The 72,089-nt window shown below is 46.1% G+C and overlaps 1 protein-coding gene across 1 annotated transcript; it reads right to left on the bottom strand.

Moving 5' to 3' along the window:
* Positions 1 to 24,097: 24,097 nt before the first annotated feature.
* Positions 24,098 to 63,678, bottom strand: BTC (betacellulin). The gene is made up of 6 exons (XM_090031929.1): positions 63,359 to 63,678; positions 46,902 to 46,997; positions 40,312 to 40,429; positions 33,972 to 34,118; positions 30,758 to 30,865; positions 24,098 to 29,803 (listed from the first exon to the last, which is right to left on the bottom strand). Exons 1-5 carry the CDS (start codon positions 63,414 to 63,416, stop codon positions 30,760 to 30,762), a joined length of 525 nt encoding a protein of 174 aa, XP_089888055.1. The 5' UTR covers positions 63,417 to 63,678; the 3' UTR covers positions 24,098 to 29,803; positions 30,758 to 30,759.
* Between the last annotated feature and the right edge of the window lie 8,411 nt (positions 63,679 to 72,089).

The following is a 72,089-nucleotide window of genomic DNA, read 5'->3' as shown; positions in this document are numbered from 1 at the left end:
AAGATCCTAGAAAAGTTTATTAAGGAGGCCATCCTTGATGGACTGGCCCAGGCTAACATACTAAGGGACAGCCAGCATGGGTTTGTTGCCAGTAGGTCTTGTTTGACCAATCTCATTTCCTTCTATGACCAGGTGACCTATCACCTGGACAAGGGAGAAGAGGTTGATGTCATATATCTTGACTTCAAAAAAGCTTTTGATCTAGTATCCCATGATCACCTCTTGGCCAAACTGGCCAGTTGTGGCCTTGGCTCCACCACGATCCGCTGGCTGGGAAGTTGGCTCCGTGGTCGGACCCAGAGGGTTGTAATTGATGGCAGTCACTCATCGTGGTGCCCTGTCACCAGTGGGGTCCCTCAAGGCTCTGTCCTGGGAACCATACTGTTCAACATCTTCATTAACGATGTGGACATTGGAGTCAGGAGTGGACTGGCCAAGTTCGCCGATGACACCAAACTTTGGGGCAAAGCATCCACGCCAGAGGACAGGCGGGTGATCCAGGCTGACCTGGACAAGCTCAGCAAATGGGCAGACGAGAGCCTGATGGTGTTTAACACCGAAAAATGCAAGGTTCTCCACCTTGGGAGGAAAAACCTGCAGAAACCTTATAGGCTCGGCAGTGCTACGTTGGTTAGCACTACAAAAGAAAAAGACTTGGGGGTCATCATTGACCACAAGATGAACATGAGCCTGCAATGCGATGCTGCGGCTAGTAAAGCGACCAAAATGCTGGCTTGCATCCATAGATGCTTCTCGAGCAAATCCCGGGACGTCATTCTCCCCTTGTACTCGGCCTTGGTGAGGCCGCAGCTGGAGTACTGCGTCCAGTTTTGGGCTCCACAATTCAAAAAGGATGTGGAGAAGCTGGAGAGAGTCCAGAGGAGAGCCACGCGCATGATCAGAGGTCAGGAAAACAGATCTTACGATGACAGGCTGAGAGCCACGGGACTCTTTAGCCTGGAAAAGCGCAGGCTCAGGGGTGATCTGATGGCCACCTATAAGTTTATCAGGGGTGAACACGAGGATCTGGGGGAACGTTTGTTCACCAGAGCGCCCCAAGGGATGACGAGGTCGAATGGTCACAAACTCCTGCAAGACCGTTTCAGGCAGGACATAAGGAAGAATTTCTTTACTGTCCGAGCCCCCAAGGTCTGGAACAGTCTGCCAGCGGAGGTGGTTCAAGCACCTACATCGAACACCTTCAGGAGTAAATTGGATGCTTATCTTGCTGGGATCCTATGACCCCAGCTGACTTCCTGCCCTTTGGGCAGGGGGCTGGACTCGATGATCTCCCGAGGTCCCTTCCAGCCCTAATATCTATGAAGCAGTTCAAATATTTGTTGCCATATATAATATCCAGCCTCCGTCTCACTCCTGCTAAGCTCTTGGTTACCATGACATTCAGTTGCAATCGGTTCACAGGCTCATTGGGCATTGAGTAGAAGTTTTGTTCAGTATTTGAGACTCATTAACATATTACCAATACACAGCAGTCATTAGATCCTCAAGAAGAGTATGACCTGATAAATCCCAGCAAAACAACCTCAGCACTATGATCTGCCAAAATATTCACAGATCTGATGTTTGATTGGTTGCACCTTGGACTGCTGACTGTTCATCGACTCATAGACATTAGGGCTGGAAGGGACCTCACAAGATGATTGGGTCCAGCCCCCTGCCCAAGGGGCAGGAAGTTAGCTGGGGTCAAATGATCCCAGCAAGATAGGCATCCAAGTGTTTCTTGGAAGGGTCCAGAGTAGGTGCTTGCAGCACTGCTAGGGGGAGTCTATTTCAGGCCCTGGGGACACAGACAGTAAAGAACATTTTTCTTATGTCCAGCCTAAAACTGTCTTCCCATAGTTTGTGACCGTTAGGCCTCGTCTTCCCTTGGGGTGCCCTGGTGAACAGACGTTCTCCCAGTCCCTGATGCACACCCCTTATATACTTATAGGCAGCCACAAAATCCTAGCCTGAGCCTTCACTTCTCCAGGCTGAAGAGTCCCATACCTCTCAGTCTCTCCTTACAAGTCTTGTCCTCTAATCATGTATGTGGCTGTCCTCTGGACTGTCTCAAGCTTCTCCACATCCTTTCTAAAGTGCAGAGCCTAGAACTGGACACAGTATTCCAGTTGCGGCCTCACCAGGGCCAAGTAAAACACAAGGAAGACTTCCTGGGTCTTGCTTGAGATGCATCGGTAGATGCAAGCCAGAGTTTTCTTTGCTTTGCCAGCTGCAGCATCGCATTGGTTCATAGATTCATAGATGCTAGGGTCGGAAGGGACCTCAATAGATCATCGAGTCCGACCCCCTGCATAAGCAGGAAAGAGTGCTGGGCCTACATTACCCCAGCTAGATACACATCTAGCCTTCGCTTGAAGACCCCCAGGGTAGGGGAGAGCACCACCTCCCTTGGGAGCCCGTTCCAGACCTTGGCCATTCGAACTGTGAAGAAGTTCCTCCTAATATCTAATCTAAATCTGCTCTCTTCTAGCTTGTGGCCATTATTTCTTGTAACCCCCGGGGGGGCCTTGGTGAATAAATACTCACCAATTCCCTTCTGTGCCCCCCGATGAACTTATAGGCAGCCACCAGGTCGCCTCTCAACCTTCTCTTGCGGAGGCTGAAAAGGTCCAGTTTCTCTAGTCTCTCCTCGTAGGGCTTGGCCTGCAGGCCCTTAACCATACGAGTGGCCCTTCTCTGGACCCTCTCCAGGTTATCCGCATCCTTCGTGAAGTGCGGCGCCCAGAATTGCACGCAGTACTCCAGCTGCGGTCTGACCAGCGCCCGATAGAGGGGAAGTATCACCTCCTTGGACCTATTTGTCATGCATCTGCTGATGCACGATAAAGTGCCATTGGCTTTTCTGATGGTTTCGTCACACTGCCGACTCATGTTCATCTTGGAGTCCACTAGGACTCCAAGATCCCTTTCCACTTCCGTGCCACCCAGCAGGTCATTTCCTAGGCTGTAGGTGTGCTGGACATTTTTCCTCCCTAGATGCAGCACTTTGCATTTCTCCTTGTTGAACTGCATTCTGTTGTTTTCTGCCCACTTGTCTAACCTGTCCAGGTCTGCTTGCAGCTGCTCCCTGCCCTCCGGCGTGTCCACTTCGCCCCATAGCTTAGCGTCATCTGCAAACTTGGACAGAGTACATTTCACTCCCTCATCCAAGTCGCTGATGAAGACATTAAAGAGTATCGGTCCAAGGACCGAGCCCTGCGGGACCCCACTGCCCACACCCCTCCAGGTCGAAACCGACCCATCCACCACGACTCTCTGGGTGCGACCCTCCAGCCAATTCTCCACCCACCGGACTGTGCAGTCATCCAAGTCACAGCCCCTTAACTTGTTCACCAGTATGGGGTGGGATACCGTATCAAAGGCCTTCCTGAAGTCCAAGTATACGACATCCACCCCTCCTCCTGCGTCGAGGCGTTTTGTAATCTGGTCATAAAAAGAGACTAGATTGGTCAGGCACGATCTGCCTGCCACGAACCCATGCTGGTTTCCCCTCAGCATAACTTGCCCTGCCGGGCTCTCACAAATGTGAGCCTTGATAATTTTTTCAAAGACTTTGCCAAGGATGGAGGTGAGACTAACTGGCCTATAGTTGCCCGGGTCCTCCTTCCTCCCCTTCTTGAAAATGGGAACCACATTGGCCCTTTTCCAGTCCTCCGGGACTTGACCCGTGCACCACGAGCGTTCAAATATTCCCGCCAGTGGCTCTGCAATGATGTCGGCCAGTGCCTTCAGTACCCTCGGATGGAGCTCATCCGGGCCTGCCGACTTAAAGGCATCCAGTTCTTCCAAGTGACCCTGCACCACCTCAGGGTCCACGCATGGAAGTCTGGTGCCTTGCTGCTGCCTCCCTACACTCCCAGTGAGAGACTTGTCATGCCTCTCGCTTAGGAACACTGAGGCGAAGAACTCGTTGAGGAGTTCAGCCTTGTCCCCTCTGTCTGTCACCAATTGTTTCTGCCCATTTAGCAGAGGTCCCTATTCCTCCCTGGGCCTTCCTTTTACTCCCTATATATCTAAAAAACAATTTCTTATTGTCTTTTACTTGGGTTGCCATCCTCAGCTCCATGGTAGCTTTGGCCTGTCTAACTGCCTCCCTACAAGCACGAGCAGAAGAGGTATATTCCTCTTTGGTGATCTCTCCCTGTTTCCACTTTTTATGTGCTCCCCTTTTGGCCCTTAGTCTGCCCTGGATTTCTCTGGTCAGCCAGGGAAGCCTCCTGACCCCTTTCCCTCTTTTACCTCTCACGGGGATCGTCTCGCTTTGTGCTCGAAGGATAGTTTCCTTAAGGCACAGCCACCCTTCTTGGGCTCCCATCATTTCAAAACTACTACTCTGTAGTGCGTCCTTCACTAATCGCCTGAGTTCACTGAAATCAGCTTTCCTAAAGTCCAGCACGTTCACCCTACTAGTTACCTTACCCACTCGATGCCTTATGTTGAATTGTATTTTTAGGTGATCGCTGTCCCCCAGATGGCTACCGATCTGTAGGTCCCCTACTATGTCATCCCCCATTGCCAATACCAGATCCAGTAAGGCATTCCCCCTAGTGGGACCATGTACCTCCTGCGTCAGGTGGAGGTCCTGTACACAGGTTAGAAACCTGCGTGAGCGGTGGGACTTTGCTGTCTGTGTCTCCCAACAGATGTCCGGGTAGTTTAGGTCCCCCATGACCACCGCCTCTTTAGCTTTTATGGTCTCCGAGAGTTGCCTCAGGAGCCCCAAATCTATTTCTTCCCCTTGATGTGGGGGTCTGTAGCAGACCCCTACCACCAAATCCTTTTCTCCTTGCCCCCCATTTAGCCTAACCCACAGTCCTTCTACTTCCTCATCCTTTGATTCTGTCTTGATGAGCGTTGATGTATATTGCTCCTTAACATAGAGCGCAACCCCTCCCCCCTTTTTCCCCACCCTGTCCTTTCTGTACAATCTATAGCCCTCGATATGTACCGCCCAGTCATGGGATGAATCCCACCAGGTTTCCATCAGCCCCACTAAGTCATAGGCGTTTAGTGCAACCAGGAGCGCTAGTTCATCCTGCTTGTTCCCCATGCTCCTAGCATTAGTATATAGGCACTTGAGCCCTGCGACTGGTGCCTTTGCTGCCCCGCCCTGCTTCAAGTCCCAAAGGGCTCTTTGTCTCTTACCTTCTCATTCCTTACCTGTGCCGTATTGCTGTCCCCCCCCTCATGTTCATCTTGTGGTCAATCATGACGCCCAGGTCTCTTTCAGTTGTGGTAGTAATGAATGTAGCACTGCCAACCCTATAAGTATGTTGTGGATTTCCACCCCCAACCCTGAGGTAGAACATCTTGCATTTCTTCATGTTGAATGCCATCAGGTTTTGATCTGCCCAGCTTGCAAGCCTATCCAAGTCAGCCGAAATTGCCAGCCTATCCTCTAGTGTGATCCCATTTCCCCATAATTTGCTGTCATCCATGAATTTAGCCAGTCCACTTATGATACCTAAATCCAGATAGTTTATAAATATATTAAAGAGTACTGGTCCAAGTATGGAGCCCTGGGGGACACCACTGGTTACCATGCGCCATGTTGACATGGTTCCATTGACTATCACTCTCTGGATTCAACCATGGAGCCAGTTCCCCAGCCATCGGACTGCAAGGTTGTCAAGGCCACAGTTCCCCAGTTTTACCATGGGGACTTCATAGGAGACCAAGTCAATGGCTTTTTTAAAGTCCAAAAAAATTATATCAACCTGTTCTCCCTTGTCCAGATGATGCATCACCTAGTCATAGAAGGAAATGAGATTTGTCAAGCAAGACCTACCCACAGTGAAGCCATGTTGGCTCTCTCTCAGGATGTTGCATTCCGTTAGCCTGCTGCTAATGGTTTCTTTGATGATTTTTTCCAATATCTTACCAGGGATTGAGGTCAAATTGATTGGCCTGTAGTTCCCTGGATCTTCCTTCCTCCCTTTCTTGAAGATAGGCACCACACTGGCCCTCTTCCCGTCTTCAGGAACCTCTCCCAAGTGCCGCAAATTCTCAAATACCCTCAGCATTGGTTGCGCTATGTTATCAGCCAGTTCCTGATCCCGTTGGGCAGGTGGAAGACCAACACAAAGTAAACATTAAGGAGATTAGCTTTTTCCTGAGTGTCAGCTGTCAGTTGCCCCATTTGGTTTAGTAAGGGTCCAATGTTGCCCTTGTTTTTCTTCCTACCACCTACATATTTGAAGAAGGACTTCTTGTCCTTGATTTCTGTAGCCAGTTTGAGTTTGGTTTCAGCCTTAGCTTTTCTAGTTTGCTCCCTACAAGTGTGGGCCAGTGCTGAATACTTTTCCTTGGTAATATTATCTGACTTCCATCCTTTATAGGCTTCTCTTTTCAGATACAGGAGGTCCATGAGTCCCCTATTTAGCCACAGGAGTCACCCAGCCTTTTTGCTACCTTTCCTACGAGATGGGATAGACTTCTCTTGTGCTTCAAGGATCACGTCCTTAAGGACTGACCAGTCATCATGGACACCCCTCTCTATCAGTGAGCAACCAGCCTCCTGAGCTTATGAAAGTCAGCTTTCCTAAAATCAAGGATTTCTGCATTGCTGACTGATTTGCCAGCTTTGTGATGGATAGAGAAAGTGATCAGCTTATGATCAATGTCTCCCAGCTTCCCTTTGATTCGCAGGCCACTCACTAGATTATCCCCTTTGGCAAGTACCAGATCCGGGAGTGCCTTATCTCTTGTTGGCCCGTAGACTTCTTGAGACAAGTAAAGTTCATCAATGCAAGTGAGAAAGCTACGTGACTGATCAGATTTGGCAGAGTGCTCCTCCCATGAGATGTCAGGGTAGCTGAAGTCGCCCATGACAACCGTACACTGAGAGTGTGCAGCCTCTGCCAGTTCCCTAGAGAATGTTAGGTCAAGATTTTCTTCTTAGTTAGAAGGTCTGTAGTAGACTCCTACCGTTATATCACTTTTAGCATGTTCCCCCCATAATCTAACCCAGAAGGTCTCAAGTTGCCCTTCTTGGGTCTCAAACTCCACTTATACGGAAGTGTACTGCTCCTTCATATAAAGAGCTACACCCCCGCCCTTTCTAGCAACACAATCTCTCCTGTACAAGGTATAGCCATCTATACCTGTGGTCCAGTCACAGGTGGAGTCCCACCAGGTCTCCGTTATTCCTGTGAGATTGATTGATTTTTATGTAGCAGAAGGGCCAGTTCCTCCTGTTTGTTCCCCAGGCCCCTGGCATTTGTGTACAGGCAAGTAAGCCGCCCTAGGCTTCCTAACACTCCTAGAAGAGTCCTGTCCCTGGGCTGGGGTAGGAGTGAATTCCCTTGTGCTGCATGATCAACCAATTCTGTGGTTGACGCTTGGTGGGCTAGCACTGGTGGTTGTCCACCCACACCCCCAACAAACTAAATTTAAAGCCCTGTCAAGCAGGTCAGCCATTCTGGCCAAGAAGAGCTTCTTCCCCAGTGGAAGGAAATGAAGACTGTCTCTTCCCAGCAGACTCTACCAGAGACAGATCTGTGGATCAAAACCCATCACTGAGGTAAATAACCCTAACACCCATAAGTGAACCATGGTAGAGATAATCCTCAAATTGAGGAATTGCCAACAATGTTGTCCACATCCCAGGCAGGAAGCTCTGTTTGCTACTGCTTTCAAACCAAACCTCAGCCTAAGAGTGCTCAAGTCCTATTCTGGATGGTAATGGTATCTTATCCTAAGTAAAAGATGGCAAAGCAGCAAGGGAAGTTGTAAGAGGCTGACGGCAGTGAAATGGAAAGGGATGTGCCATTGCCACTCCATCAGTCCACAGCCTGTCCTTGTGCATGGGATTGTTCTGTCCTAAGTGCAGAACTTCACACTTGTCCTTGTTGAACCTCATGAGATTTCTTTTGGCTCAATCCTCCAATTTGTATAGGGCTCTGTGAATCCTAACGCTGTCCTCCAGCAGATCTACTACTCCCCACAGCTAAGTGTCATGTACAGACTAGCTGAGGGTGTACTCTATGCCCTCCTCCAGGTCATTGATGAAGATATTGAACAAAACCGGCTCTAGAACCAACCCCTGGGGCACTCCACTTGATACCGGCTGCCAACTAGACCTCAAACTATTGATCATTACCTGTTAAGCCTGACAATCCAGCCAGCTTTCTATCCACCTTACATTCCATTCATCCAACCCATGCTTCCTTAACTTGCTTGATACAAGATACCATATCAAAAGCCTTGCTAAAGTCAAGGTATATTATGCTTTCCTTGCATTCACAGAGCCAGTTCTCTCATCAAAGAAGGCAATCAGGTTGGTTAGGCATGACTTGTCCTTGGTTAATCCATCATTTCTGAAGTCCAGGGTCCATACTCTGCTGCTCACCCTCCTCCTTTTCCTCAGGATCCTGAACTCAATCATCTCATGGACACTGCTGCCCAAGTTGCCATCCACTGCTACATTCCCACCAATTCTTCCCTGTTTGTGAGAAGCAGGTCAAGAAGAGCACAACCCCTAGTTGGACTCCCCCTACATTCTCCAAGTTGTCCCCAACACTCTCGAAAACCTCCTAGGTTGTCTGTGCACTGCTGTATTACCCTCCCAGCAGATGTCAGGGTGACTGAAATCCCCTATGAGAACTAGGGCCTGTGATCGGTAAACTTCTGCCAGCTGTTTAAAGAAAGTCTCATCCACCATTTCTTCTTGGTCTGGTTGTCTGTAACAGACCCCCACTGTGCCATGACCTTTGTTGCTCTCTCCTCTGACTAACCCAGAGACTCAACAAGCCTATCTCCAGTTTCATATTGGAGCTCTTAGCTATCATATGGCTCTTTTACAAAAAGTGCAACTCCTCCTCCTCTTCTCCCCTGCCTGTCCTTCCTGAACAGTTTAAACCCATCCATGACAGTGCTCCAGTCATGCAGGCTCCCACCAAGTCACTGTTATTCCAGTCATGTCATAGTGCCATGACTGTGCAAGGCTTTCATGTACAGGCACCTAAGGTAACTAGCCTATTGCCCTGATCGCTCAGAAAGAATGAGAATTCCTCCCCTATTGCCCTCTCCTGCTTACACATCCTCCAGGTCACCCACTTTCCCGCCTACCACAGGGCTTTGGTCTCCATCCCTCAGCAAACCTAGTTTAAAGGCCTCCTCACTAGGTTACTAAGCCTGTCTGAAAAGATGTTCTTCCTTCTCTTTGTCAGATGAATCCCATCTCATCTTAGTAATCCTTCTTCCTGGAACATCATCCCATGGTCAAAGAAGCCAAAGTCCTGCTGGTGACACCACCTATCAGGGGTCAAACACACCCTAGAAAATGCTGGCAGCAGACAATTATCTTGTCTTACTTGACCATCCCAACCCCACTGATTTAACATTTGCCTGGCAACTGCCAAAAGGCGACTTGCATCTGGACTCCAGTTCATTTACCTTCAGCTCAAAGATCAATAGCCTCACCTTGTTGACAAGAATGAACTACAACAGCAATCTCAATATCTAAGCAGTTATTAGTACCTGGAAAGAGCAGAAACATCTGCAAATGCCCTCAAATTTAGAGCCTTCCTTGCATTTTTAATACTCTATAAAATTATTTACAATTACTCTATAATTTTTTTTAAAACTGTGATGATAATGAGTCAGATCAAAATCTATAGGAGGTTTTCCTTTGAACTTCATCAGACTTTTGGTGAAACCCTCAGTATGGATTATTTCCATGCCTTAACTAATGGCATGGTGCACATAGGCAGTAGTACAAAACACATACATGGCTGCTAGAAGCAAATGTTTTTAAGTAATAAAACTTGAAAGTGATACAGAAGTGGTTTTTGATGGCTTTGCCAAGACCTACAGCATTGACTTTTTGTTGTTTTCTAGTAAACTACTAATGCCTTTCATTATACTCTGCTATAAAAATACTAAAACATCTTTCCTCTCAAGCTCTGGCAAGGCACTTACCAAAAAGATCAGATCCTTAAAAGACTAGCTTAGCAAATGACAGATTACAAAAATTAATTGCTTTCAGCCAAAGGATGAATAGCTTCCTTTGAATAATGACCCCAGGAGACTATTGTTATTAGCATCTGGAGGCTGGTGGGAGCTCTGTTGTGCTGAATACTGTACAGACTCACAGTGACCACCCTCCCCCCACCACCCAAAAAAATTAACAATGTCAATACAGAAGGCCAGCTAAAAAGGAAGGGGTGGAGAGAAAGGAGCAAGATTAAGGTTTATTTTCATTACCTTACAGGTAGAGAACCAAGGCACAGAATGGTTAAGTGACTTCCTCAACCTATCCCCAACACTGTAAACCAGCCATTAGAACTTTAAAAAATCATCTTGATTTTTACCCTAGGATCCTGGTTGAGAATCTACAAGCTGAAAGATCCTTTGATGTGACACATAAGGGTTTTGCTGGGGAAAGACACTACTCAGGTCTGTGTAATGCCTTGCAAGAGCAGTTCATGGAAACTGAGTGTGAAAAGGAAAGCAACTTGGCTATTTTCAGTGGCTGAATTTTACAAAAAGAGGGAAAATAGGGAAAGAGTTATATAACCTCTGAAAAGCAGATTCCGTCCTAAAAATTATCCCAGTGAAAATGATGCACTGGTTCTTAGTAACAATATGGGTACCCACACACAAAAGACAATAATTTCAAGCATGTAGTTACAATTATGGACCCCAAATCTGTATTTTAGACACCTAAATACATAACCTGATTCTCAAAAAGACTGAGAGTGACCATGTACACATTACACATAGATCATACTAGATTTATGGGATGTTAAGCAATATTAAAATTAGAACATGCTGGGTGCATCTACACAAGATGTTGACTGTGCAGTTGCCTAAATAGCGTCACAGTAAAGCCTCAGCATATATACGTGTGGCCCTACTAGGCTGCAGTAAACTAATAAATGCCACTATAGGTTAGTACCTGGCAACACATGTACAATGCATTATTTAGTAGGACTGTGCGAAGCTTTAGTTGCCCATTCAATTCGGTGGAGATTTGGCCCAATTCAGTGGCCGAATCTCCGAATCCAAATCCAATCAGGATACCCTATAATCTCTCCAAATCAAATCAGAACCTTCCAAATCGATCCAGAGAGATTGGGAAAAATTTGATGATTCAGATATACACACAGTTTTAAATGTTTTTTCTACATACCTCAAGGTACCAGGCGGCTCATGAATGCTGAGATACTGGGGTGGATGGAGTGTCCCACAGGAGTGCAGGGGGGTCCCCAGTGTGCTTGGCAGCACACCCAGAAGTGGACCAAAAGCATTTCTGGTCCACTTCTGGGTATGCCAGGCACCATGTGCAGACCCCCCTCCCTCTGGCTCCTGGGTCTGTCGGGGCACCTAGGGTCCCCCCATGGCCAATCACCAAGCACACTCTGTGGCAGACCCAGAAGTGGACTGGAAGTACTTCCCAGTTCTGGGATCGCTGTCGAGCACGCGGGGGAACACCCCCCCGCCATGCTTCTGTGAGATGCTCCATCCATCCCAGCATTGCAGTGTTCACAAGCCACACCTGGTACCTCAAGGTGTGAAGAAAAAATATTTGAAGCTGTGTCTATGGCCGAGTCGCTGATTCTCCAAATCAGTGCTGAATCTTCAGATTCAGCTGAATTGAATCGGGACAGTGATCTGAATCAATGAATTGAAACACTGTCCCTGTTTTAGGCCAAATCTGAATCAAATACAGCCCGTTTTGCATACCCCTATTATTTAGTACACCACAACACATGTGTAGATGCTGACATGGCTGGCTGGGGCACAAGGGTGCCTCCTGCCAACTAGCCCTGAACTGGAGCATCCTTGTGCCCCAGCCAGTCCCTCAACACATTGAGCTGGGTCAGGGCTGACCACCCCCTTTCCCTAGGGCCCCTGTCAGCTGAGGCTGCTCCAACCTGGCTCAATGTGCTGTGGTCCCACAGGTTCATGTGTAAATGTGGTGCCTGGGTGCAATGAATTCTGGTGCAAGCTGTGCCAGCATTTATTCAGCCAAATTAATTTCATGTGTAGATGTGCCTGCTGTGAACAATTAAGGATTAATACCATTTATTGCCTGAACAGCTCTGACTGGCCACTAGAGGCCTGGAGAGCACAGCTGTGGCTAGCAGCCAGGGCATCCAGACTCTATCCCTGTGGGAGAGGGCGGGGGGCTGAGAGTGGTGCATCCTGCAAAACTCATTGGAAGATCTGCAAGTGATACCAAAAATAAGTCCTAAGAAAAATAAGGGTCTGTTTACCATCCCATTCAGAGGCACTGGCAACTCACTTCAATAGGGGGTCATCAGAATGTCTGAAAATGAGTCTATTTAACTGAGTGGCTAAAACTGGGGGCCTAAGCATTTGAAAGTTTTGGTTATGAATTTGGTATTGTCAATATGACTTTAAACCACACTAATTTATAAAGCTCTTCACTTTAATTTCATGAAAAATAAGCTATATTTGTAATGCCAGGCATTTCTCAACTCTGCTCTAAGAGGTTGTTTCCCATGACCTATAGTACTGCTGCCACAGTGATAGATTCCTGCCGTCCTTCTCTTTTGAGGTAATGGTCCATTGCAATATTTTTAGTAACGGACATGAGGTCTGTTTAGTAGAAGCGGATTATTCACTCTTGCAACTCACAAGTGGATTGTTAATTCTCTGCCTGGGACGATGGTGAATCATAGGTGTTCATTTGCTAAATATTAATACTGGCAAAAATTAAATTTCTAGAGTTTTTCTAGAGTGAAAATAGCCATGTTCACTAAGGGCCTGGGCTCTGATTCACATCCAAGTTCAGTTCAGGTTCTGCCATAATTTTGACTTCAAAAAATTATTTAATCTCTCTGTTCCCAGTCCTCCCTGTAAAGTGGAATAGCTCCAGACAAAAAAAAGGACACAGTCTTCAGAGCAGAGACTGCAGCTATACAACTCCATGAAGGATTTACCACACTCCTGGCTTGGTCTTCTAGAAACTACAGGACTACATAATTTCTCAGCTCTTTTTGCTGATAATGAAGGGTTACTCAGCTTTTGTGGGTGCTAAAGGCAAGGGAGTGCAATGGAATATACGGGGGGGAGGGAAAGAGAGACAGAGAGAGAGTTCAAACATTCGTGTCTCATAAAAACACCTGAGTACAGAAGATTGTTTTTTTCCCCTTGTGATTAGGATTGCTCATGATGGTGCTAACCAAGTCCCTTAACTGCATAGCTGCACTGGAAGATACAAGCTTTTGTCTGGAAATTGTTAGCATAAGCTGAGCATTGCTAATAAAGAAGCGACTTACATAGCCTCCCTGTAGGAAACAACTTGCTGCACTGAGGAGAAGGAGACAAAAGTTGTCTGATAGACCTGATCCTGAAGCCCATGGTCAACTAGCCAACGTATGTGGAGGAGGACTATCAAAAGCCAGTCTGCCTCTGGAATCTAAAGTTTCAACAGACACAGGACGCAGCTACACAAGATGCTTAATGTGCATGTAGACTAATTCTACTGCGTATTAGCGCAGCAGGCAAAACCCGTGCTAATACACAGTAGTTTAATGCACATTAACATCATTAAAAAAGTTTGTGTGTGTGCTAATGCTCAGTAGTGCCAATAACGACGCATTAAGTTAGTACCTGTCATTACACGTACTAAAGTTAATGCGCTGTAATGATGGTACATTAATGAATGTGTAGATGAGCCCAATAGATTACTTCAGGTGAGAGTTCAGCACTAAACATATGATTTACCCAGTGAAGTCAAGGAGCAAAGGCTGCAGCTCACCTGTTCTGAAGGCCTGCTCCCATCAGCATTAATTGGCAGAGCTTTTTCTATTGATTGACTTCAGTGGGAACAGGATAAGACTTCCAGGGTCTCATTTTTGCAAAGCACCACCAACAGTCACTGCCTTCAGTGGAAATTCTTTCCAAAAAAGTAGCCCAAAAAGATACATCTTCACTGCAGAGGTAACCTGGCTCTTATCTCAATGTTGTCCCAACCCCACTCCTGCACAGACATCATTCACCTGAGCACAGTAGTTCCTTCCAGTAGCATATCTGAGAAGGGGTGACTGTGACAGGATTCCTGGGCACCACCTTTGTGGGTGGACACAAAAAAAGCTTTGACAACAGCACAGCAAGCAGCGCTGCCTCCGACATTGTGCAGCTGCCCCAGGCGCGGAGCCACCTGGCTACACCTCTGATCCTTTCATCCTAAACATAACTGGGGTTATGAAGTTAGAATCTAAACCCTGCTTTCACTGGGCAGGCGAATTCTAAGCGGCTGGAAGCCACATGCCCCACAGGCCACACTAGTGGGGGCCACGTGCCCTGTGGGCCACATGAACACTCCCTCACTGCATCACATGTTCACACCCCCATCCAAGATAGTGTGTGATACAGTGTGCACCCATGAAATTCCTCCCCCCCCCACAACTCCCTCCCATTCATTGTGCATCTGCACCCATGTTGCAGTGCATATCCACATGGATGCCTTCCCTACCACTGCACTGCACAGTCCCAGCTCCACCCTGATCTCCTCATACTGCCCTGCTCCCTAGGGCAGGTGCAGAAGAATGGAAGCCAGAGGAAGCTGGAGTGATAGGGGGAGTGGAAGCTGGGCAGGAGTCCAGAGGCCACAGCTTAACTCCTTGCAATCTGCATGTGACCTGCAGGCCACAAGTTGGACTTAAGCCAATAACGCCCTCTTGGCAGGAAGGATGCAGACTATAATCACTGAACCGCAGATGGATTATCTTTCAGTATCATCCCACAATTCCCCCTAGGTGCCCAGAAGAACAGACAATTTCTCCCATAATTCAGAGGAGAAAAAAATATAAAGCATCTGAGCTCACTGCAGCACACAGAACCGTGAGATGTGCCCCTAAAAGGCCTGGCAGCATACACGGGTGACTGCACCTTCTGTGAGGACACAAGTCAGGTACAGCTCTATAGCGCACATGTATAGATCTGGGACAGGCTAATCCAAGTAAGTATTGCAGTAAAGACATATAAGCAGTGTGCTAGATAACTTAACTAGATAACTAAGCAGTTCACACTCAGTATAAATATATCTTGCAGTCTGCGGCTGGCTAACATTTGGAGGAATGATAGTCAGGTGCCCAAATATAATGAAATAATGGACTAGAGTGAAAAAAAGAAAAAAAAGGATAACGGGACTACAAGACTGACTCAACTGGGTTTTCATGTTTGTAACAATAGCAAGTACCAGATGCTCCAAAAAAATCCAGGGAGCGTAGTAGGCATTTCTCCTCTGAAACAGCATCTTCCTAAATCACCACTAGTTAGAAGTTTCTCCTTCCCCAACTCATATCAATTCCTCAGTCTGGAGTTACTGCCATAAAGAGCTAGAGAAACCTCTGTCACTCCTTCAAACTTGTTAAGATCCTGGCCTCAGCAATGCCTGGTAGCAATGAGTTCCTAAAGTCACTCGTTTGTCTACCAGGATCTTTGACTGATTGGGGCCAGCTCCTTGCTCTGCAGCTCAGAGCTTGGAAGACCCAAGGAGCCCGACTCCTTTCCGAGATTCCAGGTTTCCTTCTGAAGAGCTGAGAGTCTAGAAAGCCTGGAACAGACTTCTAGACCCCATGGCACCAAGACAATAATTATATATACTGGATGCCCCAGAGTTTGACGCCTGGGCCAGGAGGCAATCTGGAGGCCTGGCTCCCCAGGCAATCCAGCTCCCAACAACAACATAGCTGGTGGCACTTCTTGAACATCATAGGCATGAACAAAGCTGAAGGGGCTGCATGGAAAAGTTGAACGGTTGCTACATTGTCCCAAACCTGAACAAAGCAGTGCTGGAACAAGTGCAATCAACTATGTAAACATGATCTCAGCATTGCAACTCTCATCCTCCTGTGCCTTCCCAGAGCGCAACTCCTTACCCTTCTCAGCCCGAGATCAGCCTCTTAGGTCAGGAAACTTCTCGTGTCCTCTGCCAAGTACTTGAAATGCTGGAGTGGAAACCAGTAGGTACTTATCCGAGTTCAGGTGCTGGGACTGCCCATCCAGCTTGGAGCACATCTCTGCCTCTCTGCACCTCAGTTTCCTACCCACTCCCCTCTCCCAGTTGGGATTACTTATCTCCTTGGGGCACCACCTGTTTCTAACTGGTCAGCACCTTGCAGTGGATCTCCTTCAGGGTGTCTAGGTGAGACTGGGATATTAACAAGAGAAAATATACACATCAAAATGCTGTAGGACGTGAGCCCCAGTAGGTCTTTTAGTGAGCTGTTTTTTGGCAGCCTGGAAGGGTGTGCTGTTGTGTCGCATACAAGAAAGCAGTGGAGGGGAAAGGAGAGAGCAGGCAGAATCTTATGTGCCCAAGCAAAGGCTCATAGCAGCAGGAGCCACCAGAACGCAATGCTGGCAGTGCCACCTCCAATTGCTCTTTCTGTGGGACAGACTCCCTGCACCCTGGGTGTAGCAGCCTCTACCATGCCAGCTCCCTGGAGAATGTCATTCTGGCACCACCTCTAAATTGGTGCCCAGGGCCAATGTTCCCTTTGCGCACCACTACTTCTGCTACCACTTCCTTTTACAAGAGCTGATATCTTTTTTCTAGTCAAACCATCTGAGTATTTCTGCGCACCTTGGCATTTACTCAGAAGCTTCCAGTGAATCTACGAATGCAGTTAGAAACACTGATAACCTGCTGCTCTGCCCTGCTTTCAACAAGAATGAATGTTAGAAGTCTGTGGCAAGTCCATAGACCAGTGATATTTTCAACCTCCATCATGTCTCTTAAGCAGCAGCATCTTGTACTTTTCATCCTTTGGGAAACCTTTTTGGAAAAAAATGGCCTCATCATTGAGCATCTGCTCTAAGGGGAAATAAATAATTAAGTGCCTATCCAGGACAGTTTCTCACAGCTGAAGTTTTACTTAGGAAAAATTAAATTTGTGAACTGAGTTAATGGGGGACATGGTGCTTCACAGAGCATAAGAATCAGATACACACAAAACAGTCTCACGTGAGTATAGTTTCCAGTCCCAAATTTTATTATAATCCAGAGTAATGTAGAAACTGAAAGTGCTGGACTGATTGAATGCGTTTGCCAAGTACCCCAGAACTGGGGCCGAGGATGAAGGAAATTGTAAAGTCCATTCAAAAAAAAACTATCAATTAGGCCTTGTTTACACTACACTTTCCTCAAAGCTGGCTGCTGACATGAGCATGAGTGTAGACACCTTTTGGCATTATCAAGACCTGCTCTGAGCCAGATTATAATAACACTGGTGAAAACACTGGTAGACAAACTACATTTCCCTCACTGGACACTCTAATGTGGAAGATGTTAAAAATGTGAACAGCAGTCAGCCCTTATGGGGTTAGTCTTACTAGGGTCAGCAAGCCTCAAGTATGTTTTAAATTATCTGTGTCCACATTTCATGGGCTCCCTTACCATTTTTATTCCAGTGTATTAAACTAGTGCCTTTTGAGGAATGAACCACTGGGTGGCACTTCAGAGTCAGAATCACAATTTTTGTAGTAAAACAGAATCAACTTCTGTAACATACTTACAATGCTTGTAGGAATGCTACAGCCAAACAGCAACTACTGTGTCTTAAAACAGTATGCTGACTAATCTAAGACTCATTTTACATTGCTGTTAAACAACCTCCTGAGTTATTCAAAAACTGGGTTTTATGTCTATCCCTTTACTATTGCTTTCTGCATGGCCCAATACTTCAGTAACAACAGTACTAAACCCACTGTGGTTCTGTAGAGCACTTTCTTTTACAGAGAGGGAGAGAGGTGGCAACAGTGTTAACATCCCTTACTGAGTAGTAGTTAGCTGTGTTAGTCTGAAGTTAGGCAGGAGGCAGGGCAGGGTGGTTCAGAGATGTATATGGTAGTGTAAGTGACAACCCACTTCATCAGATGCGTATGTTGTAGGTGGACACTTATGAAAACTAACTCTGTGGACCAGTTAATTTCTAAGGGAGACCAGCTCTGTTACTTGTTCAACAGCTGCTGTAGCTGAAGCCATTTTAGAGAGATTGGCTCAATATCCTTCACCCTGAAAGGAGTTTACTTTCTGAAATTCAAGCCCCTCACAACCATCAGGTTGGGCACCAAAATTTACTTCTTTTCAAAAGTCTAAGGTAACAGAAGAAATTCTTCCACATGGCTCAGAAGATACTGAATTTCTTTAAACTAACACCTTGGTTATTAGAAAAATTACAAATATTAAATTGCTCAAGCAGCTTACATCATTTTGTTAGACACAGTCTAAGCATTAAAATGATGAAGACCTTGGGACAAATATTTTGAACATATTTCTGGTTCACCATACTTTCTTGACCATATACTGTACAAATAGAAATTTAATATAAATAGACAATAAGTGTTATAAAATAGTGGCAAACACTGGTGTGTATTACACTCAATAACAACTCATCATGGGATCTGACAGGTTTTACTCCAGATTCCAAAATTGCATATGTGCATGGTAGGATACATGATTTCCATGATCTGGGATAAAACCTGTCAGATCCTAGTCATGCAGTTGCCAGCATGCCAAGAGCCCAACACTGAGGATCCAGTCCCCACAGGATATGCTTCCCATTGGACTCTTTCAACTCACCCTCACCCAGAGAGCCCAGGAGCCTGATGTCAGGTTCCAGGTGCATCAGGAAGTCTAAAAACTTATGGTGCAGCCCAGCAGCTCTCTCTATATCCCTCCCCCCCTTGCACCCTTCAAATTATCAGTTCTCCAGCCCAGCAGCTGTAAACCTCACACAGTATAGCTGGATGTTGACCACACTATCAGGAACATGCCACACATTCAAACTAAAGTGCCATACAAACCAGCCACAAAGATGTTCCGTATTTAATATGGAACGTCTTTGTGGCTGGTCTGTCATTTAATTGCATGACAAATTGGGTGAATGCATTGTGTTACATTTATTTCAATTAATGTCTTAATTGTACAGTTAATTGTAATGCCATCCAGGGACCCTAGAGATCATGAACATATTGCTAGAAGGAAGAGAGATATTCATAAAGCAAATGAGCCATCTCAGAAAATCTGGAGAAATTGATTATCCATTTATTCAAATACCTACTAATTTTATTAAAACCTTTTTTAAAGCTATTCCTAAGTGAACAATACAATGATAGCTATAGTCCTATTTCCAACAGCACAAGTAGAGACATTCTTATCCCCTGCCTCTTACAAAAGTTAACAGTGCTGCTGGGACTTCATATACTATGCAGTTTGGTCATGTTTTGTTGCATGAAATGATGTGGAAAAGCCAAATGCATTTCTTAGTTTAACTTTGTTAGTCCTAGTTAAACCCTTTCAGACAATTCCTGCAAAGGTAGTGGCATAATCCTGTCAGCCTTCTCTATTGGTTAGACCAGAGGGATAGGAGCAGCTGAGCTCATTTCCTGTCCTCATTCCTTCAGCCATGTAGAGGATACTCACATTCTGTCAAGCAATTAATGTGGGCCAGGGTTTCCTACTATGTTCATCACTCAGTCATGCTTCTTAAGTAAGACCCCACAGCTGGCTGGTGCTGTAGATCAGATACTGTGATCAACTGAGTCAGAGGTTGTTTTTTTTTTTCATGAATACTCTCCTTGGACCAAAAGTTTCCCCCAATGGTGGCTGTGATACAGGCCAGCAAGAAGCACTCCTGAAGTTTAGGACTGAATTGCAAGATGTCTTCTGATTTTAAATTCCAGTAGCTCCATTTCAATCAGTGGAGCTGCCAGGAAAAAAAATCAGTAAGTACCAGTAACTGTTAGGCTCAGAATCTGGTCCTGAGGGAAAATACTGAAATTCTGGGGATGTGATAGTCACCAGCTGAAATAAATCTTTGTTCTTTAGCACCCCGTTACAATGAAGAAAGGCTTCGAAAAAATGCCAAAGAGCCCCACTCTTCCTGGAAGGTAAAAGAAAGGTGATGGCAACCCAGGAAATAGTTCCAAGTGAAGGCTGAAGGCCTGCTTTGGATTTCTGGAAGGTCATTGTTATCATCAGCCAGGATAATGGTACACTTTCCCAAATGAAGTAGTCTGTCACCTGCTACTGCAAAGACAGAGAAGTAGGAAGTAGTGTTGGTTCACAACCCAGTCAAGCCTTCAGAAACTCCCAACATCAAGGAAATAAACAACTTTGTCCCAAATGTCAATGAAAGAATACAGCATAGTCTTACCTGCTGTCACGATCTTAATATCATCTGCCCTGCATCTCCATGACATTATAAATCTGCAATTTTTGGTCCTCATCAAAAAGCTGGGAGACTGTGGTGTCGATGCCCACACGGTCAAATGGGTCGCCAACTGGTTGGAGGGCCGCACCCAGAGGGTGGTAGTGGATGGGTTCTTCTCGACCTGGAAGGATGTGGGCAGTGGGGTTCCGCAGGGCTCGGTCCTCGGGCCTGCACTGTTCAACATCTTCATCAGTGACTTGGATGAGGGGGTAGAAAGCACCCTGTTCAAGTTTGCTGATGACACTAAGATGTGGGGGGATGTGGGTGCACTAGAAGGGTGCAATAGGCTACAAGCTGACCTTGACAGGTTGCAACGGTGGGCGGATGAGAATAGGATGGGGTTTAACACTGATAAGTGCAAGGTGTTGCACATGGGGAGGAAGAACCGGCACCACACTTACAGGTTGGGGAACTCTCCTCTTGCCAGCACGGAGACGGAAAAGGATCTTGGAGTCGTCATTGACTCCACGATGAACATGGGCCGGCAGTGTGGGGAGGCAGTCAAGAAGGCCAATCGTACCCTATCATGCATCCACAGATGCATCTCGAGCAGGTCCAGGGAGGTGATCCTCCCCCTCTATGCGGCACTGGTCAGGCCGCAGCTGGAGTACTGCGTCCAGTTCTGGGCGCCACACTTCAAGAGGGACGTGGACAATATGGAAAGAGTTCAGAGGAGGGCCACTCGTATGATCAGGGGTCAGCAGGGCAGGCCTTATGAGGAGAGGCTACGGGACCTGAACCTGTTTAGCCTCCACAAGAGAAGGCTAAGGGGGGACCTTGTGGCCTGCTACAAACTGGTCAGGGGGGATCAGCAGGTATTGGGGGAGTCCCTGTTCCCCCGTGCGCTGCCAGGAGTGACCAGGAATAACGGTCACAAACTGGCGGAGGGTAAGTTTAGATTAGATATTAGGAGGCGCTACTTCACAGTCAGGGTGGCTAGGGCCTGGAACCAGCTTCCAGGGGAGGTGGTGCAGGCTCCTAGCCTGGGGATTTTTAAAAGGAAGTTAGATGAGCACCTTGCCGGGGTCATCTGACCCCGGTGCTCTTTCCTGCTAAGGCAGGGGGTCGGACTAGATGATCTACCTAGGTCCCTTCCGACTCTAGCTACTATGAAACTATGAAACTATGGTCATGCACAGCTGTTTGTACCACTGTGCAGGATAGATCAGCAATGCTGTTCATTCAGATGGAAGCAGAGTACAACCTACATTTCTATGCGTATCAACTAATTGCTTAATGTGTGTAACATGGTGCCAATCCCAATATTTTTGGCCAATTATTTACGCTAAAAATTAACATGGATTATTTGCATATTGGTTGATTAAACAGCATCTTTTAGCCCTGCTGTTTATTATGATGGGTAACTGTGCTTTGGGCAACTGCATATTAATTGACACCAGAATCTGTGAAGAGGAAGCAGCTGTTAGGAAGCCTTGGAAATATCAGAACTGGTCAGTTTCAGCCCTGGTACAGCCCATTGTTTTTAAAAGCTAAAAGCAGGTGTGGAATCAACTGTTGCAAATCAGTCACTCAGGTAGAGTCTACACATCATATAGCAATGTTACTACAGCACCATGCTTTAGTACTTCCAAAAGGAAGTACTAAAGCATGGTGCATGGTTAGATTTTACTGCTACAGTGCTATACCAGGGAAGGATGCTGCTACAGTGAAGTAGCTGGTGATCACGTGTAGACCCGCTTGATTGCTACATCGCTGTAGCACACCATACCGTGGCATAGTTGCTACATTCCCATAGGGCAATGTGTAGACATGCCTTCAGGGTTGTTTATTATCACACTGATAGCAACTGAAATGGATTATTCTGTATTTCATGAGTGTGCTGTGAATTAAGTTATAGTATGTGCATGCTTCAGGTAAATGTATAACCTTGTTCAATCCTGAAGCAATGCACTTAGAGTATGCCAGACATTATGCAGTAAGAGAGATAAAATTGGTTGCAAATTCCCATGAAACACGGCAACATGAGCACTGTCATCATCGCTAGCCAGAGTGATACAGTAACGAAGAAAAGATTTCCCCAAAAGGGATCACAGGCCAACCAGCTGAAGCTGATCCAAGTCTCATGGGGATTCCTGTTAGCACTGCAGTTGTGCTAATAGGAAAATGCTACCTGTACACAACATTGCCAGCAATGGGGCCCACTGCCAAAGTTAGACCAGCAAGTGAAAACAACAGAAGCCGTGTACAGGACTAATTCATGGCATAATGCAGAGGTTCCCAAACTTTTTCTTATTGCATACCCCCTTCCAGACTTAGCAGCTGTCCACATATGCCCACCAACATGTGTTTTATATTTTAACCCCTTAAATGCCAATTATTATTATACTGGAAATTAAATCCACCATTGCACAATTTCTCCTCAATTACTTCTGGGGTACACGTATCAGTTTGGGAACCCCTGGCCTGATCCAGTTAGTGAAACTGTGCCGGCTAAACCTAGGTAATATTTTTTTCAGCCAAAACCTCCTTTCCTCCCAATGTAAAAGTGCAGATTTGGAGAAACATAAGCGTTATGAGAATTTACCTCAATTTCAAAGCAGGGGGGTAAAAAAAAAAAAAAAAAAATCCAAAACTTTTGGGGAATAAAAATGATACATTTTCATTCAAAACCATTGTTTAAAAATGTATTTTTAAATAAATGTGTAAACTTAAGACTCTAGTGGAAATTCCTTCCAAAAACCAGGCCGGAAGGGTCTTTCTTCATTAGAAGTAACCTCTTACTCAGGTGTTGCCCTACTCCCAATTCCACAAAGGCACCATTCACCTGAGTACGTTAGTGCATTCATCCTAGGTGGACTAGCCTAGCAGGGGTTATAAAGTTAGAATTCAGACCGTCCTTTCACTTAGGCCAATATCCTACCCTCTTTGCAGCAAGGATGCAAACTATCACTTGACTGCAGACAAACAATCCTCCTGTGCCTAATAAGATGGTTAGCTTGGAATCAAATGATAGTTCCATCAGACTCAAAGTGAGGTTTGTTTTCATGGTAATTTTTTTTTTTTTTTTTTTTTTTAAAAGTATCACTTCTTCACACAGCTGTTTTCAACACACGTACTTCCATTTGGCCAACTGGGCTGCATGTAGACAAAACGAGGGGCATGTGTACATGACACTTTAAAGAGGGTTAAATGTTTTTGCACCACTTTAATAGTGTTGATGTTTGCATGTGTCGGTAGCATATTGCACAGTAATTCCAGCCACTGTCGCAAATTTGAGTGTAATGCACCTTAAGTGACTTGGGGTGCAGTTTACTGCCCTATAACCATAGAGCGAAGCACCCAGGCTCTATATAGCAGCCTGGGAAGGCAGGCTCCACACAAGGTCTTTTTTCCACCACCCCTGGAGCCTGCCTGCCTGAGCTGCATGGGGGCCTGGTCCTTCCCTCTGCGGCTGCATTGCCCCCCCCCGGACCACCTGAGCCTACTGCCTGTGGGCAGATGCTGCCAGGGGAAGGGGGCCACTGCTGCTGCAGAGGGAGACACCAACTCTTTCCCCCCACCACCACTCCACAGCCCAGGGACCACTCTGCCAGCTCACCCTCCCCTCTCCACTGCCAGACAGGCAGGTAAATTCATGTGTGCACGACACGGGGGTTTAAAGGGCGAAACTGAAGTGGCAATTTAAAAATAAATAAATAAATAAAATAAGACGCACCACTTCCATTTAGGGATCCTGTTTCATCTACACACGTATATGTAGAGACAGAATCTTTTAAAAATATTTCCTTGGCTCTAAACTTTTAGCTTAGGATACAGCTTATGTGGACACCTGTCTCACTGCTCTTAATTCTGGAGACAGTAAATTAGTTTAAAAAAAACAACAACAACAACAAACACACACACACACTAAGGTTGGCAGAATCTCAGCCTGCTGAAGTTCAGCAAAACTTTATTAAACTCTTTTCCAAGAAGGAAAAATGATCTAACAAGAAAAATTTAGAATGGAGTACTTAAATCTGCACCTCCCAGTGGCTTTACTCCTGGTTATTCTTTGGACTGGCCTGCTCAAGTATTATGAAATAGGTATTATGACAACACTGGTTCCTCCACCAGAACAAACAGTTGGACACAAAGAAAGAGAAGCCTTGCTTAATAAAGATGCTAGGGGATTTCCAAAAATGCCCACAAACTCAAGCTTGCAAATGAGGCAGCAGCTCTTCTAGAACATCTTGTTTGTACAGAAGTAATCAGATCAGATTTTTGCATTTAACAGAAAGCCAAAAGCTGCTTTGGAAGTTGGATTCCAGAGCAGATTTCTTGAGCTCACATATTTGGCCCCAAAAGCAATAGTTTTCTGGATTTTCAGAAACAAGACTGTTTTAGGAATGCTGTTAGGTCACTAACTGATCAGACAGTGTCACAGCTCCATATGCAAACAATATTAATTAGGTGTTACATGATTGTGATACAGGCAGGTTTATTTAAAGAGTCCCAGAATAGTTCTTCCCTTAAAAAAAAAAAAAAAAAAAAAAAAAAAGGGCACACTCTTAAACATCACATTGTTCAGTTACAGATCCTTTAGCCAGGTCTCCAGAGTTGATTATACTCCACAACCATGCCCTCAAGCATGCCACCAGGCTCCAGATGAGCAGCTTCATACTCTGGGAACAGTATGGACACATTCACCTAGCACTTCAGAAAAGTTAATCAGCCCTGCTGAGTGACAGTGCCAAGCAGTCCACCTGCAGCACCACAGATGCAGGTGGACCACTTTAGGAGTATCATAGCACGGTGGAGGACAATGCTCCGTAGACAAGTAATTTTACTGTGTAGACACAGCCTCAATTATTTTCCAAGGACTTTTGAGCATCTCTGTTGCAATCTAATGTAGCCATTAAAAAACAAAACTGAATCATAATAATAATAAAAATATTTAAGAACTGGGAGCAATTAGTAACACTCTTGCATAATAGGTTACTGCAATACTCATTAACTTGGCGTAGACCATTACTTACATGTCAATAATACTAGTTACCACATGTAGCGACATTTCAAGCAGACTGCAGAGACGAGCAAATCCAAAATGCTCAACAGACTTCAATTACATTTACCTGTTAAAATAATTTATAATACTGTACTTGCAGCTTTATTTTCTTTATATAAAGATGCTAAGCCAGCCACACAGATCAACTCTGCTCCTTCCATTGCAGCTTGATACTGACAAGAAAGTAAAAAAGTAAAAAAGAAACCATTACAAGACATTTTTGTATAGGAATAGGCCCTAAATAATACCCCTCCCCACACACCCACTAAGCAGTTAACACTTTCAGTACTGATCTGAAGTTTTATTTGCAGCGGTGTTCTCTTCGCAGCACTGAGTGCGATTTCCTTCCTCTGTAAGGCTCAAGAATATGAATGAGACTTTCAGAAAGATGCAATGCACTTTTATGATCTAAATGTCAGCCACAATTACTCAGACAGAACACAAAACATTTAGTTACAACAGATCAGGTTGCAAGATAAAAAAAACTATCATATATTGGATGAAGTACTATTGAGCAGAGAGCTTACTTAGAACAGGCTTCAGCAGGGACTTTCCAAGTAAGGAGTACAAAGTCTCCTCCACTGTAAACAATTCCAGTACTCTTGCTTACCACTGTATTTTAAGTATCTGACCTATTCCATTGATCCTTAAGGCATATCTACACACATATTTTCCTACCTGCACACATGCATTTCTGGCACACAGAATGCAAACAAATGTTAATATCACATGCTTCACTAGTTGGATCACTATCCAATTGAGCCTTGGCTGCTGAAATGTAATGCCCATCTAAATTTGAGCTCATTCAGACTCCCAATGACCACACCACAAGCACAGAGGTCATCTTCTGAACCTGGATCAAAAGGATGGAAGCCCAAAAGCTTTCCTTCAGCCAGGAAACTTTAAGTGAATGTTGCATTGCTGAATCAGGCTGAAAACCTGTAGTAACAGGTATATAAACACTAAAGAAACAAGAAAACATTAGACAATGTCCAGGACACAGAAAAATTTCTTCCTTAGTCTTGACAATTATTGTAGCATTTTATCCACAGCTATCAGTGCACTTCACAAACATTTTTAATCTTATTTTACAGATGGGGACACCAAGACAGAAAGGTGAAGCAACTTGCCCAAGGTCATGCAACAGGTCAGTGGCAGAGCCAGAAATGGCTCAGGAGACCCCGATTCTCAGCCCTGCATTCAATCCATTAGACAAAGCTCCTTTCATTAAAGAAGTGGTTATCCCTGTACTGCTCCAACACCTGTTCTATCTTAAACCTGGACCCTGTCCATGGGGGCCCACAATAGCTTTTCCTGCTCTCCATCATAGCTCCTTGGCTTGTGGTAGCCTTCATCCACTGTATGCTAAACTCCACAGCAGGATTTGAAAAATTAGAAAGTAGCTTTTAAAATGGCAGAAAGACCCACAATATTCCTATCATGTGCCTCTACCTTCGGGGAGTTAGGGAGGAAGAAGGAAAGTAGTTGCTTCCCCTGTGTCCTAGCTGGGGTCAAACGTTTATGCTAGTACAGCAGTGTTCCTTGGGGGCACCTATCAAAGCATATTGAAACCCAAGAGACTAAAGTTTCTGTTTGTGGTACAGGTATATCATAATATCATCATAGTCCTTGGCTATGTTGACAGGGATCTTAATGGAAATTAAGGCCACCAGAGCCCTTCTTTAAGAAGCAACTCTTCAGTGCACATATGTCCTAGCATGATTTCTCTAAAAGAAGAATCACTGTAACACACAGATTAGACTAAGCCCTATTCGGTTCACAAGAAGACTGCATGGCCAAAGCAACTTTAGAGGTCTTTTAAGAGCAATGATACACATTCCACCCCCACTAATTCCACGGGAATTTTGTTGGGGTGGGAAGCAGATGCTAAGTGTCCTGGGTAGACATGGAGAGGCTGATCACTACAGCAAAAAGCCATCATGCCACCCCATCAGGCACCTAAGTGGTGCTTCACTTATATTTTTGCACATATGAACACACACCTCCTCTGCCAACCCCCCGGGGGGAAAAAAAAAAAAATCACCCTCCCCCACAAAATTGGGATGCTTGTTTTAAGGAAGGCAGGCATCTTCTCTGCTGGCAAAGAAACAAGTCTGGAGGCACTGTTCTTCCCATACAGGTGCCAAGATGGCAGAATCAAAGGTTAAAGCTTACACAGCCATAGCTATTGGCTGAGCCCTGTAGCTTATGTCTGAATCAGCGAGTTGCTGGTAATATCTCAATAAGGCTGGTGATGTGGGAACACCACCTTATTTATAGGCGCTTACATAAAAGAACCATGTACAATAAAGAACTTGCCACTGCCCTTGAAACGGTCTGGGGCCTAACTTCGCATGACAGAGTAAATCCTCAAGGAAACAGTGTCCAGGAAATGTGGCATACCAGGAGATATGTCTGGATGAAGCAGCTGGCACCAAAAACTTTGTGATGTCTCACTTCCTGGGCACTCTACATTCACAAGAGAATTTATTGTCACAGCCAGCCACAACTCGGGGTAGTGGGGGGGAAATCTTTCTTTCTACATTCTGCCCTCTTAAAAATAATGCGTGTTTTACTGGGGATATGTTGTAGGTGCATAGAATATGGTATTTTTATCTCAAGCAGCCGGTATAAGCTGAAAGTCTCCTACCAAGTGATCACACCACTTACTTTGAAAGCAAAAACAAAAACATCTTTTTTGCCTTAGACCTTACAGTGCTGCAACAGGGCTAAGTCCAACAGAAAAGACTCTTACTACGAAGAAGTCTTTAATTGGTGCACATTCTAGCTACACAGTATCACTGCACATTACTCAATACATGGGGAACTGCAGATGCGTCAAAAGTGCAAGTGTTTTTTTCATGTCATGGACATTCTGTGCGCCCACTGTTTATGCCTAAGGCTGCCCAACATCTCTCGCTATAAATCCTGTTTTCAGTGCCTTAGAAACGTATTTCCGAGTGTCTTTCTGGGCTGAAGCCTTTCCTACCGGGGTCTGCCCCAGGTTAGATTGACTCTTTTTAACCAAAGTTTGCCAAAAAACAGATTAGAAAAAAAAAGTCTTTTTTTTTTATTTTTGTTTTACTTACAAGTTAAGTATCTCCAATCTCAGCAGCGGGGCCTTTTTTTCCTTTTTTAATACCCAAGAAGTTTAAGCAAAGAGAGATTGAAATTAAGGCCAAGATTCTGCACTATCTTCCAATTTGAGGTACCAAACTGGAGACTGCCTAGGGATTAATTTTCTGAGAATTTCACATTACACAGCACTTTTTACATTCAGAACAGTTCTTATCAACCTCATTTGCACTTTTGAGCTCACAGCACTTCTACAAATCCAGTATGGAAGCCAGAAAATAAAGTATTACCCACATGGAAGTGTGAACATTTTGGCATAAGTGACTTATACCCAGCATTACCAAGGGATTCTGTGATACTAGCACGAGTAGGATTGAACTGAACTGACCAGGCCAGAATTTTAACATGTTTTAACCACAAGACTAACCCTTCTATTCCTCTAGTCCCTTGCCTCATTCACTACATGCATTTCAACTTCTGCAAAAAGAAACGCAGAAATCCCACAGACAACAGCCCACTTCCAGCAGGTTTGAATGAGGCAGGGGCCCTGTGGAAACAGTACTGCATGATTGATCAAACAGTAACTTCTATTTTAAACACCTGACATAAAATAAAACCCATTACCATACTGTTCTCATTATAAGCAGACTTCCTGCCCTCCAAAGAAACCATCTCTCTCATACTTGACTTGTATGCAGGCTCAATCTACAGCTTGCTCCTCTACAGTCTTGACTCTTGTCCTTGAAGTATTTTTTGCATACAATAAAATATACCAAGACAGGATTTTTTCAGTGCAGTTTATTTTAGTACATTTAGTGAATTTAACCCATTGGGTCTTTTGCTTGGTTATTTAATTCTCCTGTTGGATTTTGTAAAGGCAAAAGCAGGTTAAGAACTTTTCCCTAGAATAAAAGTCACAACTAGAAATAAAGCTGTTTTTCCTAAAACTGAACCAGAAAGTACAGGGTCAGTTTATATGCAAGGTGCACTTACAACTGGAAAAATACAATAGATTTAAAAAAAAAAAAATACACCAGTTATCCTGACAAATACTTTATAAAATTGGTTATGGTCAGGCAGTGTTAGGACTGATCTGGGCAGTTATATCATCTTAAGGCACTGTTTTTGATTGCTTTTGCATAATGTCAAGTAACCCTTTTCACCACAGCTCTCCATACAGATGATGCAGGGATTCAGTAGAATTCCTATTGTTTTACCAGAGCCCTTGCTTACTAGAGGAAGAGGTGCATTTAAAGCAAGTAAGAAATTTTAGAAAAGACTTTCAATGACCTTCATGCTTTTAAACCCCTGTGTTGTTTCGGGAACAAGCTCTCTCTGAAGAGGTTTGGCCCTCTCTTTTCAGGAGACCTAGCTACAAACACACACCCTGTGAATAAGCTTGTTTTCATTTATCTGCATTTATTGTTCAGGCTTCAGCCCTTCTGCCCTTTCCAGCGGAGCAAGACATTTTGCAGTTTGGAACCTGCCTGCAGGTGCCTTCAGTAACCTGTTGATGTTAAGAGAGAGAGAGAAAAAGACATTTAATTGCCCATTCCTATGACATGATTTCTAACCTGGCAAAAACTGAAGCAAGGTTGTCAACCCACTTCAGTCCATATGACCCCAGAGAGGAAGGTGGGATACCCAAGCAGAAAATACTACCTGGATTCCAAATACTGATAGGTTTCAGGAGAAAGCATTTGCAAACCTCCACCTCAGGACCAAGGCAGTTTGGGTTTGCACAGGCAGGGAGTGGGGGTGACTGGCAAAATCAGAGGAGCTGGCAGAGTATCCATGCTACATACCACTACCTCCCCCCATCTTGAGCAGCATCTCTATAGGTACCAATGGTGCTAGCTCTAGTTAACACCAACTGTGCACAAGATCTTTAGAACAGGGAATGAAGGCTTATATAACATGGAAAAACTCCGATTGGGGCAACAGCAGCAAACCATGACAGTAAGTATTTAACTGTCTTATATGGGATGCAATTCCAGTGGGGAGATCGGTAGCCAACGAAGACTCTAACTATGGTTTTCAGTGAAATTTAGCTGTATCCAAACCCCCACTGGCCACCTAACTCTTCCTTGCATATATAGAACACTTCAGCATGGCTGGCCCTGGACTTCCACAGAGCCTGGCTCACTGCTCCCCTTCCTTGGCACATTAATGTGGGTAGGAAGGCAAAACACCCTTTGACACAGCAAACATAGCTAAGAAACTCCTGTTATAAGCCTGAGGCAAGCCCCGCTTCTGTTTAAGCAAGTGTGCTGAAGCAGATGCATATCAGCTTCCTTGTCCCTTGGAGAGAATAATATTTTTCCTGTAACTATCTTGCAGCCTTGCAGGAAAAAGTGATTTGTTATGAAGCAGGCAGGAAAAAAGGACAAGGAAAACAGACCTGTTTGCTAGCAGGATCTAGCATATCTGGAGGGCAGCTCTGCTCTAAGGTACAACTTGCCTTTATGCAATGTCTGTCTCTAGAACATCCTCGTTTTTAGCAGATAAATTTTTGCCTAGCGTTTCCATTTCTTCCTCCTTCCTCCTCCTTCGCTGTTTCCGACAGTGACTTCAAAGAAAAAGAGAGACAGAAGTTAACTCAATCTAACTTGAGATTAACAATATTTCACTGGGTTAAGTCAGTCGAGCCATAAGTATTTATTTATTTTACAGCTACTAAGCCCTTTAGAAAGTGCAACAAACCCTCCAGGTCTTGGCTGCCTAGCATCTTCAGTTAACAGAAGTTCAAGGTAAATTCTCCAACCCCTGTAACTACCATTATTAAGATTCCAGGGACTTGAACGATGCCTTAAAAAGAGCTGCCATTCAGCAAGACTTCAAGACAGATGCCCTAGGTCTCTCTATAAACAGACCGGCGAGTGACTGGGCTGTTCAGGTCCCTGTCCCACATTATTTAGCTTTGTCCCTGGTTAGCTGCATACAGTACTTATAAAGCTTTAAAAAAAATGACACATTGAGTTGAGTATAACTAAAGAACCTTTAAATTGCTGTTAGCCAGCAGATTAAACCAGTTGGCAGAAGGGAAGTGCATAGGGGCTCACATGTCTAAAGTGTACTAGAATCTTTTACACCTTTGCTATACTATAGTAACCAGTTAGATTTTGATGATTTTATAAGAAAACCAATAAGCAGTTATCACAAAGACACCCTTGCAGGTATAGTCTATTTTATTAAGTTGGGATGTATACTAATCAGCCATCCCCTTATTGTTGAACCTCCCCATTTTCCTTGAAGATGCTTCACTTATCCTTCCGGTGTGAGCTGCAAGGGCCTTGAAACTCCTTGCTCATTATACTGATGGAAGCCTGGTCATGTTCCAGGCAGGGTAATGAAAGAGGAATCCAGATTAAGATTGCTTTAAATTTAGTTAATGAGCAGAAAGGGAAGTGGGGAGAGAGGCCTGCTGGTCCAAGACGTATGACAGCATCTCCTGCAGACAGGAGCTCTTATGTCAGGTACTGCTACCAGGGTGATCTGAGCACCAAGAACTTGAGTGTGGACACAAAAAGCCTACTTGGAAGTCAAGCACTGAGCCTGAACGATCTCAGTCATCCACTAAAGCCAGGCCCTGTACATCTATACAAGCTGCAAGTGATGGTGTCCCTCCTTCTTCAGGTGCCTGCTCTGGATGCTACCTGACCCAGAATACAGAACTACTCTTTACAGCATTCAAGAATTCATCAGACAGTATGGCAGGAAGGGAACATCCCCATTAGAAACAAGTGCATAAGCTCATTAAGCCTGAACCAACTTTTAGTAGTCTGCTTCATACAATGGCATCTTGTGCTCAACTGGTACTCCTCTGATATCAACCCTGCCTCTGCCCTCACTTCCCCCACCACCACAAAAAAAAAAAAAAAAAAAAAAAATTGGTCCTACATCAAAGTAAATGGCAGCAGAAACCCACCGAGAGAGCCTTTTCATTTGCAATGTGATGCTTCACTGTGGGAAGCTAAGCTCCCCGAGTAAGCTCTTTAGAGACTCCTCTCTAAGGAAAGGAGCTCCTGCAGATCTCCTTAGAGCAGGGGTTGTGAACCAGGTGTACACATACCCCCAGGGGTACTGAGAAAGGTCTTTGGGGGTATGCACAGGTGGGTGTGAAGATGGGCAAGAACAAAGCGCGCCCCAGGGCATGGCGGTGGTATCTCCCCTGCTGCATTGACCTCTTACCCAGGGAAAAGGGAGGGTCATGCCAGATGCCATTAGCCCCACAGCACACTGCAACACCTCCCTGCCCCTCACCCCAGTTCACTCTCTCGATTGGCCGCTGCCGTCAGCCAATAGCTGGCGGCAGGTGGCAGCCGCCACATGTGAGCTCTCCCCCCATTCAGCCCCCACTCCCAGCACTGCCGCTACACACACCCCAGGAGGGCATGGGGGCCGTGTGTCCCCAGATCCGTGCACACGCTCGGCCAGGCTCTTCCCAGAGGGGGGTGGGCTGGACTGGGGCTGGAGGGGCTACAGTTAATTCTGGAGTGACTGCAGTATCCCCACAGTCTCCTCCCAGCACTGCTTGCACCCACCCCAAGCATAGCCTGGCCCACCCCCTCACTGGGAAGAGAGAGCCCTGTATTGCCCTAGCCCGTCCCGCATGTAGATCTGGGGGCACGTGCTCCCCCCTCCCCCCACACGCCCTCCTGGAGTGTACGTGGCTCAGTCCCAGGCTCTGCCTGGCTGTTCAGCGCCTGTCCCTGCCCCACTCCTTCCCTCACTGTGACTGGCCTACAGGAGCAGGGCTATGGAGGAGGGGGCTGCAGCCACTCCAGAATTCGCCATAGCCCCCCAACCCCGCTCCCAGTGCCTCTGCTGCCTGCCCCAATCACAGCCTGGTCCAGCCCCCGCTGGGAAGAGCCCAATGCTGCTCTGGCTGCAGGCCACCCTGCCCCACACAGATACAGGAGGCCCACATGCTCCCCACCCCACCATGCCCTCCCAGGGGCGTACATAGCAGCAGGAGGCATGCCCCCCACGCAGCTCAGTCCCCTACCCCAGCTAGGCAGCCTCTGCCCCAGCTCCACTCCCTCCCCATCACTGGGGCAGCCCAGCCTGCTCTGCCCTGCCCTGCATAGTTCCAGGGACACATACCCCTTCATGCCTTCCTGATGTTCACACGGCAGCAGGAGCCACCCCTTCCCCCATGACCCCTAGACGTGCTGCTTGCAGCTCCATCCTGCACCCCACCCCAGCTGTGCAGCCCCACTCCCTCCCACACCATGTGGATCTCAATCTGCCCCCACCCCCACACTTGAAAACAAGAAAAAGATCTAAAGGGGGTACAGGAGCTGAAACTGAGTCAACAGAAGGAGTACACTTATTAGAAAAGGTTGAAAATCCCTGCCTTAGAGAGTGAAGTGTTGCAAGGTGGAGATCCTTTTAGACTTTAGACAAATGCAGGGAGAGAATGGGAGTTGTCATAAAAGCATCCCTTGAGGCAAGCCCATCTACAAGTGGTCAACAGTAGTTCTTCAAGCTATGCCAGAAGTTCCCCTGAGCAGGACTCCTCTTGTAGAAACTCAATAAAAAAGAGCACAGGAGCAGTGACAAGGAGGTCCATCAAACGTTTAACTGTAGCTAGCACAACAGAGATGCAAAAGTTCCCACTGCTTTTGGGGACAGGAAAGCATATTTACTTTCAAGTAAAAAAGCATACTTACTGACTGCATGTGCATATGCAGATTACCAGCACAATCAGTGCCACCATGGCTGCAATGAGGCAAATTACGACAATCTGGCCCTTGTCACCTCTCAGATAAAATATGTCCACCCTCTCACATCTTGCTCCTGTGTAGCCTCTCTCACACCTGCAAAAGGAAGGGACAGGAAAAGCTCAGGACTCAGAGCTATAAGACATCCCTGAGACTACAGAAATATCAAATTAAGGGCCCAGACCTGCAAAAGCTGAAATATGACATTCAAATAGGACCTGCCTGTGTCTTGAACAGCTTATACCTACATAGTACCAGGATCAGAGTAGGGCGATAAAATATGCCTTAGCCACAGACTCACCCACCCCCAGCTCTTTGTCTGCTTTGGGGAAAAGATAACTTACCTTGCCCTTAGATAAAACAGCCGACTCCTGAGGCCAGTGAGTTCAGAAGCTTTTGCTCACCATTGGGCCTGGAATCAGGATCTGAACAGGATAAAACGGGTGTTCCCTCTCTCCTGAGGGACTACAGTTAAAAGGCTGTGCTACACTTAAACCTTATAGGCCCAAGCTACAAGGTATCAAGAGACAGAGATGGGCTGCAACAAGCCAGACAAGCCTTCAGATGAACCCTACCAAGAATTGGGTGCAGCTTTGCTCACAGCTGAGTTAAAGCTGATCATGGACTTTCAGAGCCTCAACCTTGCCCAGAGATACACAAAGGAGCAGGTGCTAGCAGGTTTCAGTATCCCCTCCCTGAGCACAGAGCCTACATCAACGATTTTATTTGAGCTTACATTAACCTGAAGCTGATCAGAAGCATCCAGGCCTGTAGGGTCAGGCATGGACCGTGTCACACTGGTGAGATTCAATGGGCACCACCTCATTGTTTCCGCAAGGAGGAACCACATGAAGCGTATTTGGTGCCAGCACCCATTGTACCACCAAACCAGGAGGGTGTAGGCCAGGGGTGGGAAAAATGTGGCCTGTGGACTGAATGAAGCCTGCCAAGCCATTCCATCTGGCCTGTGAAGCCACTAAAAAAAAATTTAGAAAAATTAATATTTACCTGCCCCTGGCTGCTTGTCATGCAGCCCTCAATGGCTTGCTAAAACTCAGTAAGCAGCCCTCCACTCAAAATAATTGCCCACCCCTGGTGTAGGCCCACCCTGAAATTCAAGCCCCATCGTGCATCAGATACCAAGTAGAGTCAACTCCCTCAAAAGGTGGAGTAAATGCATTCTGGGATACTGAGCATTGATGGTGTCTTAACAAGAAGCTGGCTACTAATGGGTGCCTTATACAAGTTTCACTGTATACCTATATTTCTCCAAAACTGCAACCATCTTGGAGGCACTTAACCTCTCTTGGCTAAACACACAGATGGCCCAGGATTCATGGGTTTGCACCTTGCTTCACTAAAAATCAGCAATGTCTATTATTTCCCTTGCGTAAAACACTGCCAGAAAGTGGAATAGCTAGGATTTAAATAAAGTTAAAGGCCTCCCTAGGTATCAACTAAAGCCAGATCCATGCTGCCTGGTCGGAAGAATGAATGGAATCTCTGGTATACAAGGTAAGAGAACTCTGACCACCCTGTGAACCCAAGGAAATGGGCTCCAAGACCTTCACCAACAAGGTCTTTGCTTTCCCCCCTTCCTTGGGTGTCATTTATGATAACAGGATCAAAGCTACCGTAACATTCCTCTTGCAAGTAACCTGCACCTTGCAGCCACACCCACACACAAGTGGAATTTCAGCAGGGCAACAGTTCAGTGAGAGTCTTATTGGAAAGTGCTTGTCAAAGGTGTGAACTGATACAGTACTGCCCTAACTGGTGTCACTGCAGTGGGACAACACTAAAGACTGTAAACAGTTGAGTTGGGGAGCAGGACCAGAGGGAGCAGGGTGCACTCGTGACACACACACACACACACACACCCCCTTACGTGGTGGGATTCATCCCACAACTGGGCAATTAGCATTAGTGGCTATAGGCTTTACAGGCGGGATAGAGAAGGAAGGAAAGGTGGGAGTGTGGCACTCTATGTCAAGGAGCAATACACATCCTCTGCCAGCACAATGGGGTCAGAGGAGGGGCAAGCTGAAGTGCTCTGGGTCAAGATACAAGGGGGCCATGGGGAGAAGGATCTAACGGTGGGGGTCTACTACAGACCCCCTCAACCAAGAGGAGGAGCTGGACCGGGAATTTTCAGGCCAGCTTGAAGAGGCACTTAAGGTGAAGGATGTAGTTGTCACGGCTGATTTAAATTACCCAGACATCTGCTGGGAGGAACAGCCAGCCAGGTCGGACCGTTCCAGGAGGTTCCTGGCCAAGATACAGGACCTCCACTTAATTCAGGAGGTGCACAGCCCCACCAGAGGAAATGCCCTGTTGGACCTGGTCCTGGCCACAGGGGACGACCTCGTAAGGGGCCTCCAGGTCCTTGACCACCTGGGTGATAGCGATCATCGCTAGCTGGAATTCATCATCCAGCGCAGGGTGTCAAAGGCCTGCAGCAAGGTGGTAGCCCTAGACTTCAAGAGGGACAACCACTAATCTCAACTCGTTGAAGGAGAGGCACTGGGGTTCTCGAGAGCAGGGGAGCTCAGTGCCCAAGCTGAGTGGTCGTTCCTTAAGGAGACGATACTCAGGGCCCAAGGGGTGACCATCCCAACAAGAAGCAAGGGGGGCAGGAGTGCCCAAAAGCCCCCCTGGCTCACCAAGGGTGTACGGAAATGCCTGATGCCAAAAAGTCGGTGTACACCCAATGGGAGCGGGGTGCTATCTCCAAAGAGCACCTCTGCTTGGGCCTATAGGGGGGCTGTCAGGAAAGCTAAGGCAGACATAAAGCTAGGACTAGAGTCAAAGATCAAAGATAATAAAAAGTCCTTTTTCAAATATATAGGGAGGATGAAGAAGGCACCAGGAAACATGGGGACCCTGCAAGATATGCTGGGCAATCTGGTGGTTGCGCCAGAGGAGAAAGCAGACCTCTTTAACCAATTCTTCACCTCCGTTTTCTTGTGCAGGGACCTGGACTTCCTCACCATGATGCAAGACGGACTCGAGGGGAACGCCTCCAGACCTCAGGTTGGGAAGGACCGGATAAGAGAGCTTCTGGAGGGGCTGGACATGTTCAAATCAGCAGGTCCAGATGCTCTCCACCCCAGGGCATTGAGGGAGCTAGCAGGGGTTATTGCAGGGCCCTTGGCACGGCTTTACAAGCGCTCGTGGTGTTTGGGCCAGATGGCAGATGTTTGAAAGATAGCCAGCGTGGTCCCCATCTTTAAAAAAGGGAGAAGGGAGGACCCAGGCAACTATAGGCCCATCAGTCTTACCTCAATCCTAGGGAAACTCTTGGAGAAGATCATCAAAGAGCACATGGGCCAGCTTCAGGGATGATGCTCAAGGGCAACCAGCACAGTTTCATTAGGGGCAGGTCATGTCAGACCAACCTGACTGCCTTTTATGATCAGATCACAAAAGCATTGGATGCAGGTGTCACCGTGGATGTAGTCTTTCTGGACTTCAGCAAGGCCTTTGACACCTCCCATCCCATCCTCATTAAAAAATTGGGTAACTGTGGCATTGATGCCAACAGTCAGATGGACTGCAGATTGGCTGAAGGGTCATACTCAGAGGGTGGTGGTGGTGGATGGGTCATATTTGACCCGGGGGGGAGTGGGCAGCGGAGTCCCCCAGGGCTCGGTCCTTGGGCCCGCGCCGTTCAATTTCTTTATCAGCGATTTGGACGACGAGGTGAAAAGCAACCTGTTTAAACTTGCTGATGATGCCAAAACGTGGGATGAGGTGAGCACACTAGTAGGGAGGGAAAGACTGCAGCAAGACCTGGATAAGTTATGGGTGGGCTAACAAAAACAGGATGCGTTTCAATACTGACAAGTACAGCGTGCTGCGCTTGGGCAGTAGTAACCAGCAGCACACTTATGGGAAACTCCCTTCTTGAGAGCACGGAGGCAGAAAGGGATCTCGGAGTCATTACTGACTCCAAGATGAACATGGGCCGACAATGTGAGATCACGGTTGGCAAGGCTAACCGGACCTCGTCGTGCATCTACAGGTGCACCTCTAGCAGGGCCAAGGAAGTGATCCTCCCCCTCTATGCAATGCTGATCAGGCCACAGCTGGAGTAGTGTCCAGTTCTGTGCGCCCCATTTCAGTAGGGATGTGGACAACATTAAGAGGGTCCAGAGGAGGGCTACCCGCATGATCTGGGGACAACAGGGCAGACCCCAAAATGAGAGACTGCAGGACCTGAACCTATTCAGCCTTCACAAGAGAAGGCTGAGGGGGGACCTGGTGACCATTTATAAACTCACTAGGGGGGACCAGAAGGGTTTGGGAGAGACCTCGTTTCTCCTAGTGCCCCCTGGCATAACAAGGAATAATGGCCATAAATTGTTGGAGAGCAGGTTTAGATTAGACATCCATAAGAACTACTTCACAGTTAGGGCAGCTAGGATCTGGAACCAACTTCCAAGGGAAGTGGTGCTGACTCCTACCCTGGGGGTCTTTAAGAAGAGGCTTGATGCCTACCTGGCTGCAGTCATTTGAGCCCAGTTTTTCTCCTGCCCAGGCAGGGGGTCAGACTTGAAGATCTACAAGGTCCCTTCCCACCCTACTTCTACAGTTGTTTTCTCCTCTCTCAACTTTCCCATGAAAAAGGAAAACACTTCATTAAAAACAGAGCATGCACTAGAAATGCTAAACTCCTGTTGCTAGATACAGACAGGTCATCAGATGTGGCCACACACTAAACTCATCCCCACATCTGGATATTGCAAAGTGGTCAGTCAAGCCTGCTGTTTGGGCTCATTCACATCAAGACCTTTCCTACCATTTGCTTCCTATTGTTTTGGTGGGGCTCCAAGGACATCAGAGATGGTGGAACCCATAATCAGGCAGGACTCTGGGGCTCGTATTGTGGTGTTACCCAGGCCACTTCTGAGCTGGGTTGGATGAACACAATGCTAACAACATCAGGTAACTATCTATGCTTGTGTTCCCATGGGTGGACTTGCAATGAGCATTAGAAAAAAAAGAGAACTAAAGTTCCTGTTTAAACACAGACTGGAGCTTTTTGCAGCATGGACTTGAACAGGACAGACATTTCAATCCATTTCTGGTTTGAAGACGACTTTCATTACGATTTACAAGGAAGGCTGAGGGTACATGATGGCAGCAACAAGTTTCTCATGGATACCAGCCCCACTGCCTCTCAGCACCCATGACAAAGAAGCCAGATTTCAGATGGCTTAAATCCATCATGGAGAAATAAAATCCTGTACACACATGACCACCCAGACTTAAGTACAGTTGGCATATTATGGACCATGTTGGCTTGGATAGGAAATAAATGGAAATGCCACGATGATTTGAACACCAGCGTATTTGCTGGTTCCTCCTGATCATTACAGCTTGTAATAGAAGTGGTCATTTAAGCTTTATCTTTGGAGCCACTGTTGTTGTTCCATAAGATCAAGATCAATTCTCCACCTTTTTTCCAGCTAATTATTGTAAATTTGGGGCGGGGCAGGGAGGAAGTGGATGGAGAACAGGCCACATGAAGCAACAGAACAAAATGAAATACATAATTCACTGCATATTACCCTGATACAGCCTCGGTCACTCCAGGTCAAAAAGCTAACCCTGGGCACCTCCATGGCAGAGGCAAATTAGAAGCTTTATTGGAGAACAGTTAGGAAGTGACAGGCTGACAAGAATTTAACAGCAGGCATTGACCAACCTATTGGGGGAAGCTTCAGTTAAACAATCTTCATGCTCTTCCCATAGCCACTTTTGGCAACTGAGGAGAGCTTTGCTTTTAATTTCAATACGAGCAAGACAGGGCTCCTTATACATATTTTTGATTCCACTTTAAAATTGGATTTTTGTGGACATGATCAGAACTCCAGTCCTGGAAAATGTAAAAGCCTTTTTCCTATTTACATCCTATTTACAAAAAGTTTCTCAGAAGAGTTCCCTTTCCCACTCCTGTTACCTGAGTAGCTCCATTTTACTGGAAAGCCCAAATAGTACTTAACATCCAAGGACTTGCTTACATATATTAAGCCAGCTTGGGAAAGGTTCCAGCCTTGAAATAGATTCAAGACTTTCACACTATCATGTTTCTGTTGGAGAGGCTGCGTCACCCTTTCAAAAAGTTTCTGACACTCTGAAACAGCCCCCAGTGCTACAAGTGAGCAGGGACAGAACGGATTGAGTTGGTTAGGGGGCAAATATGCCAATAGTTAAGTATTTCCACTTCTCCAGGCACAGCCAGTGCAATTTTATGCCCCTTCTCTCAGTTGGGAATTTTACTCACACGCAAGCTGGTGTCTGTTCTACCGTGACATAACGACATCTCCCTTTGATGCAGTAATGTTTGTACTCCTCAGGGCACTTGGAAAAATGTCCTCTCCGCCTCAGTTGTGTAATGTTACCTACAAAAACAAAAACCATTGTCAAGGGAATGTCAAGTTTAAGCTATGGTGATCAATTATGCTGACAAATATTTCAATTCTGCACCACTGGTAGCTAAATAAAGCAAGGAAGCAGCTAATCTTCCACTCTCTTGCCCATCTTTTTTTTAAAAAAGCAAACAAACACAATAAAAACTCAAAAGATAAATTTCCAGAATATCAGAGAGGCTTCAAATGAAGGAGTCAATTAAAATAGGCACATGGCTAACACTTTCACACTAAGCATCCACATCACTGAGAGAGGATTAAAAAAGATGAGTCGGAATGCTTGGCAACGGAAGAAGGCTTTGATACAGCAGGCATTATTGCCAACATGGTAAGATGGCATGAATTAATGGGATACTTCAGGGGTAACATCCTACATCCCATGGGCCAGACCTGGCTGACAGCTATTTTATCTGGCCCATAGAGCTGGAACGTTTCTACAGTGTTTCAGTGACAGAAGGTCTTCACCTGGGCAGCAAGGAGAAAAGTCACGTTGAAGCAGGAGACAGCAATGACAACTCCAAGAGTGACCTGTGGAGTCAGTGTAACACCCTTAAGCTCCACGACAGCAGTCCCCTGCTACAAAAAGTTGCCAAGGCCTGGGATACTTTTAATATTTGGCCATGGGTCAGAGGCAGGAGGCGAGGGTCAGGCTTTTATCAAAAGGACCCCACCAGAATGTTTCAGTGTCTATGGAGAAGACCACACAGTCACAGTAATTTCTGTAAGGATGCAAATTCCACATGGGAGGAATGTAAATGTGCTAGAGGGGTTATAGTGTCAGCTTCCAGGCCAGTCATGCAGTAATGATGGGTGACTTTACCTACAAATCAAACTGTTCAAGTGTCATTGAAACATTTCAAAGTAGTTCTTCATTTCAAGGGGTTCTATTTTGGACTGTCCGCCACTTTTTGAACATTTCAAAGGGTGCGTATGCACACAAGCGTTTAAAGAAGCATTCAAAATGTTTGAATTGTTCTATGTGTCCACACCCTAAGAAAACCCTTGACTCTGTCAAAGGGAGCAGGAAGCATGATCAGAAAGTTTAGGGAGGGAGGGAGTCAGTCCTGCTCCGCTGAGGAGCCCTGGAACACAGGAAAAAGTCTCTGGATCCTTGCAGCCTGTGACCATCAGGGGCCTCTCTTTCATATTAGTTAGTAAGTTTTTGATTGACATTAAACTCTGCCCCAAGGGACAAGTCCAAATGTTGGAGCATGGTGTTTAGCCCTGGCCTGAGAAGAAATAGGCCTGCAGTCATAACAGGGGAAAAAACACCTCTCAACACCTGCAATAACCACTTTGCAGAGATGATAATTCCAGCAAGCATGCAAGAGAAGCAGTCACCAGTGAAATCCTAATTAGCACAGGAATTGATTCAATAAATAATTAGAGTAGAGCCGAGCCACAAAATGGTAGACTAGCCACCATACAATTACGTTCAACAGCTTCTGTGAAGAAGCTATACCACTAGATAGTACTGACAAACCTTAGGGAAAAAAGGGCATTTAGAATAAATGATCTAGTCCAAAACTCCAAGAAGCAGCAGAAGGGATTAAAATCCTGGGATACAGGGTATTTACTAAGAAAATATTCATAGCCCAAAGCAAAGAACAAGAAAATAAAGAAAAAACTATGGTGATGTGACCAGATTTCTAGAGGTTATTCAAGCTAAGCAGAATAATGGAGAGCCAGCTGCAGAGAAGCTGAAAGGAAGGACAGAGTTATGACAGGGGGGGAAAACAAACAAGCAAACAAACAAACTACCAAATTTGAAAGCAGGATGGTCACAAGGGAATTGTTAGGATACTTGTGCGATACTCCTGCATTTCTACATGGCTAGAAACAAGTAATACTGGCTTAACCAGTAATTAGCCTTTCAGACGTACCCCCACACCACCCCCTCTACCTGGGACCTCTTAAGCATACTGACAGCCTTTTAAAAAAGCAGAACACTGGCTACCGTAGTTCCCCTGCTTTACCTGGAGGTTAGGGTGTTATGTCTGTGTTGTGTCAGCACTGATGGTAATCTTATCTAGAGGTTAGATTATAGATTTGTATGGGATGGTTTGGATAGGGATGATCCCATCTTAGGGGTTGAACTAGATGACCTCTGGAGGTAATCTTCCAGCCCTACTTCTCTACGATTGTATTGCAATATCGATTCCTGAACTCAGCTCTACGATGCCAGCCTTCACCCACTTTTCAGATACTTAGATGTAGCTTCTCCCATGCTTGGGAAGAGATTACTATAAACAAGTCACAAGGCAACTTCATTGTCCTCCTCCAAATCCCTCTTTGAATAAATAGCTCTCCTCCTTTATTGTGGACCTGAACAACAGCAGAGAGAACGAACTTGGCAATGATAGGCAGCTGATGTGCAGAGATCATGGTTTTCTGGTGGCCCCAGGTGTCTGTATGCATTTTGCCAAGTCATGTCTTGTTTTCACCAGTAAGCTCTCTCAGGTCAGGCTCATCTTTGTTGCAATACCTTGGCCTGACAGAATCTTACTCCATAAATCAGATCTCTTAGGTATTACTTCAGTAAAAACACTTGAAACCATGACCCATGACATAGCAGACACTAAGACATAGATGGACCCTTGGTTGCAGCAGGGTGGGCGAGTGGGTTTTTTCTGGCACATTTTACAACCTGATCAGAGAAGACTGCAATGGAATTCATTCCCACTCAAAGCCACACCAAGTGTCAGCCAAACAGCTGTCATACACATGAACAGATGTGCCCTTGGCTGTGGCACAGGACCTCTTGGAAGTTCCCATAACAGCACACAGAAACAGAATGTAATGCAAATTACATGCAAAAAGTGTTCAGTTGACAAGGCATTAACAAAATCAAGCCCTTCAAAAATAAAATTTCCCAGATGTTAAAGCCACAGCGATTGCTGAAATGACCAGAACATCCCTGCCAGGGTATGTCACTCCGATATACCCCGAATGTCCTGACATGAAGTTCTTCAGTGTGAGGAGGTTAAACCTGCACTGAGAAGAGTCACACCAGTTATCTCAGGGTCTATCTAACCTATGGGGCCTCTGCTGCTCTCACAGCCATTAGCAGAACCCCCTAGCATAGAGACTGGCTGGAGAAGCAGTTATGCCAGGGAAAACAGCACCACCTCCTGAACACCACGAGCTAAGCCAGGGGTGATCAACCTGCAGCCCAAGTGCCACAAGTGGCACAGGTGGCCTCTGTACGATGGAAGCAGAAAACAAGGAGGGAACAGGCAGCACAGTAGCAGATAGGGCAGGAAGCAGAAAGTAGAAGAGCAAATGAGGCAGAGAGCACAGGGAAGAAAACAAAAAGCAGAGCAGGAGATTGGGAAGGGAATCAGTGGCACTTGGCAGGCATGCCACAAATTTCGTTCTTCACTCTTCCCAAAAATGTTGACCTCCACTAAGCTAAATGGGAAAAAAGAAGCCTCTATTAGCACGATCATGTCCACACAGCAAGAGGGGCCTTGTTGAAAGAGCAATTCAGACAGCTTTTCTAGCAGAGCTCAAACTCAAAGCATCCACACCAGAAGGAAAGGTATACCAAATACATTACATTTGCAAGGCCACATTTTTCACTCGCTGTCAAACACTGTTTAGCTTCTGGCTTGCTTAGGCAGCAGGACGCAGTTTTTTAATGCTCCTCTCCACGTCAATGCCTCACAGTACTTGCCAAATAAGGAGCCTGGTCTCAATACCCAAGGAAACTACTGCATAAATCTTCTCCTACCAACATGATGACAGACCCACCAGTAATTTTAGGCCTGACAAAGAACAGTCACGTACCACAACCCTATGGGAGGCAGACTGTATTAACAGCCTGGTTAATGTGGCCCACTTTTTCCTTCTACTGCCCAAGCAAATGGTGCCATCCATGTATCAGCATCAGCACAGCCACAGCAAGGACCTAACAGTCACAGACTCCATTTACATTCAAATGGAACCTGAAGCCTAGCAAGCCTAAACTGTTTCCTATCCAAGTATGGTGCTCCCCAAGCCTGCTCCTGGGTTGGCAAGAAAAGGAGCAGGGAAGGGAACTCCACCCATCATCACTATTGCAGTTCCCAGCTGAGGCTAGCTCCACATGCAGCCTAGCTGGAGTGAGGCAGGAACAGCTCAGGAGCTCTCCATGCACCCAGGTCAGCCAGGAACAGGCAATGGCAGATAAGGAATGAGAGATGCCACAGAGCTTGGGGGGGCACCAAGAGCAGGTGGGAAAGGAAAGGGATTTTTACCCGATTTGAGACTTCAAATAGTGTCCCTGGCTGCTGCTCCCATGGCATGGTCTGCCTGCTGGGGGGGTGGGGAGAGGGGAAGGAAGAGCTGAGAGCATCTCTTCTCCCACTCCCTGCACATTTGGACATGTTCCTTAAAGTATGAACAAGTCCCAAGTGGTTCTAGGCAAGGATTTTTGTGGGTGCTATCTTTTATTGGACCAAGTGTAATAGCTGGAAGAAACAAACAAGCTTTTGGGTACCCAAAGTACTCCTTATCTAGAAGCTTACCCGTGTCCCTCCCACCTATACACTTAGTCCAAGAAAAGATAGCACCCACAAAAAAAAAAAATTGCCTCTTGCATTTTTCCTGGACTATCACAGCTTCATCACCCCAACTCTACTGCCAACTGGTTCTAAACACTTGAGTTCTCCAGCAAATAACCTGCAATAAGGATTTCTGAAGTGCCAAGCTCTTTTAATTTCCTGTTTACTAAGGAAACATTACCCAAGTCCCGTACTCTTTTGGTCAGGATGCCAGTGACCCAGCCGAGCAGAAACTAAGCTCCTCTCCATTCCAGAAACTATCATCATAGGGGTTAAAAGTTAATTCCAGTACAAAAGAATAATTAGTCTGGAGTATAGGGTTACGGTGCTGGATACCATGTTGTTTTAAGAATACAACACCAGCACTGAGGTGAGGGGGGGCCAGGGAGGGGAAGGGAATTGTATTCTTGACAACAGGGGTATCCAAGTTGAATCTTGCCCTTCCCCATTTGCAAGGGACAGACCATAGTTCAACAGGACAAGGGAGCGTGTCACCAGCAGTTCACAGCTCCCAGCTACAATCAGAAACTGAGCATGTAGGAAGAAAACGCACTGTGAAGCCTTGCAACAACAAGCTGCGCCCAGAAAATCTATAATCCCAACCTACAACACAGCAGCACGATAAGCAACCACATTTTTTGTGCCTCCTTAGAGGAGAGATCCTGTTAGAAATGCTGGATGGGAAGAAGGAGGACAGGTGCCGAAAGTGGAAATCCCATGCCGCAAGGGGAAAAAGCCTAAGCATGGGCACAGCATGCTGGCTGGAAACCACTTGCTCCTCAAATCATTCTGTCACAGTCAGTGCATGGAGTTTCCAAACTCAACACACTTCCGTTACCAATGCATTCTGCCAGTCAGAGTTTCCTCGCGCAGCAGCTCACCAATGATAAGGCTCATGGGACTCTAGTGTACTGCTACTCTTATGTGATAACATTTCTTTAAAACAAACCAACAACAAAACCCCAACACAAAGTGTGTGGGGGGAGAGAGGGTATTTTAAATTCTTCTCCTGCCTCTACTAATATGTTAAATGCAAGTGTGGCCTTTAAAAAGCAGGAAAAATATCCCCACTTCCTTTGTTGTAACTGTATCCAATTTTTGCTGCACTGCTGCTTTTTGTGCAAAGTGGCTGCCACTTTGTCACCTGGCTGCCACAAGCACCACCTGCAAGTGTTCAGTTTCTGACAGTCAGCCAGCTTGTGGGCAATGATACCCCTCTTAATCCCTCTCTTCTGCTCCAAGCAAAACAAAGCAAACGATCTCCAACAGCAGCAACACCACCACCTCCAATGCAGCACTGGAAAGACCCAAGTTAATTTTACCTGGTAATTTTGTCCCAAATAGCTAGGAAGGCAAATGGGAATAGAGGGAGTGAATGCCAATCCTGGTATAAAGCAATCTTGCATTACTCTTCTGGGTGGTAACAACCCTCCTTGTTCTTACAGAGAAAGCCACTAAAATTCAAATACAGTATTTTAAAGTGCAAGGCTTTTTGGGTTTTTATGTCATCTGATTACTTTCACACGTTTGTGGAGGTTACCAATCAACTGTGCATTGCCATAACTTCAGAAGGGTTAGTCCCACTCAGCTCAATGTTCTACTATAGTTTGGCTAAGGACACACTCTCAAGGCAACTAGCAGTTTCTTCACATTCATTTTCTACTACAAACTGCAAAGACAAAAGGTGTGTATGGTGGAGGAAGGAAGAAAAGAAACAAAAACATGGGTGCAGAATCAACCCCTCCCCACCTCCAAGGTGTCTCTATCCCTGGAAGCCAGCGGGCAGCACTGTCAGCAGCAGCTCTCTTACAAATGATATTAAAAACACCAGCAACCACTGTCAGTGTGACCCATGCACCAATACCAAGGTGCCTCAGCCTCTGGTTAGAGTGTTATATTACCTGTGCAGTTCTCTGGTGTGGTACAGAACAGCCTCTTTGTTTCACTGGTGGCAGTTGCATTCCCGTCAGCACCCACACAGTTGAAGACTGCAAGACCTTCAAGGAAAAACGTATCACAGATTACACAAAGGCCCTTCCAGTGCTGGCAGCAGGGCATGGCCTGTATGTTAGTAAATGCAGCCATCCAGAGCTCAGGAGTTCATAGCAAACCCAGAGAACCAGGACAGGTTCCAGTACTCCCCTGAGCATCACCTCCGCTAGCTTTTGGAGTGAGGCAGAGCTTGAAGCAAAAGTCACCAGGGCCCACAGCTGACAAGCGCTCCCTGTAAGCCCCCTCTGAAACAGTACGGGAGCACTAAAATGCCCAGGACTAATGGGAAAGTAACTACTAGTTTGGACTAAAAAAACAAAAAAACAAAAAAAAACCACACAACAACTTTTAAGCTCTTACTCTGCTGTTTGGAAAGAGCAATGCCTTGGTTATGCAGCTGCAACTAGATGGACTCCAGCAACAGGCAGCAACTCAGTCTATAGGTAGCTTAGGGCAGCATGCTATGGCAACGCCAGAGAGACCCAGTCATGAAGTTAGAGGAAAGGGGGCACCAAGCTCACTCCAGCAAGCGTATCTTCATCACTGCTTTAAGCCTTCCCATGCCTGTCCCTGCAACACTTTGGCAAGATAGTCCCCGCAGCAACCTCCAGCCTACCAAGGCAAAAGCAAGAAACTGTGCACACTCCTCTTAAAAAAAAAAATATATATATATATATATATATACACACACACACACGTTTAAAACTTAAAGAGCTATTGTTTACTCCTTCGAGAAGTGATGCAACATGTGAAGATCTCTCTGGTGTCCCAGAAATAGCATGATATGCTGCATTAAAAAGAGTCTATTGCTACAGCCTTCATAGGTCTGCTGTCCACCGTCTCAAACCAAACATGGTCTATTGTCGTAGAAAGAAATACATCATTAGGAGAATTCCACAGCAGGTACATCAACACTGCAGAACCACTTCACATGAGCAGCTTGGGAAATGGAAGATAAATAAGAGCACAAAGGCCAGTTTTCAGAAGGAATTCTAAAAGGACTGGATTGGCCATTCTCAATCTTTTCAAGCAGATAACTATGTTCATCACTACTGGGTTCACGTCCACGTAACTTTCCAAGGTGTTCATGCCCCTAACCATATGTGTTTGAACCCCTTGTTTGAGAACTGTCCGACATTCAGAGTTGAGCCCCCAAAATAGCGGGCAACCAACCAATTCACTGCGTCTCAAAACAGGTGTTATTCCCACAAATCACTAAGTTCTGGTCATAAGTTCTGAAAACATGGCCAGAGTTTTCCTAACTGTGCTCTATTGAAAGTCAATGTGAATTTTCCCATTGTTTTTACCAGGAGCCAGTGAGAGTAGGGAGTCACGCACAAGCACACTCACACACACAAGTATCTTTGCAGGTGTTACTGTTTACCCAGTTTGACTTCATTGGACAGTTGTACCAGACTACACACAAGAATAAGAAATCTATATTCCATTATAGTTATCATGGGGTGGCCAGACCTCCAATCACAGATCCATGCTATCAGGTGTATTCCCCTGTAAATACAGAATGAGCTAACATAGGTAGCTAAGATATCAGATATTAACTCAGCAAGACAAATACACTTTTCTGCCTGGCTTACTGTTCTCAAGTCACTGATCTGGGATACCTGAAGGGGGAAGGGCAAGAAAAACTATTTTTGGGAGACTGCCATAACAGCATCCAAAGGTAGTTGGGGGAAAACAGGTGACTGGAAGCAGGTTACACTGGTTATGAGAGAGAGAGAGAGAGAGACTGCTTCCTCCTCTTCCTTATGGCATCCACACAGTCAACTTGGCGGCATATAAGCCTTCTGGTGGGCTACACTGCCAACTAATTTGTTGCACAGGGCAGAGTTACTGGTTTGCAGGTGGCTGGGAGGGTGGTTCTGTGTGTATTTCAGTCTCCCTGGAAACAGGCTGCACCCTCTCCAAGCATGACTCTTTCATGAACGCAGTTGAGAGGGGAAGAGAAGCAGCAGGCCACCGAAGCAGAAAGCTGCTAGGATGCATCTGCTCTGGGTACGTACACTGCAACACCTCACCATGCAGCACTGTGCCACCGAGCTCTTGCACTTCTGTGACCAAGCACCCTGAAAGCCCAACTGGTAGCAATATGCACACACTTTGAGGATGCAAGAAAGGCAGAAATGCCTACTTCATGCTGCAGAGCTGCGAAAGCACTAGGAAAGCTGTAGTAGCTGTGGTACAAGGGCTGCCACATGCAGAAAATTTAAGAAAAATCTTGGTGGCCTCCCCCCTGCCTACTCCCTGTAACACAGAACAGGCTCACTGGCATTTAAGGATCACCCTCAAGAGCCAAGGTCTACGCAGGCATTGCAAATATCACACCCACCTTCCCCCTCAGGAAACACAGCTGCATCACTATAACTGCCTAGGAAAAGTTTGGGGTTTTTTTTAGCTAGCACCTTTTAAAAAATAGCAGCACATTTTTCCAGTCAATCATTGTTAAGGTAAGGAAACCCACACATACAAGAAACAGAATTCAGAGTTCATGGAACATGTGTTTGCAAAACCCACGGAAAATTTAACCTAGCTGCCAGGCTGCTCGTCTACAGAGAAACGAAGACCTGGGACTACTAAATGCTTACTCACCTGTCTGACCACAAGCAAGGGAGTAAGCCTACCTACTTCAGTGGGATGACTTGCACACAGAGTCAAAAATATGGCTATGCAATCGCAGGATCAGGACCCAATGGTATGCAACTCCACTAAGGAAGTCAAGCTTTGGCAACGCTACTAGCAATTATACATCTAATTTAAGGTGCCTTAAAAATAAATCAATCAATCTTTAGATGGCACATGGCTAGCTCCCTCTGAAGGACAGACCTCTTTTAAAAGGTCTCAAGTTAGCCATCTCAAATTGGAGACGGCCAAAATTGCCAGTCCTTCCCCCTCCCTGTCCCCGACTTGTAGTTTAAACTATCTGATTTTTTTTCCAGACTCAGGAACTAGGGAACCAAACAATCAACCCTCACCAGAACCAGTGACACTGCAGCTGGTTAGACTTCCCTTTTTCTCCCGCGTCATTAATACAGCCACAAGTGAATATTGCTGCATTCCAAGTGGGACAAGGCGCTCTCTCAAGTTAAATATAGATCCAGTCCTATGTCAGTGCCTTTCCCACCAAATATTTCCCTCCTAATCTATATATAGGCATTGATACTTTCAATATGCTGCTTTGAATCTATTTATCTTGATCTCAGTGCCATGCACTTCCTACCACAATGCTGCATTTACCACCATGATGAAACACACAGAGCAATACAATTTCCCCTGTTCTCCCAAGGGCAAGCCAACATGAGGACTAAGCAAAGCATATTTTTGTAGGACCCAAAAAAGGAGGCCCTGCTCTTGTACTCAAGTACATAGGTAGGCCCCACAACAAGGCCCCAAAGTTCATGAATTTGTTCCACACAATTCTGTTTGCAGGGTCAGGTTCCCGTCAGCTATTTGTTTCCCACATTTCTGAGTGACGACTGCATTAAGAAAAACAAAAAACAAAACACTGGATAGAATCCATCAGGCAGAGATTTTAAAACTGCTTCAACTTTAAAGCCACATTTGAATTGTGACGGCATCCTGTTAAATTTCTAAAAGCCTCACAGAGTGCAATGCTGAATATTTTATAACCCTACAAATGTAAAACTTATCAAACAACTGGCTGAATACACAGGAGAGGACAGCACACCTAGAGCTATATGCCACTGACAGCATGAACTGCAAGTTCTGAAACTCTGGAAACCAGTCTCCAAATGTTTTTGGGCCCTGGAGAAGTGTAATTAACAGACATGAACTCAGTTCATACTGCCCACCCAGAACTCTGTCTGCATTACCATGGCCTTTGCCAATTAGTCTCACATCATAAATAATTCTCTCTTATGTTACACAGGCTAAACAAGCAACAATGATGACTTTATTGATTCAGGGGCATGTCATGACCTAAAGCCCATTAATTTGCCAAGTCTGAAGCACAGGATCGTCAAACATTGATTTTAAGAAATATATGACATTACGAGGCTGGGACATCAAGAGTATTATTGAATAACTCGCATGATCAGGGGACAGCAGGGCAGACCCTATGAGGAGAAGCTATGGGACCTCAACCTGTTCAGCCTTCACAAGAGAAGGCTGAGGGGGGACCTGGCAGCCATCTATAAACTTACTAAGGGGGACCAGCAGGGAATGGGAGAGACCTTGTTCCCCCGAGCACCTCTGAGAGTAACAAGGAATAACAGCCATAAGTTGCTAGAGAGTAGGTTTAGACTAGACTTCCAAAGGCACTACTTCACAGCCATGGCAGCTAGGATCTGGAACCAGCTTCCAAGGGAAGTAGTGCTGGCTCCTACCTTGGGGGTCTAAGAGGAAGCTTGACAATTACCTAGCTGGGATCATTTCAGCCCAGTTCTCTCTCCTGCCCAGGGCAGGGGGTCAAACTAGATCTGCAAGGTCCCTTCCAACCCTACATCTATGAATAATAGAAAATGAGGGTTGGAAGAGACATCGGGAAGTCATCTCACCTAACCCCCTGCTCAGAACAGGACCATCCCCAACTAGATCATCCCAACCCAGGCTTTGTCTACCCAGGTTTTAAAAACCTCCAAAGTTGAAGAGTCCACAACATCTCTGGGCAATCTGTTCCAGCACTTTACTACCCTCTTTGTGAGAAACTTTTCCCTTATATCTAACCTAAACTTCCCTGGCTGCAGTGCGAGACCATTGTTCCTTGTTCTGGGATCTGTCACCACTGAGAGCGGTCTAGATCCATCCTCTTTGGACCCCCCCCCCCCCCCGCGCCCATCTTCTCTTCTCCAAACTAAGTAAATCCAGTCCATTGAGCCTCTCTTCATAAGTCAACAGTATGCCCTTGTTACCAGAAAGACTACTGGCATACTGGGCTGCATTGGTAGAAGTGCTGCCAGCAGGTCAAGGGAAGTGATTCTTGACTTCTATTCAGTACTGGTAACACCACATTTGGAGTATTGTGTTCAGTTTTGGGTTCCCCACTACAGGAAAAATGGGGACAAATTGGAAATAGTCCAGCAGAGGGGAACAAAAGTAGTTAGGGGGCTGGGGCACATGACTTCTGAGGAGAGGCTGAGGGAACTGGGCTTATTTAGTCTAGAGAAAAGACAACAGAGAGGATTTAAGAGAAGCCTTCAACTACCTGAAAACTAGTTCCACAGAGGATGGAGCTAAACCAGGGGTGGACAAAATCCAGCCCATGGGCTGGATACAGCCCACCAGGCTATTTTATCTGGCCTACAGGGCCCCTAAAAAATTTAGAAAATTAATATTTATCTGCCCCTGGCTGCCTGTCATACAGCCCTCGATCATTTGCCAACACTCAGTAAGCAGCCGTCCGCCCAAAATAATTGCCCACCCCTGAGCTAGACTGTTCTCAGTGGTGGCAGATGACCAAACAAGGATCAACAGTCCCAAGTTGCAGCAAGGGAAGTTTTGGTTAGATATCAGGAAGAATTCTCTCTAGGAGGGTAGAAGAACAGTGGAACAGGTTACCCAGAAAAGTTGTGGACTCTCCATCCTTGGAGATTTTTAAGACCCTGTTAGACAAAGCCTTGGCTAGGATGGTATAGTTGGAAATTATCCTACTTTGAGCAGGGGGCTGGATTAGATGACCTCCTGAGGTCCCGTCCTACCCTAATTTTCTATGATTCTAAGTCATGTACTCCAGCCCCCTAATCATTTTTGTTGCCCTCAGCTGCACTGTCTCCAATTTGTCCACATCCTTTCTGTAGTAGGGGCCCAAAACTGGACACAGTACTCCACATATGGCCTCACCAGTGCTAAACAGAGGGGAAGAATGACCTCCCTCAATCTGCTGGCAACACTATTCCATCAGTCTTCTTCACAACAAGGGCACACTGTCATCTCATACTGACTGTGCTCTTATGTGACTTGGGAATCAGCAGGGTCAGTCAGATTCCAGGCAAAACCCATGTCATGATACCTAAGCCCAAGGCTCTTCAAGGAACAACTAGAATATTTGTGTGTCAGCACTGGCCATGAATCTGCAATTACACCTCCATATAGAACACCTGAATATTGCATGGCCCAACATAAGGGTATGTTTTGATCACATTTCCACAGCATATTCAAGTTTAAATCTTTAATCTATTCACTCCTGTTGGCCAAAAAAAGTCTGTACAGCAGTGATCTCTATAGAAGCTGAGGCAGCTAGGACACTAGTCAAGGTGTCAGGAAACCTCGCTCTTATTCCAAACACTGCCATTACCCAGGGTTGCAAAGCAAGTGAAGACGTTTCCTCTCTCAGTGTCTTCCCTCTGTCTTCCAGTCTCATCTGTGCAGACTGTCCCCTCTCTTACCATTGATTTATCTTTGTTGCCTCATTAACTCCAGATTTACTTTGAGGTTTTGCCCCTAGCCTGACTCCTGCCTGCATTCAAAAGCCTTTAGCTCGCATGAAGTGGGGCTCCTTGTTTGAGTTGTCTGGCTGGCCTCCCACAGGGATGAGCTGAGGTTTAATTGCTGTCGGCCCTGGAGCTAGTCATGCAGTGGGAATACCACAGCTCACCACAATGCTAATCAAACCCCTCCAAGACTGCAGTTTCACTGTTGTCCTCAAGCTGAGTCTGTTGGTGCAACTCAATTGTTTCAATGACAAATCTTGTGTGCATACAGCATACAGCAGAAGGGCTCCTGATCCGGGACATCTCAAGGGCTACTTTAATATACCCGATGACAGACTTTAAATCTTTGCTGAGCACTTTAACATTTAGCCTACCAAGCAGTGCTCATGGGCACACATATCTAAGTTCCAGGCCCGCAATCTCTTTTCAAAGAAAATTCCCTCTGAAGTAAAAAACAAATGTGGTCTGAGGAGATTTTACTGGACTGGTTCCCTTTTAAAAAAAAAAACCAAACAAACAGAAAACACATAAAAAGGTTTCACTCTAAAAGATTCAGACTCCAATTTTCATAAAAACTCAGTTCAGTCAAATAACCCCTACTGCTATGGAAATTACAATGTGTAGGCCACCAGATTAGATGACCATAGTGGTCTCCCCTGGCCTTAATATTTCCAAGCAAACTCCAAGACAAGCAGCTACCCCAAAATTTCAGCTAGAACGTCTGGACTTCCGAAAATAACTGGGCTTATCTGCAACTTTTTCAGCCTTTCAACAAAGCAGCAGACTGGTCCAGCCAAACTGTGCTGGAAGTCCTTCATCTTGCTGGTTGATGACAAAACCATAGAGTGCCTTCATGTACAATTCCTTAGGATAGCATCCACCCACTCTCACAGGTTGTATCAAGAGAAGCATATGCCAGGCTCCCTTCCCATACCCCAGCTGGCACGACTATCACCAAGTTGAGCAAACAGACTTTGCTCATTTAGTTGGCAATTTATAGCACATGCAGAATGGACAGTATTCTGCAGAAACATGCAGCATACCACAACTGGCTCTGTGGAGACAAAATCCTTTACTAAGTACAGCAACTCTCCCAATTATTTAATCCCAGCACTAACCCAGGGGTTCTTGTGGAGTGTCACTGGTTGTGGCTGGGAAGGAAGCACTCCCGCACAACAGCCATGATCTCCCCCACCCACACCCAGAGCAGCCAGGACCACATTCCTTTTACTTGCAAGCAAGGTTCCTCATTGTAGATAACCAACTCACAACTTCAGACAGCCCTGTTTAAATGAAAGAAACTACATATAAACAATTAAAGTAAAGGAGGAAATAGGCCAAATCCAGAAAAAAAAATATTTAACACGTCGTCACTTTTTCAAGTGAAAAGAATGCATGTGCACTAGGTAAAGCAAATACACTGGCTATCAACAGATATTCGTGTTTTCTGGTTTTCGGCCTACAGAGAATGTTCAGGAGCCAGATCCAAACCCCAGCAAATCTGAGATTCAACTCAATGCACCAGCAGATCCTAACCTGTGAAAAATCATCATCTGCCTTGCACATTCACATAGGAATAGGCCTGGGATATAGACAGCACTCCAGGAGACAGCTATTATTTGCACGCCAGGGTTGGAAGCTTTGTCCAACATCTATTAGCTCTGGCTAAGTTTAGGCCATTGGTCTGGCCAAGTCATGCTGGTAAACTAACAATCCGCAATCTAATAATCCAAAATTAGAGGGCCCAGAGGCAGGCAATTTAAGATAGGACATGATAGCAGTTTTCAAATACTAGAAGGACTGCCATAAAGAACAGGGAAAGCACATTTTCTCTCCTGCTGCAGAGAGCTTAGCATGGACCAATGACTTGAAGTTGCAGCAAAGCAAGTTTATATTGGATATTCAAAAAACCCAAAACAAAACAAAAACTTTTTTCACTGTTAGAACCATGAGGCAGTGGAATAGACTGCCTGGGGAAATTATGGACTCTCCGTCACTGGAGGCATTTAAAAAAAAGGTTAGGCAGCCACTGGTCAGGAACCTATGATGCAGCTATGCTTATGTTCTACTATGTATATTCCCTATGCTCCTGGGCTTTGCTGGTTGCCCCCCCAATTTCCTACCTTTCTGCTAAATGCGTCAAGAGTGTTTTTAAGCCTTGCTCAGAGGTATTAGGTGTCGGCTACAGCCAAGGTCGAAGACTTTGCCCGAGGTGTGCCAATGCTCCTGCTGGGACCAAAGCTGAAGGTTCCTGGCTAGAGGCTGTTGTCCCTCCACTCTGTGTCAAACCAACTGCCATATTTTGGGTCAGGAAGGAATTTTACCCCATGGTCAGATTGGTATGGACTGTGGGATTTTTGTGTTCCTCTGTAGCCAGGGAGGGGTGGCCCTCTACCTGGGATCTCTTGAGCATATACTGACAACCTTTCATAGAAGCAGGACACGGGCTGCTATGGTTCCCCTGTTGTAGAGCTAGTTATGGTGTTAGATCTATGTCGTGTTAGGGTTGACAGTAGTTTTATGTAGAGGTTAGATTATGGTTTGGATAAGGTTGATCCTGCCCCAGGCAGGGGTTTGGTCAAGACCTCTAGAGATCCCTTCCAGCCCTACTTCTTTCCGACTCACCTCTGCCTAGTGCCTGCATACCAATTCACATCTCCCTGGTGTGGCCAAGAAGAGTCTGCACCATGTGTCTCTCTTTGCTGAGCTGGTTAAGCTTTTCCACATAAACCTTGCTCTGTGGGGTGGTGGTGGTGGCAACCCTTCCAACCCACACGCTCCTGGCATCCTACTATAAACAATAGTAACCTTCTCTCTCCTTGCCACTTGCCTTCACAGGGGAAACAACTGCTTCTCCATTTTCACCAGGGCTTTCTCTACCCTCTCAGCATGTTACTTCAGTTTCTCTCACTGGCATTTGGAAAGCTTTTTTTTTTTTGCAGGCTACTGAAGGATGAAAATACAGCAGCTCTCACTTAAGCAGCTAAATGAAGTGGATGAGTTGTCATCAGCCGTGTACTGGACTTTTGGAAGTATGAGGAATTAATTTTTCACCCCTGCTTAAGGAAAGCTCTGCCTTGAGCTTCACCAGAATGCATCACCCAGCAAACTCTCCAATTCTCTTTCACACAAAGGAAAATCATTCAGCCCTGCCGATGTACATTTCCAATTCCAGACAACTTTTATTTCAATAAGCAGGTAAGTGAAGAATTTGAAAGCGTTTTGTTCTCAGAAGTTCCTTCTTTTCCTATGCCTCTTTAAAATTTAGGATTTTGGACAGTGAACTGCACTATACACAGCTGTCCCCTCCTTCTAACAGCCTTCACATCTAGCACTTTTCTGAAAGGTAAGTTTTAAAGAGTGATTCCTGCCCCCCTGCCGCCTATTAAATAAGATCTGAACAACAAGATTTTTAAAACAGACTTAATTAAACTCCACCAGGAGGTGGGGAGAAAACTCTAAGTCAGCATTTAAAACTGAGGTGCTACCCTTCATACATACACACAGTATGCATTCATCTCTCCTCGTGCCCCAAACCTATCAGTGTCCACAAGCATTAGGTTTGCACAGTAAAAGAAAACAGGGCCAGTGTTTGCATGTTGATCAAGTAGGACCATCTGATATCTGAGTTGTTAGAAGATTGGAAAGAAAAGGCTGTGTTACAAGTGCCCAGAGACAAATGCTACAGAAGCACAGGAACCTAAACATGATCCCTGGGATGCATGGAGTGATACGTGGCCTCTGCTCAGCAAGACAGAGGAGCATGCTAGATAACACAGTAGGATTAAAATAAGTCATTAAAATGAAATATTTAAGAGTTTTTACCATTTCTTTGAGTCCCAGGTGTACACACACACACACACACACACACACTTGAGACTAAAAGAACCAGGAAATACAACTAAAAAATGGTAACACCTGAAACTTAAAGGTAACCTACAAAGGAGAAATATACACACTTCTGCATTTCCTATTCTCTTCAAAATGTACAGCAGAATGTCAATTACCCAGAACAATTAGCATCAGTATAACAACAGATAATCAGCTTTTCCAGATAATCAAACACCAGTGTGTGAAGTGTTGAAAATTGTACTTTAATTACCGTACTATACAGCAAATATTAAATGAACAAGCACAAATGTATTACGAGCACAAACATAGGAGGGGCACACAGAAGTGCTCTGGGTTGGAATACAAGGCAGTCATGGGGAAAGAGACTTAACGGTGGGGGGCTACTACAGACCACCCAACCAAGGGGAAGAGCTAGACGGGGAATTCTTAAGTCAGCTCACGGAGGTAGTTAGGTCAAAGGACGTGGTCATCATGGGGGACCTGAACTTTCCAGACATCTGCTGGGAAGAGCAGTCAGCCAAGTCTGACCACTCACGTGGGTTCCTAGCCGAGATACAGGACCGCTATCTAACCCAGGAGGTGCACAGCCCCACCAGGGGAGATGCCTTGTTGGACCTGGTGCTGGCCACGGGTGATGACCTGGTGAGGGGGCTGCGGGTGATCAACCACCTGGGCGACAGCGATCATCGCCTGCTGGAATTCACCATCCAGCACAAGGTGGCAAAGGCATGCAGCAAGGCAGCAGCCCTAGATTTCAGGAGGGCAGACTTCAACAAGCTAAGGAGAATAGTTGGGGAAGCACTGAGGTCCTGGAGGGGAGGGGAGCCAGGTGTCCAAGAAGAGTCGTTGCTCCTTAAGGAGACGATCCTCCAAGCCCAAAGAGAGGTAATCCCAACACAGATCAAGGGGGCAGGAGGGCGCAAAAGCCCCCATGGCTCACCAAAAGCATCCAGGAGCGTCTCCTAGCTAAAAGGGAGGCGTACACCCAATGGAAGTGAGGAGCCATCACCAGGGAGGACTACACTGCAGTTGCTCAGGGATGCAGGGGGGAAGTCAGGAAGGCCAAGGCAGAGATGGAACTGGGACTAGCTACCCAGATCAAGGACAACAAGAAGTCCTTTTTTAAATACACAGGGGGCAAAAAGAAGGTACTGGGTAATGTGGGGCCCCTGAAAGACACGCTGGGAAATTTGGTCTTCACACCAGATGAAGCAGCTAACATATTTAACAACTTCTTTGCCTCCATTTTCCTGAGCAGGGACCAGATCAGGCCCCAAGGGAGGTGCACCTAGGCCAAGGGTCAGGGAGGATCTAGTCAGGGAACTTCAGGAGGAACTGGATGTATTTAAAAATCAGCCGGTCCAGATGATCTCCACCCCAGAGCGCTGAGGGAATTAGCTGAGGTCATTGCAGGACACCTGGCACGGCTTTACAAGCACTCGCGGTGCTCTGGTGTGGTGCCAGAGGACTGGAAGAGGGCCAACGTGGTTCCCATCTTCAAAAAAATGGGAGGAAGAAAGACTGGGGAAACTGTAGATCAGTTAGTCTTACCTCGATCCTGGTTTAGCTTTTTGAGAGAATTATTCTGGCACACATCCATGAAGGGCCAGCAGGGGAGATTATGCTTAGGGACAACCAACACGGGTTCATTACAGGCAGGTCCTGTCAGACCAACCTGGTGGCCTTCTACGACCAGGTCACCAAATCCTTAGATGCAGGGGTAGCAGTGGACATAGTCTTTCTGGACTTTCAGGAGGCCTTCGACGCTGTCTCTCACCCTGTTCTCATTAAGAAACTGGGGGGCTGTGGTGTCGACACCCACACAGTCAAATGGGTCACCAACTAGCTGGAGGGCCGCACCCAGAGAGTGGTGGTGGACAGGTCATTTTTGACCTGGAGGGATGTGGGCAGTGGGGTCCCCCAGGGCTCGGTCCTCAGGCCCGCACTGTTCAACATCTTCATCAGTGACTTGGACAAAGGGGATAAAAAGCACCCTGTTCAAATTTGCTGATGACACCAAGATGTGGGGGGGATGTGGGCATGCTAGAAGGAAGGAATAGGCTGCAATTGGACCTAGACAGGTTACAGGGGTAGGCGGATGAGAACAGGATGGGATTCAACACTGACAAGTGCAAGGTGCTGCACGTGGGGAGGAAGAACCAGCACCATACCTACAGGCTGGGGAACTCCCTTCTCGTCAGTGCAGAGGCAGAAAAGGATCTTGAGTCATCACTGATGCCAAGATGAACATGGGCTGGCAGTGTGGGGATGCAGTCAGGAAGGCCAACCGCACCTTGTCATGCATCCACAGATGCATCTCAAGCAGATCCAAGGAGGTGATCCTCCCCCTCTATGCGGCACTGGTCAGGCCGCAGCTGGAGTACTGCAACCAGTTCTGGGTACAGCACTTCAAGAGGGATGTGGACAGCATGGAGAGGGTCCAGAGGAGGGACACTTGCATGATCAGGGGACAACAGGGCAGGCCCTATGAGGAGAGGCTACGAGACCTGAACCTGTTCAGCCTCCACAAGAGAAGGCTGAGGGGGGGGATCTAGTGGCCTGTTACAAACTAGTCAGAGGGGACCACCAGGCACTGGGGAAGTCCCCGTTCCCCCAAGCACTGCCAGGCTTGCCCAGGAATAACGGTCACAAGCTGGCAGAGGGTAAATTCAGGCTAGATATCAGAAGCATTACTTCACTGTCAGGGCGGCTATGATCTGGAACCAACTTCCAAGCAAAGTGGTGCTGACCCCTACCTTGGGGGTCTTTAGGACAAGGCTTGACAATCACCTTGCTGGGGTCATTTGACCCCAGTACTCTTTCCTGCTCATGGCAGGGGGTCGGACTTGGTGATCTGCTCAGGTCCCTTCAGACCCTACCAACGATGAAACTATATGGTATTATATAACTTCTAGAAATCTCAAGTCACTAATAAATAAACAGTAGTTTTCACAGATGAGCAAAAATCATTAGTGGGCTGATGGCTTTGTTAATGCAAAACGTTCAGTGTAATTGACTTTCCAGATAATCGACTCTGTTTGGTTACATTTTCCCCCCCCTTCCCTAATGCAAGCCCTGATGCACCTGGAGGTGCAAGACAATTTGGATACCTCTGGGCTTACTGACATTTATTTCACTTCAACCTCTAATGAACAATTTAGATGAAATATAGTCTTGTCAGAAGGCCCATTTAAAAGAGATGACCCCACACAGTGCATCCCATCACATCTCCATCAAAACCCAACATTCCCAGCTTAGAAAGTGTTGGCCCTTTAGCCATCCTGGAATACAGGGTTGTAAACTCCATCATTCAATCCTGTGCTTGAGCACAGGGTGTATTATCCCTAAACCATCCCTGCCCAATGCTTATCTAATCTCTTCTTGAAAATCCAGTTAGGAGATTCTACAGCTTCCCTGGGTAGGTCTGGTGGTAAGCAAGTTTGTTTGGTTTTATTTTCCCTGAAGACAAACAAAATCTGGCTTAATTAAAGCAATTAACACCTTTTTGTGCATTAAAATATACCCAAATAAGAGTAAGCGCATATACCAACACACTTCAGAAAGCAGACTATGCTATGCAAGTACAATGTTGCCTTTATACCAATACAATTACACCCACAGGAAGATGTTTACCAATACAATAATTTCACTGGGTGGGGCAGGGGGGAAACAGTTTTACTGGCAAATCTTTTAAAAGTAAACCAGGCCTCAGGCTAAGACAAGCAGAATTTAAAATAATAATAATGATAATGATAGAGAGAGATCCCTTGGGCCCCTTTTTATATATCAAACAGCTAACCTATGACACAGGTCTAATTCCATTTTTAAAGAATCCTTTGCAGTTCACCTTTCGGGCTAATAGAGAAAAAACAACTAAGAGAAACTGTAACTTGTGCTGACAGCACAGTACACTATTATCACACCCCAATTCATACACTTAGCTCCCATTAGGAATTCCACGTGTATATTAAGGGATTACAACACAGTCCATTCCATCAGCTTGAATTTTAAAAGCTGCCAGACATCCCTCAGCCTGTGTCCCCACTTCCCGTTATGGAAGGGTTTTCAAAGAACTCTCTTGCCCCTTTTCTTGCAGTAATCATTTAAATAAATCCATCTAAGAATGGAAGATGCATCATTTAATAGCAGGGGGCAGACTTGATGGTCTGCTTAGGTCCTTTCCAACCTTACCAACTATGAAATTTAGAGAAGACTAGAACAGCTATGAAATTTTGGGAATATACATTTAGCTCACCAGCTATAATTCAGTCACTAGCTGATAAATATGTAGATTGAAATGTACTTACCTGTGGCCCTCCACAATTTATTCCTAAAACTTGTAGATCCTGGCAAGTTAGGATGGATCAGTTTCTATCTAAACTTTGGTTGTTGTGATTTTATATAACTAAATCCTATTTTACCTTAGAGCCCATGGCTAGATACCAAAAGGATTAAGAGCTGTTACAAGTACTTTATGGACTGGGTGTCAATATGCACATCTGTAGAAAGTACTCCAAGATGGTCAGAAGCCCCTGTCAGGCGTGGCACGCACTGATCATCCCTTCATCAGGATACCTGCTAGTCAATCATTCACTCTTCATAAGCAATTCATGAATGCCTCTTCATGCAAAGGGATTTTTTTCCATTTGCTCAGTCAAGCAAGAGCTGCAACAATCCCACTGGGTGTCACCTTTTTGGCCTGCTAATGGCTCTAACCAGGTCTTTCCAAATGAAACACTCACAGTCACATTCATAGAAGAAATTAAAAAACCTACTGAGGATTAAGACTCTCAGCAGACACCTGGCAGGGGCAGTTCAAGGGGGGATGCAGTGGTGCAGCTGCACACCCACTTCGATTCCTGAGCCACCCAAAGTTTAAAACAAACTGCCTGGTAGCAGCAGTGGCGGCAGCAGCATTTCTATCCAGACAGTGTTGAAGGAGTCAGTTGACTTCATAGCTCATTACAATCTCCCCAATTCCTTCTAAATACTTCATCCCACAGGTGTTTACAACACCCACTCCCTTTTAAAGGTCTTGGTGTTTCACATATCTAGCTATCCTTTCTGTGACAATGCTGCTGTCTTTTTAACTGGAGAAAAAGACATCTTGTGTTACATGGGGTAATGCACCACCCGCACCTTTTCAAAATCCTACATCCACCCATGATACCTGTGGAGGGCTGGAGCTTTTTAGATGAGCAGATTTGTTATGCTCAAGAAAACATGGGCCTGGCCTCGCCAGGGAGCCCCAAACCTTCCTTAATTAGGAAGGCAAGCAGGGGCATAATTGATTCCTTACCACAACTAATGGAAAAGCAGGGATGGAAGTAGGGGTCAGAGGCTAACAGCGAGTGCTCCAAGGGGGTCAACACATACCGAGTGGAGCGCACCACCTAGCACCCACTGGCCCTCAAATGAGCCCAGGTAGTCAGGGGCCACTGCCCAGTGAACCTCCACCCCAAGATGTGTGCTAATGGCCCAGGTCCCCCCAGCCACAGCCTCCTCCCTATGGCCAGGGGCAAGTTGTTCAAGCCCTTTGGCTACTTTCAAGAGATCGTGGGCTGATGAAGAAACCAAACTATAAGTCCCTCTTCCAAAAAAAAAAAAAAAAAAAGCTGCAGAGATTATCGACTCTTCCCTCCCGGCAAAATACAAAGGACAAACTGGGAAGGGCGGGGGTCCCAGACAAGGGATCTGGAAGGAGCAGCGCCGCTGGCCCTCCCGCGAGCCCCCGGGGCCGGCGGCACTGCCCCAGCAGCGGGCCGGAGGCGCCTCTGCGCGCACCCACGGGCCGGGCAGCGCGGCAGGGCCAGGGCGCGGAGCCCGCCCGGCCCCGGGGGCGGCAGCCCGCGGGAGGGAGCCGGGCCGGCCGGGCCCTTCCTGGGCGCGGGGGAGGCGGTGCCCGGAGCGCAGCCCGCCGCCACTAAGACGGCTTGTCCTGGGCTAAAAATAGCGGCAGGCGCGGGTCGCGGGGCTCTGCAGCCCGGCGCGGGCGCCGCTGAGGGAGGTGCCCGGCGGCGGGGCAGCACCTGCCGGGGCAAGGCATCGCCCCCGCCCCGGTGCCGCCAGCAGGTGGGGGCCGCGCCTCACCCCGCGCCCCGCGGCCTTACCCAGGAGCAGCAGCAGGGGCCCGGGGCCGCCGCCCAGCGCCGCCGCCGCCGCCTCCATGCGAGCCCCGGGGAGCAGCCGCCGCCGGGCCCAGGCGCGGGCGGAGCACGGGAGGCGCCGGGCAGAGCCGCCGCCGCGGCCGGACACCAGCGACTCCCCCTGCAGGCGGCCGCGCTCCCCGCCGCCGCGCCCTTTCACGGGGAAGCCCGCACGTGTGCCGGCCCGCCTCTGCGCGCTCTGCCCGGGCGGCACCGCGGGCAGGGCAGGGCAGGGCAGGGGCCGGCCTGATCCCCCTCCTCTGGCACGGAGTCACCAGCTCTCGTGGTGCCATCAGCCTGTTGTCTTTCAGGTCCCAGCTGCTGGAGTCCAGAGGCAGCACCAGAGTTTGGTCCTCCTCCTCCCGCTTCTAACTCGTTTGTAGCCTCCTGGTGGATGGGGGAAAAGTTAAAAAGACTGAGCAAAGTTGCGTCTTTGCAGCTCCCAAACGCCGAGGCAAATTAAAAAAAAAGAGAGAGAGAGAGAGAGCTCATGAGCTCCCTTAAAGTGACCCAGGCTGAAAAGTCACATACTCTCATGTGGGGTGGGGGAGTCCGTCTCAGGATCTAGGTCTTGAGGGCTAGTGGGACTTTTAGTGCCTGGTCCCTGTGCTGGTTTTGCGATTTAATAAAATAAAATAAGCAAGTTGTGGTGTGTAGAGGCACCCACAAACTCCTTGAAGAAGGTGTCAAACTGGATATAAGGAAAAACTTCACAGTTCGTGTGACCAGACCCTGACCCAGCCGGGGCAGTGCGGGCAACTACCCTAAAGGTCTTTAAAAGGAGACTGGGCGCACACCTTGCTGGGGCTGTTTGACTGCAGCAGTCCTTTCTGCTCAAAGTAGAGGGGCTGGACCCGTTGATCTCAGAAGGTCCCTTCCAATCTAAACTTCAGTGAATCTGTGAAAGTCAGCCCAAGCCTACTGGTCCATCAGACTAGGATGGCTAGGATGGCTATTTCCACAGGCAATAGGAGCAAAGTGGTTAGCAACACACTTGGCTGCCTTTGACTCCCCAGCTACTCATTTGCAGTCAGGTTGAGAGGGAAGATGTCTGAGGACATGAGGGCAAAATAAACCCTCAGTCCATACCTCAGGACATCCTGCAAACTTGCTGCCACTGCACCCTGACTTAGAATCACAGAGTCATCAAAAAGAGACCTCAGGAGGTCAGCTAGTCCAATCTCCAACACAAGGCATGCTCATCCTTATCTTACAGGCAATTGTTGATCCTCTGGATCATGGTGTACACGTAAAAGGTCTAGTCAGAGACCTCATGAATCCATTTGTGGCTGACAAGCCCAATGACAGCTTGTTACAAGCTTCACAGATCCAAGTGTTATCTGAGTTGGAGTCCAAGTTTACAGCATGCTGTTTTCTCCTTTCTTGCTTTGCTCCATCCTCTGGATCAAAGCTGCTTCATGCTGAGCTGCTCCCACTGCCAGATGTTCCCTGCACACTCCTCCTAGCTTTCTCTGTTAATGCTGAATAGCTTCATATCATTTTTGCACATGTACTGCTGAAGAACTCCACTTTCTAGAGCCATTTCTAATTTTGTTATACAAAATATTCTTGGGGATATAGTCCCCGCCCATTCTCCTGACATGTCCAAGCCATCACAATCTCCTCTTCTTGATAGCAGTCTCTAAGTGTGTCAGTGCTCCACACTCCAGCACTTCTGTGTCTGGCATTTTGTCTTCCCACTTTATTTTCAGGATCTTGCACAAGTATCTAATGTGGAAGTTGTTCTGTCTCCTATGTGCCTAGCACATGTAGTTCACATTTCTGAATCATAAAGCAAGGATGACAGCATGCAAGTCTCATAGATTTGCATCTTCGCCTTAGTTGATAGTTTGCTGTTGTTTCATGCATGTTTCTGTAATAGCCCACAATTCTTTCCTGCAGGTCTGATTCTGTTACTCAGGTTGTTGTTGACCAATTGTTCTACTGTGGCTCCACTGTTATCAGCAATGCAGATCTCAATGCTAAGCTCATTAGTCTTTTGTAAGACAGAACCTGGAACTAAACTGTCAACTAAAGTGAAAATCTGTATTTGAGATGTGTTTTATCCACTCTTCTATATGGCTCGGAAACATGGACAGCCTACACCAAACATATCAAGAGACTAAACAATTTTCATATCAGATGCCTGTGTAAAATTCTTGGAATAAAACAGCAAGACAGGGTGACAAATGTGGAGGTGTTAAATTGTACTGGTATGCCATTCATGGGAACGTGGATTAGTAAAAAATGACTTGTGGCTTGGTCATGTCACAGGATCATGAAGAAGGTGCTATACTCTGAGGCTCACAAAGCATCTAGAGGCAGACTGCTGCACAGATTTTGGGATGCTTGCAAAGATGACCTAGCATCCTTTGGAATCTCTGTGGATGCTTGGGAAAGGAGTGCAGAACACCACTACAGTTGGTGGAGTCAGCTTGCAGATGGAGTGAGGCCCTGCGAGGCAGAATGGATCAGGTTTTGTGATGACCAGCGTCAGAGGAGGAAAGAATCTCCTGCTCGGATTCAAAGCATTGCTAGTGCATGGGTGCGTTCACCTGTGGGCAGGACTGTCACTCACATTGGACTCAGCAGCTATCAAAGAATACATCAGTGCATACACCATGCTCTGTGAAGAGCAACAGTGCCAGTTGATTAGTCAGTTCAGTCTGAAGGTCAAGATTCCTGCTGATTGTAGAACTCATATAACAAAAGCTATTGACAATACCAAGAGATTTGCCCTCCAGAGTGACGTCAATCAAACACTGGTTCCTGCACCCCTTGATATGTGATCACAGTCTTCTTGACACTAATTGTCAACCTGAAGCTCTTTGCATGGCGCACAAAATCTGTCCAAGAGATTTTGCAGGGAAGATTCACTGTGGACAACCAAGGCCACATCATCTGCAAACAGGAAATATCTCAGTGCCAATTCTTTCACCTTGGTTTTCACTCTAAACCTTGCAATATTGAACAAGTCTCCATGTAGTCTGGTTCAAAGATAAATGCCATCATTGTTGTCCTTGAATGCAAGAAGCAGGAATGAGAAGTAAATGTTAAAAGTATGGGGGTTAAGAAACTGTTTCACCCCAGTGTTGATGTCAGATGCACTTGATTCTTTGTGTTCATACACTACAGTTGTCTTCATACCTTGATGTAATGAGCAAATGATGTTCAACAGTTTGGGGGGATACCCCAGTTTCCTAAGAACAGGAAAAAGGCCCTGTCTTGACCATATCAAAGGCTTTCATCCGATTGATGAAGGCTGTGTACAATGACGTTTGTTTTTTGCTATGTTTCTCTTGTCCAAACTATCATTGTCAACGGTGTGGCATCCTGAGCAAAAACAACTTTGACTTTCAAGATAGATTTTTTTTACCTAGAGATTGCAGCCTAAGGAGTATAATGTGAATGACAACTTTTCTGATGATGTTCAACAGAGAGATGCCTCTATGATTGTCACAGTCACTTCTATCTAGGGCTGTGCAAAGCAGCACCATTCCGTTTCGACTGGACAGTGTTAGGTTTCGAGTTTCATTTGATTTCAAAACTGCTGTTCCGTTCCATCTCGTCGACACTGTTTCGCTGTTTTGACACTGTTTTGATATTTCACCCATATGTTATAATGGGGAAGCAGGAAACTGCCTATAACTTTGTCATTTTTTGCCTGATTTGGATGAAACTTGCAGGGATGGTAGCCCCTTCTGAGGCCACAAAGCCTGACAAGTTTCAAGGAGGTAGGGGCAGGGGTTTCTGGGAAACTGTGCCTCAGGCTGCTGACAAGTAAAACTCACGACATGGGTGACAATGTGTGTGTTAAGGTATGCTCTCACTGGCGCTGGGGCTTCTATACAACATGGTAGTGTGCTCCAATGAGGGCTCCTCCTCCCCTACAGCCTCAGTCCTGTCTACCAGTTTAAATGACAACAGGTAATAAAATAACTTAGTGAGTAGCACACTAGCATCTCAAGCAGCCAAACTGTCACAGACTAGAGCCTTTGTTTCCTTTCCTGCAGGAGCTTCTTTTCCAGCAGCTGCCAGAGAACTCTCCCTCCCAGCACCAGCCCTGGGGCTTAGATGTGCCCGGTCCCTGAGTACTTCAAGTCAGGTGCTAGTATTGTTGGTCTAAGGACATGGCACTAGCAGACAAGGTCCTTTCCTTTGGCTCAATCTAATCTGGTATGTTTCAGCAGACCAAGTGAATAGTTAGTTACAGAATTATATCTTAGCAAGCTTTCGGGCTGAAAAACCCTTTGTCAAGATGAGGAAGCACCTGCAGTTTGTGTGTCTGTGTGCTTTTCCTGGATGGAAGGAAGAGTAAAGAAGCCAGGCTGGTATGCAACGCAGGCAAGAATACCAGTCAGTGAAAATGGAAATGGAGGCATCAGGGGGTGAAGGACAGAATGGGGTGGAGGGGGAAGGGGGATGTAGCAGCGCAGCTAAAAGTGGAGAGGTACCTGGGGAGTCAGCTGTCCAGCAGGTTGTGTCATAAATCCAATGTCTATCTATCCATGAGTTTCTGTATCTAGAAGGCTGATAAAGTGAAGTTCATAGGCCCAGCTCTGAAAAGTGGTTTGTAAATTCAAACAAGCACTGAACCTTCCTAACCTAACCTCATCACCAGAAGCCAACTTCCTACAGCTCAAAACACAAAACCTGCCAACAATCTCCAGTACCCCCACAAACTGCACACCAGAATCTATCAAAGACAAGAATTCCCAACTACCTGTAGGGGCACATTTCTCACAAAAAACCACTCTGTCTCCAGTCTCTCAGGCCTGATCCTGAAAGGGAATTTACAAACTACTTTATGGAACAATTCGTTGGTGGGAGCCTGCAGGCCAAATGAAAGTGCTTGGTGGGCCAGATTTAGCCCGTGGGCTGTATTTTGCCCACTCCTGTTGTAGCTATTGACCCAGGACTTTACCCATTTTGTTATGATTTTGTCGAACTCACATTTTTCCAATTTGTTTATGAGAAAATCATGTGGGGCTGTGTCAAAAGCCTTGCTGAAGTCAAAGTATGCTATATCCACTTCATTCCTTTCATCCACCCAGCTAGTTACTTTGTTGAAGAAGATCAAACTTGTCTGGCAGTATTTGTTCCTAACAAATCCATGCTGGCTGCTTGCAATCAGCCTGCCTGCCTCCAGATGCTTGCAAATGGACTTTCTAACAATTCACTCCAGTAGCTTCCCAGGTATTGGAGTCAAGCTGTTTTATGCCATAAGAAAACTGATGAAAAATCTTTATACATGTTGTAATTCAGTATGAATTGAACGGAAGAGACATGGGGGCTCTAGCTATTTAGCATTAAAACATAAAGAACGGTGAACTTGCCAGTATATATTTTGTGTGTGTCTGTGTGTGTGGGTGTGTGTGTACTCTGAGCCCAATGATCCAATCCCTGAACATCATCGTCTGTAGAGGATGAGCACCACTGTAAGTCCCCCCTGCTGAATTAGCAATCCAGTTTCATCTCAAGCACTTGGAAGAGGAAAAATGGAGTAATGCCACTCCCATTAAAGTCTGTGCCTTTAGGCCTTCATTCCCCATCTGTCTCACAGAGAGAACACTTCCCTAACACCAATAAATGATGTCACCCTAAAAAATCCTTCCCTCTAGCATGAATCCTAGATCAACACAGTTACAACAGCTCTGTAACACTACCTAGCTCCTACAGACATTCCAAAGTTCCAGTTCATTAACAACTGTGAGGTGCTCAGATAATATGGTGGTGAGGGCCATATAACTATCTGGGAAAGCTTGTTTGATTTCATCTATTTTATGATACAAACAATGAAGGGAAATAGATTATTTGAAATGATATTTTCATTGCTTGCTCTCACCCAAAGGTTACTTGCTTTCCATTAAGTTTGGGAATACTGCATTTGCTTTATATTGAACCATCTTAGCATGGGAAAATACAATGATTTCCCCACCTTAGGAAAACTTCCTTTTTATAAATATGGACACTCAACAGGACTTGTTTTATGGGGAGGGTTGACTTTGGCATAAAGTCAGTGTTCAGTGAGGACAATATCTGTAAGCAAGTTTAACTTGATGGTAATAAAGTTAGAAGAGTTGGAAAACATGACCTAGAAGTAAGATGCAATTTTCCACTGCATTTTTAATCATGTAATGGGGTGTGGTCCCCTAAAGTAAATGCAGCTGCATCTGTTTAAAAACTTTGCCCTAATGTATGTCAGGATATTCAAATATATGCTCTTACTGTATGTATAGTGGATCTTGCTCTAAGGCTCACATCCAGTAACAACAACAGAAGGCTACACCTAAAGCAGGTGTCAATTGGCATAGATCCAGTAAAATCTATGTAGAGATGCTGATTTTCCCCAGATTATTTGGATCCATACTTCTTAGCATGTATGCAGTATTTGTTCATGCTTACAGCACAGTGTACTTCACATAGTTGTGTACACACTGGTATCTCCACCCCAAAAATGGAGACAGCATGGTGCAAAAGGGGCAGGTAATCTACCACATGTTAAAGTGACCAAAGAGCTAAAAGCAGAACCCAGGCCTACCTTCTCTTCAGGCATCTCAGCTGCAGTATGTCCCTGCCAAGTACTATTGTATGTGACTGCTGCATCTGATGATTCACCACAGCAGGGCACAACATAGCATGTAAGAATCAAGTTCTGAAAGTACTGCAAGAAGGCTTCAAGGTTGCTGGTTGTAGCTATGTTTGTCTAAGGACACAGGCAGGTGTTTGCGCCCAAAGGTTTGCAAAGAACTTTTTTCCAGCTATTTAGCTGGTCTAATAAAAGATATCACATCTACCCAAAGAACACTGCCTGCAAGAAGACTCACAGTTCACCAAGATAAGCACTATTAGTTCAAGTCAGCAAAGCCTGTGCCCGCTGCAGAATGTAGAAGTGGCAGGACATATATCTCCATTCAGCATGACCTGCTAGAGTGAGGCAGCCCCCATGCACTTTTTTTGTTCAGATCATGCAGTGGAACTAAGCTATGCTGCATGTCAGTTTAGTCTGTATTTGCGCCTGACTGGGCAAGGAAGCAGGGACAGGTTGATTTCTACAATGTTGTTTTCTATTCACTGAAGCTAACAAAGTGCAGTCCTCTGCTTTATGTCGGCAAAAATACTGACTGGCAAGCCTTCAAGAATCTGCATCAATTTTGCTCTTTACAAAATTGCTATAGCTTGTTTAGCGCCCCATGCATCATGTCCAGAATTCTGTTTGGCCAGTTGTTGACACTGCAAAGTCACATGCATAGAGACTTTCAGCTCTTTGCACAAGCTAGGACTCTATGAGCCAGATCCTTCCATTCACTCAGTTCTCTGAGCTCTCAGGGCTCCTGGAAATCTACTGGGTAGCATCACAACAGGGGTGGGTGGGTCCTCGGCTCTATTAACTTTGTGATCACAGCACACTTTGTGACACAGTAAATCACACTATTAACTATTGAAAATCAGCCTGTTGGATGCTGCAGCCAGAACTGAAATCTCTTGAAAATCCAGTTGGGGGTTGTGGATCCCTTGAAAATCTAATCACAGGATGTCATGTAAATAGCCCAGAAGTAAAATGTCAGTAGGGTCACTTGAAGCTTTTGACGTATAGGGAAAAATTAGGGTAGTAAGAAAAAAAGTGCAATTCCTTAATTATGCTCTGTATTTTCTTCTAATTGGATTTTCCCCTTCCTAAATGAATCAACAAGTGCTCTGCTGTACAGCGCATAAGTGGATCAGGACAGCTGGTGGACAGGTTTCTGTAGGTCTGGCATACAGATGCTAGAGCACACCTAGATTTTCAACAGACTCACCCTCCTCTGTACTCAAGGCCAAACCCATACTTTTGCTTCCAGAAAGAACCCCGTCCTGATAATCTGGACTCAGAGTCACTGTCAGATTGGGTCACTCTTTTCCCCATGGGAGACTTCTAGGAAATCTTTTAAGATATAATTGAAGTGACCAATGACAAACCACACCTCCTGAAATAAATTTGTCCCTCACCAGAGTGTTATGAAAAGGGAGGTTTATTCACAGCATACTGCTAATAAAATGTTACACATATTTCAGTCCAAAGCTTTCAGTAGGGAGTTATGGTGCTCTAAATTACTTTGCAAGGGAACATGGCTTGGCATTGGAATTCTTTTTTCTCCAGTGGCTGGAATAGGTTAAGAGGCTAATTAGAGTGATGCTTGTTTGGCCCAGGTGGTGCATTCAACTGGAAGATCTTTGGCCTGATTCATCACATCATGGCAACACTTTCACACTTGTGAAATCAAATCCAGTCTGGCTTCCCACTGCCTGGCCCTTTTAGGTATACTGACACAAAGAAACAAGTCAAAGCGCTCCCATGAACCTGACACTGTTCTTCCCTTTACAAAGACAAAAAAGGAGGGGAGAAGGCCTCACTAGACTATTGATCAGTACATATAGGCTCTGATGAAGCACTGACCTCTCTAGGGGCTGTGTGGGGTTTCACATCATTGGCAGTCCCTTGATACAAGGAGGACAGTCTTCCAGCAAATAGAGAAGTTGTCAGTGAGTCCAGAGATGGCTATAGGGACCTCTTTCAGATCTGCATGTTAGACTGCAGACATGGCAAATAGTCTGGGAGAAAGGAGTGGGCCCTGATAATATTGAGACAGAGCTATTTCCCTTTGTCTTCTTCATCTATCCCTTCCATAGTGTGGCATGCTTGCTCAAAGTAATT

This window comes from Crocodylus siamensis, chromosome 2 (genome assembly GCF_052110815.1).
Source record: "Crocodylus siamensis isolate JL-2025a chromosome 2, ASM5211081v1, whole genome shotgun sequence".
NCBI lineage: Eukaryota > Metazoa > Chordata > Crocodylia > Crocodylidae > Crocodylus > Crocodylus siamensis.
Note: the sequence above shows the minus strand (reverse complement) of the source record. Positions and strands in the feature narration are given on the sequence as shown.

What these genes read in the sequence shown, in the direction of transcription:
- BTC (XM_090031929.1), bottom strand. Translation starts at nt 63,416, where the DNA reads ATGGAGGCGGCGGCGGCGGCGCTGGGCGGCGGCCCCGGGCCCCTGCTG. An exon ending in CACACCAGAGAACTGCACAG is followed by an intron (nt 40,430 to 46,901) that starts GTAATATAACAC and finishes TTGTTTTTGTAG; the next exon opens with GTAACATTACACAACTGAGG. An exon ending in GAACAGACACCAGCTTGCGT is followed by an intron (nt 34,119 to 40,311) that starts GTGAGTAAAATT and finishes TTCCTTTTGCAG; the next exon opens with GTGTGAGAGAGGCTACACAG.